Genomic DNA, 71,445 nt, shown 5'->3' on the forward strand with positions numbered 1-71,445 from the left:
TTTAGAAACAGAATATTCCAGGGCTGGGACAAGGAAAGGAAAGAACAAATTGAACCTGTTATACCGGAAAATGAAGAGGTGTTAAAGAATAGTAAAGACATCAAGGCAGCAGAGGGAACTTGAACATCAACAGAAACAACAAAAACAGTGCAGTTCGTTTTCATAAACGAGAATCAATATTACATTGCTATAAACAAACAAGCAGGGAAGGGAGGAAATCTTTCCCGGTGGAAGTTTAAATGGTAACTCTAAGGGAAATAACACACAGAGAGAACCTCAAGTATTGTTTCTTGGAGACCACAGGAGGCAGTGTCAGGGAGGCTAACGTCATACGAGAGGGAACTTGAGAAGTGACAACACACTGAACATGCTGAGAGCAGGTCCTACTCTCAGGAGGTTCTCACAAGGTCCTAGTTACAGAGCAGAAGTCGGTGGCTGTAGAGCACAGAAGCCTGGCAGATGGCAGCTTCACCAAGCAATCAGAGTTCACACTACCTACAGCTGAAACACAGAACACTTCTCCTGACAGAACCAACTGGAAAGGTCAAGAGATCGCTTCTGCAGTCTCCCTGCCAAAGGTATCACCTGCATGACATCATGAAGAGCTAGTAATGACCCTCAAAAGGGGACATGCTACCAAGCGGCTGACCACAACTTTTATAAAGACATCCGTGTTATGAACTGTAACAGAGGCTTGGGAACCTTCCAGACTAAAGAAGCCTAAAACAACAGGGCACTATTAAAGGTTTACTTTTACTTCCAATTGACATGATAGGTCAATTGGAAAATCTTTTGTTAATGTCTACAGGACAGATGGCCAAGCTGTCTTAAGCACTCACTTCCTGAGTTGAAGTGTACTTGTACTTTCCTAAGAGAATTTTTAGGAACAAAGAGGTTATCTTATTTGTGACTTGGTAACAATCCAGAGGATGCGCAGACCCAGGCTCAGAAAGGGGGTAGAGATAGATGTTCACATTTCAAGAGGGAGCTGGCATGAAGGGTAAATGAAACTTTTTTTGGTACTGTTCTTACAAACTTTTAGTAGGTTTGCATTTATGCCAAAGTGAAAAGGTTTAGCTGATAACCCTGAGAAGACCTGAGGAGCTCAGGTCTTACCCAATAAGACCACAAAGAAACACGTGTTAGATGCAGTTTACAGCAAGACTCTTCAAGGTTTCATATCTATAATCAGAATGTTAGCATTGGTTTTTTAAAGAATGTCTTTACCTTGTTAGAGACTCATGCTGAAATATTTCTGAGTAAAATTATAGAAAACCTGAGACTTTTTTTTTTTAGGACATTCCAGCAAAAACAAAACCAGAAAAGGGTAGAGAAATACAGACATAAAATAAGATTGGCAAAAATCATATAATTCACCAAATTGGGTAAAAAGACATGTAGGTTTGTGTCTGAACCTCTCTGCTTTTGTGGTTGTATTAAGTCTTTATTAAAAAGCGTTTTTGTTTGAATGAAAGATTTCTTTGTTAGCAGGAAAATAACTGCTACCAAGCATCTATGCTTGGCTTCCCAGGAGAGGTGTGGAGACTTCAAATGGGATCTTAAATTGGATACTGTATGAATCTGGGCAATCTGTCTTAACAAGCTTAGCTTTTCTGTGCTGCCCAGAGTGTTTGATTCTTGCTGGGTTACAGCTGTGGGAATTGGGAAACAGAGCTGGCCTGTCCAGGGCTAGAGGGAGCAAGGCCACCTGCTGAAGTCTGGGCTAGTGCTGCAGTGAAGCCTCTGCTGCCTAGACTTCATCTCCTCAACAAATGGCAGACTTGGGACTGGATTTCTCACAACCCATGCCCACATCTTATCATCCAAGATAGAAAGATGAGGAGCTATATTCCTCATGACTGTCCCCAGGGGTCATCCAGAGAAGCATGTAGGGAGCCACAGGACAGGGACCTTCCCTACAACTCACGGAGTTCTCCATTCAAGATAAGAGCGTTTGTTCACAATGCGAAGCATCAGCTGTCTGAGAAAAGCCATTCATGGAATTACTCTTCTTGTTTCTCTGTGCAGTGGACAGCGCTCAATGCAGAAACTCACAACTGGCCAAAGCTCAGAGATAAGTGTCATTAGAATTCTCAGGCCCAAAACGAGACGTCTGTGTCGTGCCTCCCATACACAAGGCTAAGGACCATCTGGGAAGAGGGAACCAGAGCTTGGAGAGGATGAGGACAAAACAGTGTCTTTTGGGGTGTGAGAGAACTGCTGTACCCTGAACTCACAGCAGTTGTGCTGAGCTGCATGAGATCAAGCCCGTCAATGTTCTAGCATGGAGAGGGAAAGGGGTTCATGAGCCCCCACCAGAACTGAGGAGCTGTGGACAGTTCATGGTTTGTGGGAGTGGGGGAGTCAGTATTCTTTAACTGTGTGGCTTCTGGTAGGGCCACCACGCTCAGGGGGACAGACACACACCTAGGACTGGGTGGGTGGCACGCATTGGACTTAATGGCTTGTTTTTAAAACAAAACAACTGAAAATGAGTTCAGCAATAGGGAGGGAGAAGAGAGTAGGTCTGAGAGGAGTTCGGGGAAAGAATAGGGACAGATATGATTATATAACACACATGAAATTCTTGTGGGATTAAAAAAACATTTTTTTAAATAATATCTCTCCTAGGATGATCTCATGTAGGTCAGGCTTGGACTGCAACATGAGGAAGGGTTTTGTGAACAGGAGAAAGAGACAAAGCCACACACACTGAGATGTGTTCTGCAGGCACGGTTGGTTTATAGATGTGGCTGTAAGTTTATTTGGGCATTGAGCGAAGCAGCAGCTGAAAAGCAGCTGAAGGTAGCCAGGCTGAACAGCTCTGCAGGGAGGAAGCACCTGTAGGGAATCCGGAAGCTACGTGCCTGTCTGCTCCTCTGTGCTTCACAAGCAGAGTGGCGAGCCTAACCAGGGCCGGAGCACAGTGGCAACTGGGTGATGCTGGAGGAGGGGAGGAAGGAACATTTTGCCAGGTACCCACTTTGCTTCATTTGATTTCCTCTCGAGGATAACCTCTGATGCCACTGCTAGTTTACCAAAGAGGAATCGACAGCAGGTTCATCCTTAGGAGACACAGAGCTGAAGGCCAGCCCTCCTCTGTCTGACTCCTAAATGCCCACTAGGTTAGTGTAAATGTGTCCTCCAGCCCAAGCGATTCTACAATGGCCTTGGGATACTGAGACCCTAGTTTAGGTCTCCATCTTCTGGCGGCTGTGCAGGCTGGGATGCATGTCTGGCTTCCGGCTTTGCACATTTTCAATCTTAGGTTTTGCATTGGCACTCTTATTTTGAAGTAAGTTCAGGGAAGGGCTGTTGACATTTGCTGATGGCTAACTGTTGAAATGCGTTTTACTCAGGGTTTCTTAGCAGGCAATGTCTAAACAGTCACAGCTGTGCCAAGTGGCTGGTGGGGGGTTGTTTTGCATGTTTTTACTTCAAGTCACTAATAACCTACTTACACCCTAAGGAGGCACTAACTCTTACCGAGTGTGGTTCCTTCTCCAATGCCCAGCCTGCCATCTGGTCTCATCCTGAGTATGCTAATTAGAAAACAGAGTTATGTAGTTCGGAGAGTTGTGGAAGAGTCCCAGTAATGGCTCCGTGGCAGGGGGGGATGACATCCTAGAGGCCACTTGGAAGGCACAACACTGACTGGCAGTGATGAAACACGCTTTTCTCTTTGTCAAAGGAAAGAGTCGGTCTCAACTGACCACGTATTTTTATTGAATATGAAAATGCCTGTCTTTGATGGGCCTCCCTCTCTCTGACTTATGGCAGTTGTCCAAGTACAGAAAGACTTCAAGCTTGCTGTATCGTCATGACTCCAAATCACTTTTGTTTGTTCTGGGGAAGGAGAGGGAGAGGGAGAGGGAGACAGAGTATGTGGGGGAGGTGTGTGCGTGTATTTGGAGGAGCATATACTCCTGCATGTGAAGGCCAGAGTTCTCTCACTGAACCTGAGCCTCTTCGGTTAGGCCAGGCATGCTAGTCAGTAAGTCCCTGGGATCAGACTGTCTCAACCCCCATCCCCAGCACTGAGATTGTAGCCTCAGGTGGCCATGCCAGCCCTGGGATTCCATGATCCCAACTTTTTATTTGTGTAACATACCTGCCATGCTTACCTTTCTCTTGAAACATGAGCTAACAGATTTCCTAGAGATAAGAAGACAAAGTTTTCTGGTAGTCGAAGTGGGTCAGAGAGAAATCACTGTGGTTAAGGCTGGCTTTGGTAGGAGGGGGCATACATGTCCATACATGGGCCTACAATCTTGTTGCTGCCCCTAACCGTGTTGGTTGGGAAGAGGACCAGGACGGGTGTTTGATGGCATCTCCCTGCTGAAGCTGCTTCCATGTTGAAAGGTGGTTCTATAGCATCAATAGCAAACACGGAAGGCGAGCGTTCTGCAACATCGTTACAACCATACACTAGGGTGAGAGCAGAGTCCAGAGGGTTTAATTTCTGAAGATCTAGAAACTTGTTAGTTTTTAATCTCTGAGGGCAACTGTAACAACACGCCATAGACATGACTTTAACCGCAGAACTTTATTTTCTGACTGTTGTGAAGGCAGCCCAAGGACCTGCCCAGATGTTTTTTTGGTGGAGGCTCTGTTCCTGGCTCATGATTGGCTGCCTTCCTGCTCTGTCCTCACATGAAAGAAGAGACAGGATGAGCCTCTGATGTCAATTCTTAGTGGGACAGTTTACAAATAAACCTAGTTATTTTCCTCACGCCACCACCCTGGCAGCCAACACCCCAAAATATGAATTTTGCCGGGACACAGTTTAATCCACAGCAGCTCTTGGCTAAAATCAGACTTTTTTTTTAATCTTCATAAACAAGCTATTTGTCAGAGATCCATTCTCTAGACTATGAGATGACAGACTTTTTCTGCAAGAGGTACTTGCAGGACACTTCTAAGTTTTACAATCCACATGGATTCCATTGGGACAGCTCAATTCTAACAAAAAAAGTATAGGCACTATAGTACTAAATGGGCATGGCTGTGTTTCAATAAAACTTTATTTATAAAACCCAGATAGGGACCCAGATTTGACCCGTGAGCTTCAGAAGCTGCTGTGTCTGCGACTCCGAAACACATCAGACAGTCTGATGAGCTACTGTAGCAGCTGACATGGGGCTAATGGGAGCAGGGAGGACTCTGCCTCACACACATGCCCACACCCTTTCTTCCCTCTCCTGGCCTGATGGAGGATTTCAGCCTCTCTCTGATGCACATCCCCAGAAGGACAAGCTCAAGAGATGACCATGACCGTGAGACGAGGTGCCAATCAAATTGTGTGTGCAAGTCAAGGGAGGAGCCTCTGTCTGTCAGTCCTAGGCACAGGGTTAATGTTGTCAGCCTGTTTTATCTTTAAGGGTCACTTCATATTTATTCAAAGTCTGCTCTAAGCTTTTTCATAAACTTTGTGTTTTAAGGGAGTTGTTTTGTTTTGTTTTGTTTTTTCAAAATAATTTTACTAGTGTTCTTCTCTGACAAGTTTATTCATGGATATACAGCAATCTGGTTATTGTCAACTCCCCGTCCCCAACACTTCTCATGTCTGTCTTCTACCCTTGTCAACCCCTCTCCTCAGTCCCTTTTTTACATTCATGCTTTTTTTGTGTTTTGTTTTGTGACCTACTGAGTTTCACAAGGGCCTTCACAAGGGTGTTGGACTCTCCTCCTAGTGGGCTTCACCTGTGACCTCTTCCTGAGAATTCTCTTGGTAGCCAATAGGTGAGTCCTTATTGGTCCCATGAGTCCCTCCTTGATCCACATTCCAAGTCTTGTGGAGACCCAGTGCAGGTAACCCTAACTGTGAGTCATGACTGCAATGGCTGCCCAAAGCACTGTTTCTTAGCCCTTCTTTTCATCCTCTGGCTTACACTAATTCTTTCCATCTCAGCCTTTTTAATCAAAGATATTTTGTTTTCTAACATTCAAAAGAGACAGTAACAAGGTTGGTGCCTGGCCCACTACAGACACTGGGCCTTCACAACCATGTGCTGAGAAAGTATCAGTCTTGGGATCAGCCTTGGCCAGCTGTCTTTGGAGACTCCTACAGGGCGTGTTTCTGTGGTTTCTGGGGCTCCATTTAACCTGTAACTGTTGTACACTTACCTCCTCAAGATTCTAGTTACTCTTTTGGGCACCTAAAGGCTCAGTGAAACTGGACTGGAACCACCACCTCTTCTGCTTGGTCATAAATGGGCTACACAGGAACCAGTCTGAAGTTCAGAGTGGTAGGATATGCATAACCAATACTTGGGATGACTCTTTTCTGGGTTGTCAGGTACTGTGAAGGATCATGCCGGGGGTATCTTCCGGGTTAAACAACACCCTGCAAATTCACATCTACAAGGAATCTGTGAACCTTATTTGAAAAATAAGATGGGGCAGATTTACTCAAGGTAACAAGAGTCATTTAGGAGTGATCCTAAGTCTGACATGATTGTGGTGTCCTTATGAGAAAGGGAAATTAGGACGCAGAGATGACTACACAGTAGTCATCTGAAGATACTGAAGTTATGGTGCCACAGGCTGCAAACACCCGGGGAACACCAGAAGCTGAAAGAGGAACAACTCTGGCCTGCCAGCAACTCAGTTTTTAAAATCTTACCCCCATATAATGTCAGAGCAAATTGCTATTGTTTAAAGCCATTCAGTTTACAATGCAGTTGGTCCCCACTGTTTGCTAGTTGTTCTGCTTGCTGAAATAGAGGTTCCCCAAATTCAGAACAGAGTTGTCAAAGTCAGTGACAGACCTGAGAAGAGTGATGAAATTTTTGCAACATTCATGTGCTGGTTAGGTTTTTGCTAGAGTCACTGGGAAGGGAGGCCATCAATTGAGGATTTACCCCTTTTAAATCAGCCTGTGGGCATATCTGTGGGGCATTTCTTGATTGATGACTGATGGTGGAGGGTTCAGCAACTGTAGATGGTAACACCCCTGGGCAGATGATCCTGGATTGTATAAGAGAGCAGGCTGAGCATGCCATGAGGAGTGAGGTAATAAACAGCATTCCTCTGTGGTCTCTTCATCAGTCTATGTCTCCCTGCCTGAGTTCCTGCCTTGTCCTTCCTGAGTGATGGACTGGAGAGTGTAAGCCAAGTAAATCCTGCCTTTCCCAAGTTTCTAGGTAAAATAAACAAGGTGATGTGTTGTGTGCTTATTTCAGTCCCAGGAACACATAATCTCCCTATAGTCCAAGCTTACCTTCTTCTAATTAAAATGTTCCTCAAGTACACTGTCAAAGTACTGTCTAATGTCACCAAACACAAGAAGGCTGTGATGATGTGCTGAATTCAGAGAACTTATGTTTTATTAGTTTATTTGGGTATGCTATAATGCAATTGGTTGTGAATTCAGTGTTTTATTAAATATATATGTATCTTTATGTGGCTATCTGCACATGAATGCATTGCATGAAGAGACCAGAAGAGAGTGTTAGGCCCTTCAGAGCCGGAGTTGTGGATCCAATGTGGACACTGGCATAAGACCCCAGAGCTGGAATTGTGAGCCCCTGGTGTAGATGTGGGAGCTGAACTTGGTTTTTTAGCAAGAGCTCTTCATGGCTGAGGCAATAATCATATGTGTGTGCGCGCATGTGTGTGTTTAAACAGAAGCCCACGTAAACAACATTACACATTACCACAGAGATTGTGGAAAGACTCATGAACTGAGCTATGTATTCCCTTAGGAGCCAAAAGTCAGTACTGGCTATGACACTGTCTACAGCAACCTCGTAGCAGAACCACTGTGAGTGAGGAGAATCAGCTGTGGTCTTTCGCACTTAGAAGCCTTAAGAAACCCAAGTGTGCCGCCTTTTTGGACTTACCCAGAACCTTGCAGGCTTCCTGGATGAGCTTAATGGTGATGGTGTCATCATAAACGGTGTAGGTCATGAAGACATCCTGTACTTCTGCAGAAGCCCTGAAAGATGCATCAAGCGCAGTTGAGCACTCGGCTACTGGTGCCCAGTCCCCGGACAGCCACTGACCCAAGAGGAGAAGGGTCAATTCACTTAGAGGGTGTGGCCCTGGCCCCAATAGGTCTGCACGGCTCTAGCGGGCAGAAACATCCAAGAGTATATGCGCGGCACAAACTAGACTTGATGGCTTTTTGTTTTTAAAAGAGGATGGGTAAGGAAGAGACAGTCCATCTGAGAGGAGGTGGGAGAGGGGGGTGGACATGGTGAAATCACACCACACAAAACTCTTTCATAACTAATAAGAGATGAGAGAGGAGGAGAAAGGAAGAGAGTACAAAGTTAACGCCTCAAGGAAAACAAGGATCAGACTCTGTAGCCCAGGAGGAAACAGAAGTGCTCTAGTCATGGTGGGCACTCTGGGAAACCTTTTCCTACACCTGCATTCTTTGAGCTGATGGGGTGGAGAGATGTAATCTTCCAATAGGATTGTGAAAGATATCAACAATTTGAATATCCACACCCTTCAGGGAGCTAGCCAGGCCTCAGTGACCAATAGAAAATGGAAGAAAAGAGGGCAAAGATCAACTTCAACATAAAGTGTGGACCTAGGTGTACTTTGTACAATTTTGTATGGCTGACCACTTGTCAAGTATCTGTGAGCTTTAAAGAAAATAGAAATGGCCCAGAGGGTAAAGTATTTTCTGTGGAAGCACGGGGAAACTGAGTTCAGATCCTTAGAACCATCATGAAAAGCCAGTTAGGATGACACATGTCTGTAACCCTGGGACTTGGGGCTGCTAATAGGAAGAGACAGAAAGATCCTAATCTAGCAGCCAGAGATCATGTCTCAAAAAGAAAAAGAAAAAAGCCCAAATCCCTTTGTATTATAGAATGCAAAGGACAGAAGCCAAACATTTTCCATTAAGTTGAACTTTAAAGAAATTTGTAGCACCTAAAATGTAAGATTCAGGGTGTAAAACAGGGTCCCTGTCCTTGCTAATTTTTTAATTTGGACAACATAGTTACGTTGATTATACTAATACAGAGTTACTCTTTCAGTTGCAGTAACAAAATAGCTAAAATATATTTCAATTTTAATTTCTGTTACTTTAAGTAACACAGATAAAGTATGGGGGTGTCTTTGTGAGATCAGCACATTTGCGTCCTGATTTAGACTCACAATGAGTCTAATTTGCTTTAGAAACTTCCTTCAGGGCAGGAAGAAACAGCCTTCCGAAGTACCTTCTAATTTGGCCCACCTTCTAAGCCCCCTAAGCGGGGCCCCACTTCACCCACATAAGCACCACTCACAACATGAACCCGAACTGTCATATGACCCTGAACAAAGAGTTGCCAAAGGCGAGATGGTGAGACAGAAGACGCAGAAGCTTCCCCTGAGACCCCATCAGGGAAGGAGCACGGCTCATCAGGGACTGCTGAGGATACTCCAGGTGTGCATAAGTTTCTCTAACTTATTGATAAAAATAAAATGCAATAAAAACACGATGGAATTGATTTCTCCCTATTGGACAAAGCCTTCACCGTCAATAAGTGCCGGTCATGGTCAGGAAATACACATGACGGGACTACTGAGGTCTATGGTGACAATACTGAGGAGGCCAACACTCCCTCCTGGAAGATGGGAGGAGGGCTGCTGTTACCTGAGGTCATGATCACTACTCCTCTCTGTTGCAGCAGCCCATGTGACAGAAGACAAAGACTAGCCAGTCAGCCACTGAGTTAGAATAAGAGTAAAGAACTCTTATCCAGACATTTTTGTTAGCCATATGCCTTAAATTTTATTATTTACTCTAATAAGTAAGTACTTCCCTTGATTACATTTCTGTTTATACTTTTGTTTTCTGTTTTTCTGTTCTGGGCTTACCTATGTGCTAAAACATTGTAGATTAGTTTCATATTCACCTTGTATTTATTTTGTTTCCACTTATACACACTCAAGTCTTTGGCCATATGCAAACATTTTCATTTCTGCATAAAACAAATGCAGAAGGAGGAAGCAAAAGCTTGCTATAGAAGCATACTAAAAATACTCAAATTTCACAGTCAGTGAATGCTGTAAAACCATTGCACAGAAGAAACGCAAGCACTCCCCTTCTTTCCTGTGGCTGAGGACCGAGCCTAAGGTCACCTTCATTTCAGCTGGCGCTCCACCACTGGGCTCAGCACCTACACCTCTTGTTGTTTTTATGTTGAGGCAAGGTTCCACTGGGTTGTCTTGAACTCCATCTGTAGTTCCCACAGACCTTGAACTTGTTGTCGTCTTGTACCAGCTTCTTTTATATTCTTTTTAAAGGAGGTTCTCTGGACAAGTAAGCTTTGGACCTCAAAATGCCCTTTTCTCTTTCTGCTTAGTTCACCCCCAATGTGGTTTAACTAAACAAAACTATCTTTCAAGCTTTCCACTTGATGGTTCTGTGTGTGTGTGTGTGTGTGTGTGTATAATTCTACCTTACATACACTATTATAAAATGAGCTAAGCTTTTAAATTTTCTTACACCCTCAGATGTTTTGATATAATGTTTTTGGAAGCTCAGTTCCCCAGCCAAAATGCTCTGGCCACACTGATGTCAAAGCCCTTCTATTGGCCTGTGGTTTGAGGCAGCTGGATGAGGCACAAATACATCCTAGCCAGGAAGGAGGAAGGAAAACCCCACTCCCAGAACAAGTCAAGAGAGAACAGCAGCTTTGTGCAGCCACTCTTTCACTAGACTGCATTTGTAGACAACTAGAGGACTGTGGAGAAAGGACCAAAATAAAGGGTAAGAATCGATGGAATAAAGGCCCCTCAAAAAGGGAGGGAATAGGAGTTATTTTGCTGTCGAGGCTCAAATCTTGTGTGTGTGTGTGTGTGTGTGTGTGTGTGTGTGTGTTCTAGTTGCATTCTGATGTTCTAACAAATACCATGACCAAAAGCGACTTAGGGAAAGAAAGGGCTCGATTTATAGGTCACACAGTTCATCATTGAGTCAGGGCAGGAATTCAAGCAGGAAGATGGAGGCAGGAACCATGAAGGAATGCTACACACACAGTCACAGGCTCAAGCTAAGCTAACTTTTTCATATAGCTTGTATAGGGGATGATGCTGCCATCAGTGGGCTGGACCTCTTATATCAAGATAATCAAGATAATCCCCCACTGACAGTCCCACAAGCCAGTCTGATCTGACCCGCCCTTTAGTTGTGAATCTCCTCTCAAATGACTCTAGGCTGTGTCCAGTTAACTGTTAAAGCTAAATAAGACGAGACATTTCTTGACCTTTATGGGGGGGAAAATCCCAATAAACCCACTGTAAATGGAAAGATATCATGAAATCCCCCCCCAAAAAAATATGTGATATACCCAACCAACTGACTACCACAGATTAGCCAAATCTAGCTTAAATGTGCTCAGAACACTTGCTTGGTCTAAAGTAGGGCAGTGCTAACACAAGGCCTCTTTCACAGAAGGTGAAATTATTACATTCATCTCTCTGCAGAATACAGCATCTTTATAAGAAGAAATGGTACTTTGCTCTAGCCCGCCTACCTGATGTTTCTACCAATGTATTTGGAAAGTCCTTGGGTTACGAGTTTCTTTTGTTTTGCAACTATAAAAACCTAATGAAAGTCTTACTACACTAGGTCATGGTCACTCACACTTGACTTTGGAATGAGCTAATTCTCAATATCTTTTAGGTCAAGAGCTGTGTTTTTGTATTGACAGTAGGTTGAGGATCATCTGTGTTTGAAAGGATGTTGTATCAGATGTTGGGGTGCTTGATTTCTTCCTGTTTAGCAGGGCACACTCCAGGATGCACAGGCAGGGCTTATGGAAACACTTAAGTGTCAGAGCTCTTGGGATTCTGATGAATACTCTATACATTTCCCCCAGAAATACATCAATCCCCATGTATATGAGACTTTGAGAGATGACTTTAGAAAGCTCTGAAGCCCTCTCTGGTATATCCATGAACCTCTGCTTAATACTCTTGGATATAGAAAGAAGTCCTATAGTTCCATTCACCTCTTTCCCAAATTGTTGAGCTTGAGCTCCAAAGTCATCTGTCCACCTACTATCCATTTGATCATCTTCCATTCTAATGCACCTGAACCCCCAACCACTCACCACATCTCTGAGCATTTGTCTCTATTGTAGGAAACATCTGCCAGTTCTGAGGCTGTGCCTATCTCTTCTTCTTAGGCTCCTGCCCTACCAGGACTGTCTGTGGACAGGCATGACTCCTAACCAAGATGACCCATCAAGGCTTTGTCTAAGGCACTGGGAACATGGATACAGGAAGATGAAGACAGTCAGATAATGGTGATCTCTTGGGCCTAAAGCAGTGTTTCTGAACCTGTGGGTCCTGACCCCTTTGGGGATGAATGACCCTTTCACAGGGTTTGCCTAAGAACATTGGAAAACATAGATATTAACATTATGATTCATAACAGTAGGAAATGAAGTATAGTAATTTTGTGGTTGGGGGCTCACCACAACATATTAGAGCTATATTAGAGAGTCAAACATTAAGAAGATTGAAAACCACTGTCTAAAGAGAATGTAGAAAAGTTTGAAGACAAAGAAGTTAAGAGGCATGGAGGGAGAGACAGAAATGTGTGTAGAAAGGGGCAGAGAGTCTTCTATTTCTTAGCTCCTGGGGTCCCCTAGACTCATGAACTAGCCCAATTAAACTGTAGCTCACAGAGTAGATGGCTGGTCTTGGCAAGCAAAATCACGAAGTGCCAAAAGATGTTAACTGCCTCATCTACTAGGCCCCTAGGTGTTTCTAAGTGGATGAAAAGAGAGCTGTAATGAGGCCCCAGACCTTAGGTAGGCCCTGAGACCTTAGCACAACTGACTCCATGATAGAAGTACCAGTCAGGCTGCAAAACTCACCCACTCTGCTCCCTAAAAATGTCTCTACTTTTACCTGCTACAGATGGCACACTATAACACTCCAGTCACGCTGATTGTTTCCCACCAAGTTCAGCTTGCCCTCTTCCTGAAGCAATACACTTCCCTGACCCAGGGCCGACTCCTTCCTTCCAGTCCATACATTACGTAGAGACTATTTCTGCCACTACAGGGAAATATGCGTCCTTCCTTGCCCTCCTTCAGAGGCTCTATGCTTGCGCAGCTCTTTGAACAATCAGAAAGTTTTTGTTTATTTACTTGTTCTCTCTGCTCCTCACACTAGAACCCATTCCCTAACTCAGTCCCTGCGTCTTCTCATCACCACCCTCCTCCAGAGTAGTGAATGAGCAAGCACCTGCAAGGCAGAGAAAGTGGCATTTTACTCAAACATCCAGTGAGTGACCTGGGCACCGTGTGGAGAAGCAGCGCGTGCGAAAGGCCGTACTCTTCCCAGCCCATCAGCTGCCTCCTCTGTTGAAGTTTAAGCCGAGAGGTTACAAAAGGGTGGCTCGGAATTAGAAACCCATAAATCTAGACTCTATGAGAGGGAAATCAGCAAGGCGAGCAGAAGAGGACACACATCTGTTTCTGGTTATTTCATATAGAATAAAATCTATGCCATAACGTCTGGAGGCATAGTTCACTCTGCCTAATCATTTCTTCTTAAATTTTGTATGGGAATTGATGGCTTTTTTTCCCTTTCAGCAAAAATTCTGCCTTAAAAGCACTAGGGAATTTGTTGTTTAAACATAGCCCAAAGCAGATCCTTTGGCGCAGCAAATAATCTTGGCTTAGTTTCAGTTTGTGTTTATAAGCTGAGTTTTCTGTATTACGGAGTTGTTTTTTTTTTTTTTTTTTTTTTTAATAGTATTCCCTAAATGAATCTCATTTCATAGCTAGCTGGGCTTATTGAATAGATCTTATTCTTGGCTTTTCCAGTGCAGTCACATAAATGTCTAGTTAGTGCTGACCGTGTGAGCACATTCTCAAATCTCCACTAAGCAGACATGGTAAAACGGAAGAGCTAAAACCTAGTGACACGGACCCTGAGGATTGTCCTGTTCGGTCCTCTGTCCTGGTGGTTTTTCTTTAATCCCCCTGCAGGCTTGTGCCCTGTTCTGGTAGCTTTTCTCATTGCCGTGGCCAGATGCCTAACAAAACGTAGCTTGTTCTTGGTCATAGTTTGAGAGACGGCAGTCCACCATAGTGGAAAGGGCATGCAAGTGGGAGCTTGCTCGCACTGCGGAGAATCAGGAGATGGAAGATGTTTCATCCACATGCTCTTTTCTCCATTTTTGTTCAGCCATTGCCTGTAGCCCAGAGAACAGCAACCACTCATGTTCAGGGTGGGGTTGATCTCCAGTAATCCTTTCTGAAAGCACCCTCACAGATACACCCAAAAGTATGCCTCAGTCATTCCCTATGCATTTTTTTAACACAGTCAAGTAGCCATTCAACTAATTACCCCATGCTTCTCTTTTAACATTCTTTATCATTTGGAGTCCACCCAAATGATGGAGTGGGAAAAACTGACACAAAGAAATGGCATGATCCTTCTCATGCATTCACACCGAAGAGCCAAAGAAGGAAAGTCCTTACTGTATCTTTGTGGATGAAAACCCTCTTCTGTGGGATTTTTTTTTTTTTTAATTTGGGATGCTCAGCCAATGAGAGTACCAGTCACTGGCAATGCAGTTAATCACAGCAGCTTTGTGATGAAAGAGAGGTTGCAAGGCGTGCCTTAGCGAGCGCATCTCTATTGCCAGCCCATAGACAGAGCCAAACATACTGTTGTTTATTTGTTTCTGAGGACTTAAGCAAATCACTGGTTGTTTTCCACAATTTCCAAAAGTCTTTTCCTTTTTCCCAGACAGGAATGACTGAGTCTTAAAAAGGAAATAAGATGGTACACAGTGTTGGGCCAAAACTCAGTCTTTCCCTCTCACTGGCTATGGTGGCCCACGCTGAGCCAGGGGAGACCAGGCTGAGAGGAGTTCATCAGCTCATGCTGAGCTGAGAAAGCCAGATCTCTGAGAGAGGATGCTGCTGCATGGGACACAGTGAGCAGACCTGCAGAACGGTTTCTGACAATGTTGAATGTGGCCATTTCCTGCAGCACCTATGCTTTGGAGGAGGGGAGAACACAGTTGGGCTCCCATAAGACCCTCCGGCAAGAGTTGCTCTCCTCAGTCCTCTCCTCAAGCTCAGAAGTGTTATTCTTCTCCTATCGAAGATCAGAGATCCAGGGAAAGAGGGCACATGAACACATATTTCATGCCCCCCCCAGCCCCGGCCACTTTCCAATCCCAAGGCTCACATCATGAACATAAAGCTGACGGCAAACGATCTATGACAGCTTCTAATGTTTGTTGAGTTCTGGCTTCAGGCTGGGCACCTTTCTGGGTGTCGGACTTACACATCTCATCCAGCACCTGCTACCACCCTTCTTGGAATGATCATTCTTTCATGGTGAGATACCTGGCTCATGTGGTTAGATACTGTGCTGTGATCAGGCAGACTGTAACTCATATTTCTGACCTTTGACCCTCCAGTGACAGTAGCCCTGGACCCACTACTGTATAGACTCACAACCGAATGCAGTGACTTCTGGGAATGCCAATTATTGCTTCTCACAGAGGTTCCTCACCCTGCTGTGGTGTTCACCTCACAGTCTTTATGAGTTTGTTGTCTCTCTTGTTCCTCCCAAGGCAATACCAGCAAGCATAGATATTCTGGGAGATAGAGGGACATAGAGCTTTAAGTGATACCTGTTCATTTTGTGACAGGACAAATAGTCTTAGTGTCCCATGGGACATGGACCTGTGACTCCCTGCTTTCTGCATTACAGGTCTGTAAGGTAAGATCTCTGCTGATGGTGACATCATCTAGGTGAGTCATTATCGGATTCATTAATCCTGCAGTGTTTTTCAGAGCACCAACCACACCTATGGAGGTCAGTAAACGCATGTACACAGAGATGTCCTACGCTTTCACCCAGAGACATGACACAGGTTAGAAGAGGATGTGTTACCAGCATGAATTTAGCTTTCTTTCTGCAGGTAGCTGACTAGTTGGACCTGTTTTCTGCACAGCCTCCAGCAAGCACCTTTCTGGGACTCTGGTTTCCTTCTCAGGGAAAAGAAGCAACAATTTGCTTTACAGTTCCTATTTTCTGCATTTTAACCAGGATTGGCTAACATCATGTAAAATTTTTGGATATTTAATAAACAGAGCTGTCTTTGACAGCTCCCCTGTGATTGACCCCCCAACCCCACCCCCCAGACAGTTTTCTCTGAGTAGCCTTGGCTGTTCTGGACTCATTTGTAGACCAGGCTGGCCTTGAATTCATGGAGATCTACCTGCCTCTGCTTCCCCAAGTGCTGGGTGCTGGGATTACAGGCATGCGCCACCACACCTGGCTTAATTGTCTTAATTTACTCATTATTGATTAACTGAGGAAGCCAATCATCTTCCACATTTTTGCATGCATTTTTCTAGGTGATAGCTGAGAAGTGTAGACCTCAGTCTGTAACACTGGAAAGTGTGGAGCCAGGAAGATTACAGAAATTGAATGAGGGACTATTTGGAGATGTAAATGACAGAAGAAAGAAAAGGAAAGAAAGAAAGAAAGAAAGAAAGAAAGAAAGAAAGAAAGAAAGAAAGAAAGAAAGACTACTGGATGGAGTCAGGAAGGGAAAACTAAGAACACGTAAGGAGGGGGGCTATGGCTTAGTGACAGCGTGCTTGCCTGGCACATTCAAGACAGTTCAATTCCTAGTCTCAGTCTCTCTCTGTACGTGTGTGTATGTGTCTCTTTCTCTGTCTCCCTGTCTCTGTCTCTCTGTTTCTCCCTGTCTCTGTCTCTGTCTGGCCCTCTTCCTCTCTCCCTCTACCCTGCTTTCCCTCCCCCCACATGATCTGCTTTCTCCTCAGTAATTATAAACAACAAAAGAGAAGGTATAGGCCAGTGCTAAGGACCTAGAATGGTCCAAAGCCCTAAGTTTAATCCCTACTATTAGGAGAGGGAGGGGTGGAGAGAAGCAAGGAGACAGAGACAAGGCGAATGAAAGCTCATTCATGAAATGCATGCTAAAATCATGTGCATTCTTCTTTACATTCGGGGGAGGCTGTTTTAAGGCTTATTTTAGAAACAGAAAAGCAGGTCATGGGAGTACATGTGTGTAACCCCAGCAGAGGCAGAAGCAGGCAGGTTCCTAGAACTTGCTGGCCACCAGTCTAGGCAAATCAGCGACCTCCAGGTTCAGTGAGAGACCCTGTCTCAAAAAAGATAGTGGAAGACACCTGGTATGACGTGACGGCCTCTACAGGCACACAAACACGCATGCACCCACGTACATACCCATGTCCAGATTGGACACACAAAACCCAGATATGGGTTAAGAAGTCTTTTCTGTGTCTGGATAGTGTGTTTAAGGCATTTATAGTTGACTTCTTAGCCACTAAACCTCACTGAGAATTAAAGTTGTATAGTTACCCATCCAACGGTCTCAATCAAGAAGCCAGTAAAATACCGCAACTATTCAAAACACCGGAAAACAAGAACAGACAACAACAAAAACCACCTGGAAGCTGACAGGGGAACTTCACCTTGCTTTGGATGTGCTTACCTCAGTTTTTCCCACGTCTCTTCACCAAATTTCTCCATCACAAGAGACTGTAGGCAGGTGTTGATGAATCCGTACTAGAACACAACAGGAGGGAGAATTTGGAGAGTGACACATGCCACCCAGGACCTACCCCTCCTTCATCCTCCTTTATGTGGGTGTCTTTGCAAGTAAGTGTGGCCCTCGGGAGCCAATTGTGTTTTTTTCTGGTGTTCTTTATGCTCTGAGTAGCTATCATCACCCTTTCCTGGTGGAGGGAAAGAAAGCCTAGCAGCCTGTGGCTGGTGCTGTGCCTACAGGGATCCTGCGAGCTGGAGTTCCAATTGCACCACCCCTCAGGGTGCTTCCTGCTCCCTGGGATTCTGCTTTAAATAGGGGGGCTGAGGGTACACACTTCATGTCAGGTTCAGAAAAGGAGTGAAAGGACACATTGTTTTCTTTGTTTTTTCTGTCTGTTTTGTGTTTGTTTATTTGTTTGTTTGTTTGTTTGTTTGTTTGTTTGAGACAGGGTTTCTCTGTGTAGTCTTGGCTGTCCTGGACTCACTCAGTAGACCAGGCTGGCCTCGAACTCACGGAGACCCACCTGCCTCTGCCTCCTCAAGTGCTGGGATTACAGGTGTGTGCCACCTCTCCCAGCACATGGTTTTCTTTATAAAAATGATTCTGGTTCTGGGTATGTGCTCAAGGGAAAATAAAAGGAACCAACAGTATGGACTGAGAAAGATGGGCTGGGGTGTGGCTCAGTGGTTGAGCTCTTACCTGGTCTGTGCAGAACCTGGGTTCTCTCACTATTATGAAGAAAGAGAAAAGGTGGAGGAGGAAAAGGAGAAGAAAGAGGAAGAGAAAGAGAGAAAAGGAAAAAATAATGCTGAGAGGGTAACTTTGGTTCCATCTTCTCACACAGGGAAACAGGCCGGGAGGTTTCAGCAGGTTCCCTTGTTGTCTGTTCTCTTCTTTGCTCCAGCAGAACCAGAGGAAAGACCCTAGCACCTCTCTCTCCCATTCTCTCTCTCTCTCTCCAGTTTTTTCAAAACAAGGTTTCTCTGTGTAGCCTTGGCTATTCTGGACTCATTTTGTACACTGGGCCAGCCTGGAATTCACAGAGGTCCACCTGCCTCTGCCTCCCAAGTGCTGGGATTACAGGCGTGTGCCATTCATCTGGTCCAAGCGTCTCTCATTAGTGTCCATGCATGCCCTACTCAGGTCACCCTGCCTTCCTCAGCTCCTGAGCTCCCACCTCAGGGCTGGATTCTGTTTGAAAGCACCAATGAACTGAGTTCCAGAAGGGTTCTTCCTAAAGCGAGGATCTTTTTGTTTATCAGTGTCTGTCTGGAGGTTGGTTGTATATGTCTTGATTTTCACAGAGCTTTTTTCGTTCTTGTTTTGGGTTTTCAAGACAAGGTCTCCTGTAACCCAGGCTGGACTCAAACTCTGTGAAGGTAAGGATGATTTGGATCCCTGGTTCTCCTGCTTTTATTTATGCACCAGCATAAGTGCCGGTGCTGTGTGTGTGTGTGTGTGTGTGTGTATGTGTATGTGTATGTGTGTGTGCGTGTGAGTGCACACATGGAGACCAGAGGTCAAAGTTGCCTGGTGTGGCATCTTCCTCATCCACTTTTCCACCTACATTTTCACATAGGGACCTCTCACTGAACTTGGAGCTCACTGATTGGCTAGACTAACTGGCCAACAAGCTCTAGAGATTGTCTTGTGTCTACCTCCAAGTGTTAGAATTACAGGTAACCCACCCATCCAGCCCAAACACATCAGGTTTTACACAGATGCTGGGGATATGACCTCAGGACCTGATGCTTTGTGTAGCCAGCAGTTTGTCAACTGGAATGGCCTCCCAGGCCCACAGCAGAGATTTTAAAGAGAAAAGACCCAGTGGCAGCAGCACGGAGAACCACACTGGCATATCTCTACCCTGGAAACAGGCCTCTGACCTTTTATAGTCCAGCTCCCACAATAGTGTCGTGTTCGCCCCCCCCTCTGCTCTGTGAGCTAAGCCAGAGATGACAGCGCTTGTACATTAGTGGTTCTAGAGTCAGCTTGAGAAGGCTGATTACTAACCCAAAGCCTCAAAGCCTAGCGCTGTTTGACACTGGCCTTTCCCTAAATCTCACAACAAGAATCAGAACAGTTTTTTCTCCTGGAGCTAAAGGAAATGCTAGCAGGACATGAGGACTGTTAGCAGCGAGAGCCATGGCTCCCAGAGAGTCTGCTCCAAAGGCTGGGAATGTAGCCGTCAGCAGAGGACTTGCCTCCCATGCATTAGAGCTGTGGGTTTGTTCTGAAACCCCACAGAAACTGGGCATGACGGTCCATCCTTATCCTCCCAGCACTCTGGAGGCGGAAGGAAGTCATTTCATTTGTTGTTTGTCTTTTTCAGGCAGAATTTCATGTAGTATTTCAGACTGGCCTTGAACTTACTATGTATTGGAAGTTGACCTTGCACTTCTGACCTTTCTGCCTGCCTTCTGAGTGCTCCTATTAGAGGTACAGACCTTCTTTATGAGGTGCCGGGACACAAAACTTCCTGGCTCTCATGCCCTTATTTCTTGGCCTAATAGAGGAGTGTTTTTAAAAGGTTTTCAATAAAAACCAGAAAATTACACTTAAGAATAAAACTGTAAGAGGAGAAACTTTAAAGCCCTGTTAGCAGCGGGGCAGTGGCTCATTGCGGAGAGAGCATTCCCGTTTACACTCTGCTGTCCCCAATGCCAACCCATCAACTCTTGATCTTCCTAAGATATATTACGTGCCTCACATAAATATACACACATGTCCATGTCTTGTTATGCTCTAAATGAGTTGCAGGATGTTAAACTTTCAGAAGGACTGTGAGGATGCCAGTGGCTGTGGGGGGTCCCCCATCCAGAGTCATCTGTTGACATCATACTTAACTGAGGCATCTCAGCATCCTCTTTCACGGTTAGCTAGCGCAGGGTGTTGAAAGCCAGCTTTCCCTCCTTTGTTTGTTTGTTTATGTGTTTGTTTGGGGCGTGTTCGCTTTGCTCCCATCTTGCATGGACTTGTCCTGTCTCCGTACCGCCTTCCACTGGCCCACTCTGTGACAGTGCATTATAGCGGATAAGCTTCACATTGAGCACTGTGCTAAAGCCCCGTCTGCTGGGATTCTCTGCCTTCAGCCGACCATGCTTTCCTCAGTACTTACTGAATATTTGCTAAAGGTAATTTGAGGCAATGCAAAAGTCCCGTTTCTGCTGAAAAGTCTGCCCCTCCTCCTACGAACTCCTGGCAGAGCCTGCTTATGGCAGCTACTGCTGTGTGATCAAATGGTAATTTCCCACTTCTCTTATTTCTACTCACTTTAGGATTCTTCTAGAAGGAAGAATTACAGCTCTAAATTGACATTTTAGTTAGAACAAGATATCCAGGATAGGTGGACACAAACATGCAAAATGATGCACAGAGTGGGGAAAAAAAAGCCAAGTTGTCAGCCTGACCTTGAAAAGTAATGGACTTGGGAAGGTAAATAATGTTTAGGATTCATAAATCTTGCCTGACTTTTAATTCGATATTCACTTGAAACTCTAATAAGATTTTTCAACATCTAGACTTTAAAAAATATCTGGAGTTGTATTGCTTTGGGAATTATTTTTGTCAATACCTTGAATAAAGTTAGCTAGAGCTGGGGACATGGAGGCTCTGTCTCGGCAGAATAGAGAGGCCACTGGCAGCTGCTTACCATGGCGTCCAGCGATTTGTCTCCAGGCAGGAGCTGCACCCAAAGTGTCTTGTGGAGTCTCTGGGATCTGGCTTGCAGTAGTTGAGGTATTCTGCAGTGAAGCTGGGAACTAACCCTGGCCAGGGAGTGAAAGGCTGGGCTGTCCCTGCTGGGAGCTAGCCGGACCTGCCACCTGGCACCCCAGAGGTGCAGATTTCCAATGCTAAGCTCTCTCAGGCATTGGGTGTGAAGCCTGAAGGGTGCCCCTGAGGTGTCAACACTGCAGAAGCTGTATTTTAGGCAGCAGAGCTCCAGGAGGCTGGCTATACCACCTTGCCACCTGTGAGGGGGGGGCAGGTTGGGAGTCTTGAGGGAAAAGAGTGCCCCAGTCCTGCCAGACCTTAGGGCATGGGGGCTCTTCCTGATTCTCTGTGTGTTCCCTTTCCTTTGCAGAGGGTCTCTGCTCTCTCTCTCTCTCTCTCTCTTTCTCTCTCTCTCCTTTCTTTTTTTTTTTTCTTTGAGACAAGATATTCATGTCCTGGGACTCACTGTGTAGACCAGGCTAGCCTTGAACTCACAGAGATCCCCCTGTCTCTGCCTCCAGAGTGCTGGGATCAGAGGCATGCCTGGTTCTTTCTGAGAAACTGCCTGCCTGCTGTTTGACAAAGCCCTTTTTACACAGCATGTTAGAGGCATGTTTGAGGACTGAGTGCACACAGCAGGGCTGTTTCTGGAAGCCAGGTCATGAGCACATTCCCAGAAGCCTGAACTTGGCCTCAAGAATATCCCTACAGCCCTCAGGAAGCCTGACTCTTAACAGGAGACTGTCTCCTGGGAGGCCTCTAATTAAACCGCTTTGGATGACATCCAAGAAATGCCTGCCTCGACCAGCACTTGACCCTGTAATGCTATCATGTGGAGCCCACTGGGGCCTGAAAACTTTATTCTCCCACCGAATCACTGCTATGTCGAAGGCCCAGGTAAGCTGCTGCCTGAAGTCTGCTCCCCGAGTATTGCTTGGGGTCTCAGATGAGAAACCTAGCCACAAACCAGAACCCATGAGTTATCGCCTGAGGCTGTTCTGGCAGCTGTGGCTCAAAGGGAAGATGACAAATAAGTAAATGTAAAAAAACTGAAGGGAGAGGGTTCACAGCGCAGAGGGCCAGGGCAGATACTAAAGTGTGACTCACGGTTAAGACAGCATCTCCTGAACTTGACCATGAAGAAGGCTGAGATGGTTGACTGAAATCAGTTCCCAGACAGACAGTTGCTGAAGGCACCCCATCTGTCTCAGAAGCTCCAGCTTGGCAAAAGGTACCCCACATTCTCCCCTCGAGAGCCCTCTCCTGCCAGCTGCAGCAATCCTGAGAAAACTTTCCTGACATCTCCAGCATTGACTCTTCCAGTGCCCCGTTCCCCTGCCTTCACTCACTCCATCTCCTCTACAGAGAGGCCAGAGCCTCAGAGACACCAGGACTGCATGAAGCCCCCTCTTCGCTCCGAAACAGTGATTTTGCACATTTGCAAAAGCTGGAAGACTCTGCGCTGATTCCGTGTGGAGAGGACGTGTGGTCATGAGAAAAAGTCTCCAGAATAGATGATTTCCATAATTATGGTTCCCAAGCCCTCCCCACCACGTTCAGCTGACAGCTCTTTCGGCCCTGCCAAGTGTACTTGCTCTGATTCCCCCTCAGAGCCCTCAGCCCCCATCCTGCTTTTCAAACACATTTTTAAAAAAAAGAGCTCACACTTCACAATAAGTAAATGTTTTTTTGTTTTTTGTTTTTTTTTTTCAAATCCCTCTTTCTTTTTCATGAAGCAGATGGTGGGTCTCAGGAACTTGGTGGAAATTAGGCTTTCTGATTTTCTAATAAATTTTAGCATCTCAGACAAAAAGCACAAGCTCATTTTCATTCTGATGTTAAGTACCATATGTCCCATCATCGGCGGAACGTGGCAGCTTCACGCCCGGAGTAATGCAGAAGGGAGGAGCTTTTCTGTGAGGCCGGTGTGTATAAACCAATTGGATTCCAGGGTGAACACCATTTGATAATAATATTGTATATGGCAGAGGACTAATTATCCCTCTTTTATGGTATGTGTTAATTTTCTCTGCCAGTTTCCCTAATTACAACTGCCACCCAAAGGAGTACTCTTTGTAAATACTCTGTAAACATTTGAAAAGACACAGACCATGCGTGCATGAAGAAAGCCATCCCCGGCTTTCCAAGCTGTCTGGAAGATTAGCTGACACTTCATATGTTTTTCAGTTGCACAAGCAGCCAGGGAGTACTTGTTACTGCATGGAAAGACCCCTTCCTTTCCCATCCTTTCCCATGACATCATGGGCTTTCCTGTATAATCTGGGACCACTGTTTTGAGGGACAGTTTTTTTTTTTTTTAGCTGCCTTTGTTGCCCTGAGGCAAACAGTCCCCACAACTTCTGGCAAATGTATATGCCAGCGTAACTCATACCCCCATATAGACAGTGTCCCCATTGTCAAGCAAGTTCCCTAGATGGCCCTGCCCTGCCAGCTGCTCGCTCCCCTCCACTGCTCTCCTCTCTGTACCTGTAGAAGATGGTTTTGCTTTCTCTCAGGCTCCACTCCCACTGAGTCATCCAGCGTGCCTCCTGCTGTGTCTGCCTAGCTCATCCCCAGCACACTCAGTTCAGACACCGTCACTCTTTCGGTTAGACAAATCTTTATAAATACAGCTTCATCAGACACACCTCTGATAACACGTAAGCTGACCCAGCAAGACAGTCTTAGCTCGTGCGCAAGGACAAACAAACTTTTCTTGTTCCGGGGGACAATGAGGAAAGGCAAGGCACCACACACTTGGAAAAACTTTAGCTGTTGCAGGGGAAGGATCCGTGGAGAAAACCCGCATTCGCATCTGTGTAGCATTTTGTGCTACTTGATTTTCTCCCCTGCTTTGGCTAACTTCTCACTGGAAGCTGGCCGCGGTGAAAGCCAGACTTTGAGCCAGTCACCCTGGCACCTGCTGGCGGCCCTAGCCAGTTGGGAAGCTAAGGTGAGACATTGTTCCACAGTAGACTGAGCGACAAGGCAAGACCCCTGTCTCCAAGACAAGAGTGTGTCAGAAGAGCAGTGTTGTGATTGGTGATTGTAATCTCACCACTGGGATGGCAGAGGCTGGGGGATGGGGAGCTCAAGTCAGTAAGATCCTGTTCTAAAACGAACGGATTAAAAAAAGAAAGGAAAAAAAAATCTGAAACAAAGATTTCTTCCAGGCCTGTTTTCAGAGTCATTAGTTCAGCATGCAAAAGCCAAGGGAGCCAATCCGAGAAGACAAGCAGTGCATTTCCCTAAATGTCCACAGCCCTCGGGGGTGCTTTAGACCGTCACACCAGCTATGGAAATCATTGTTTGTTTTTTACCACTAGCCACACAGCACCTGGCACACCTGGTTTAGGGTAAATCACACAAAACTGTCATTTTTTTACAACTGCATATGAGAACCATCCTTAGGTTCCACCTAACCTCTTTACCTCCTTACTATGACCACGTCAAGTTTGACCTCTAGCATTAACCCCTTCGAAAGATGAAAACAGTGGTGCAGAGAAGTCAGACGAATTCTTGAGGTTCCCGCACTTGCAGGGGTCAGGGCTGGAACTAGTCCCTCTCTATAGTAGAAGATCAGGGAGTCAAGGTATACCCCTTTCTAGGAAAGTCTCAGTGGCCCGTTTTCTCTCGTGTTGCACACTGGAAGATGGAGTTTTGATTTGCAGCTGGGGTTGGGTTTCAGCACCTATAACCCTTTCATTTCACATCAGCGCCTTCTCTTGGGACCCTGGAAACCAGCGAGAAGGAGGCTTTTTCCACAGTGATGGAGGATACCTACCCGGGAGCCCAGCTCGCCTCCACACCTGCTCTACCCCTTCTCCCTTCAGCTTTCATTTTAAATTTTCAGCCGGCTCCCGACCGGGAATTGTTGGGCGAGAAGCGCCATCGTGTGGCCCAAAGTCCTGTATACCATACCGACAGATCCCAGGAAGGGATTCGAGATGTGCAGCCTGTTTGGAGAAACTCAGTCTTGATCACTAAACTGGGACCAGGGTCTTCTCCAGGACCCTGTCCTGTAACTGCAGTGTTACGTAGGAAAACAAGCAAGGCTGGTGGTGATAAGTCCAAAAGCACAGCGACATGCAGGAGCTCAGTTAAGACCTTCAAGTTTCACTGAATCGGATTCGCTGGATCAACTAGAAATCACCTGTGAATCAGGTGACCTGACTGTCAGGTGGCGAACAACTGCTTGTCCTTTAAATGGGGATGCTTTGAAAACCCGGGAAATGTGAGCTGCGGTGCTGACCATGCCCGCTGTGCCCCAGCTGCTGCCACTCAGGGCTGATTCTACATCAGGAGCTGAGCCCGGGAGCAGCCATCCACAGACATCCTGGCAGGTGGGGACAGACCTGTGACTTTGGAAAGCCCCCTTTCATTACAAGGTGAGACAGTGTCTTCCCGAAAGTGGTTTCCTTAGATCTTTCTTTCAGTGATGTTTAGAACATTCTTAGGAATTTACTTTCACTACTATTTAAGTGTGGCAAAATTAACATCCAAGGTGATGATTAATACTCACCCATTATAGCCAGTTAATGATGTCCACAGGCCCTGCACTTTGACAGGTAGCGATCACTTAATTGTCACCTTAACCCTCTAAGTTAGAAGTGTTACAGCTCTGCATCTGAGACACACTGTCATTCCAGCACCATCACAGAACAGGGACTATGACTCCAGTCTGGGTGGACGATGACGACGGTGATGATGAGGATGATGATGATGATGATGATGATGATGATGATGATGATGATGCCGGGCTACATAGTGAGACTGTCTGTAAAAGGGGGGGAGGGGATTGAGGGACGGCTCACAGAGGACCGAGGTTTTATTCCCACTAGTTACATCAGCTGGCTCACAACTACTCACATCTCCAGCTCTGGGGAAACCCATCTCACCCAGCTCTTTGGGCACCTGCAAATGCGTGGTGCACTTAATAAGCTCATGAAGGCAATGCACATGTGTATAAATGAATACATATTTTAGTCAAAATAAAATAATGGCAGAGCTAGGCATAATGACTCAAAGCCGTAACCCAAACTATTAGGAGATAATAATGATAATACTTGTACTACTACTACTACTAATAATAATAACGAAGTATTACAATTATACTAGATTCACATTTGAGACAAATAAGGCCTTATGTGTCCTCAAGACACCCCCAAAGCTGACTGCTTGCTGTTCACCCGTCCCCCTCACACCAGTCAGTGTTCAGCATCTCTGGTTGCTCTGCTCGGCATTCCTAACTCATGAATGAATTTAAGCTCTGAGCTGCCTCAAACCCGCCACACATCCTCCAGCACAGGTCACGTGCAATACGACCTCAGCCTGGATCCCTCTCTGTTCCCCAGAACCTTTACACGGCGATGTCTCGTGCTGGCTACTGATCTTAGTAAGAGCGCTTCCCTTTGTTCATCAGGTAAACTGTCAAACAAGCCACCAACAATCTGTGATTCGTGTGGTTCCAGTCACTGAGGAAGGTAGCTCCCTCTTTGCAGCCCCAAGAGAAATGGGGAGCATTTGTGTGAGTGAGCATCCACTCTGGTTAGGTCACAGTGAACACAATGGAGAGGACACCGGCTGGTGGAATGGAGAGTGGCGCTGGCTGAGAGAGACTGCAAGCTGACCGTGGGGCGTGAGAAGAGACTTTGTGGGATCGGAAACATCTTTCCCCAGCCAACCTCCTGTGACTAACTCAGACCTTCCCGTGACAAGCCTTCAGTGACATCCAAGGCCTTCCACACGCACGGCTTGCAGCCACCCTTACCTTTACACCTTAGTGCAAACTTGTCATCACTGTCTGTCCCTCCCACTAGGCTAATGCCAGGCAAGCCCCGGCTTATAATATAACCACATACATGCCCAGCCCTTTTGCCAAATGACAAATAAATTGGCAAACAGACAATGCCTTCCACCCCAAAAGAATATCTGTCGTATGTTGACATCTTGTGTGGCATGAGATCTGTTCAATGTCAGTTTTGGCCAGAGGCAGGCACACAGCCACTGGGGAAGCAGGCTAAACCACACAGGGACCATAGAGAGAGCTATGGGGTTTGGGGTCTCATATGGCCGTTATCTTGCAATGTCTTTGGGTCAACACCATGTTCCAAGGATCAGAGACAAAAAAAAAAGAATGGAGAAACTGAGGAGGCAAAGAGTCAGGCAGGAGCAGACCAAAGGCCGGAGAGGGACTTCTTGAGGATGGACAGTTCAGACTGACTTACTATCACAGCACCCTGGGAGGCTTTCCACCTCTTCCTCTGGCTGCTGCATCATCTCAGGATTCCGTGTCACCCTCCATGCTCTTGACTCAGTGCCGGTTAATGGCTCAATGTTTTACATCCACGTGATCAACTCTATCAGCTTCCCCTGCTTTCCAGTCTGGCCTTGGTGGCTGCTTGCCAGGAGACCTGCCCTTCCATCAGGAACATGTCAGTTGTGCCCTGTCCTTCCCACAGTTCTGATGACTGTCTTTCGAATGCCATTCTCTCTCCCAACACAATACCACCCCTCCTGCTGAAGTCTAAATCCATCTTTCAAGACTTCAGACATCCATAAAGCCCTTCCCTCCCTTAACCCTAGGGTACATATGCTTTTCTGCATTTACACACTTCCTGGGCAAGTGGAGACGCTGGGTGAAGCTGCAGGGATCCTGGCACTGTTTAATCCTGGTTCATCCTAATCTCTCCTTTGGATCACCGGCTGCTGAAGGGAAGCGTGTGTTCTGCTGCACACTGGCTGCTTAAAATAGACTCCATGGAAAATATCACCGTTGTCTCGCTTTACAGAATGGAACCACCCTGTTCCTCCACTTGGGGATTCTATATTAGCTCAGTCCTTCTGAAACTGGAAGCCGTCTGGCAAGACAGAATCTCCTCAGAACATAGGGTAGCGGGCACAGGGATCTGGAAACAGCAGCTATGCCTGAATTCACCTCAGTCACTAAGCTGTGAGAACCAAGTTTCAGTGGGGATCAGGTTGAGTTCATAAGAATTAGAATGTCTTGTGGTACTGGGTATGTATGGTTGAAAAATGAGTGGCCTCCCAAAGATGTTCACCTGGCCCCAGAACCTATGACCACCTTGCCTGGCAAAAGAGATTCTGATCACTTTATTAAATTAAAGATCTTGGGATGGTCCAAGTGTCCTGAATTATTCAAATGGTAGGGACTGATATCATTGCAAATGGCCTTATAAAAGAGAGGCAGTGTAGAAGAAGTTTTGGTTTCTTTAAAAACTCAGTTATGGGGCTGGAAAGATGGCTTAGCAGTTAAGAGCACTGACTTGCTCTTCCAGAGGACCTTGTTCAAATCCTAGAACTCATGTGGCAGCTCACAACTGTCTGTAACTCCAAGATCTGACAGTCTCATGTAGACATGCATGCAGGCAAAACACCGATGCACATAAAATAAAGGTAAATAAATTTTTAAAAATTAGAAAAAACTTAAGAAGTTTCTTTTATACTCGGTTATTTTATGTAAATCTTTTTGTTTTAATCCCAAGTGTGGGATATGGGACTGCCTTGGTTTATCCACAGCTGATAATTGCCTCGTGTGGGGCATAGTCTTTGCCATCTGGCAAAAGATTCATGTGACTTGGAGAAGGGCACGGTCTTTGCCAGCTGGAATTAGTGGAATTCTGAGGACTCTGGGAGGATATAAATACCAGAGCCCAGAGAGAGGAAGGGGCTTAGAGGAGATGGGTGGAGGAGGAAAAAGGACTGCTTGTTCATCTTGCTGCATTTGTGTTTGCTGAACTGCTAGATATCCTGATAGCTGAGATTGGTATTTTCCCAAAAAACCAGACGACCCTACTCAGCCAGAACTAAGTCTGAAGATATCTACATCCTCTTTCCCTTCTTACCTTCTTTCTCTCCTACCTAGAATGGGGGGTTGGTGGTGGAAGGGAGGTAGAGGCTTTAGGAACCCCAAATAAAAGAGTTAGAAAGTAACACCTACAAGGCAGAGATTAGGGTGAGCAGTTGGAGCTCTGAGGAAGCAAGAAACTGGGGTCATGCAAGGAAAGGGCCACTAGCCAAGGAATGCAGGCATCCCCAGAGGCTAGGGAGAGCATTCAGAGGAACAAGCTCTACCAACACTTTACCAATATGACTGACTTGGGCTCTCTCACTTCCAAATTTTAGGGAAACAAGCTTGTGGGTATTCTATGCTTTTATATTTGTGATCTTTTATTTTATAGTTATAATTTATTTGTGATAACTATTTATGATACATTATTAATAGCGGCAAGGGACAAATCAAAGTCAACCAGTGATTCAGAGAATACAGCCTTCTGTTAGAGCCACTCTGTTGTGTTCTCAGCTGTTGCCTAGTAACCCAGTGATGGGAAGTTTACATGGTGGTGAGAGGGTAGAGTGTGGGGGTGAAGGGGCAGAAATCCAGCAGCTAAAGTCCAGGGAGTATCGTTCTCTTTTAAATTCATCTCTTTCTTTCCTTCATTTCTTTCTTTTTGTCCCTTTTTTCCTTTTATATGTATATGCACATACATGTGTGTGAGGGCTAGAGAACAGTGTCTTTCTTCCGGTACCATCTACCTTGCTTCCTGTCTGAGCCAAAGTTCCTCACAGGTTTGGAGTTTATGCTAACAGACTGTGGTAGTCCCAAAGATCCACCCATCTCTGCCTTCTCAGTGCTGGGATCACAAGTGTGTCTCACTAAACTGGGCCTTTTAGAATTTTTGTTTTACTTTTAAATTTTTTAACATGGATTGTAGGAGTTGAACTTAGGTCTTCACGCTTGCAAGACAAGAACTTTATTGACTAAGACATCATTATACTCCCTGCCCTCCACATTCCATCTTTGTAGGTTTTTACATACCCAAACTAAGATAGTCTTGACCAGCTGACCCCCTGGAATAATTGTTCACCTCAAGAAGGACAAAAATCAGTCAGAGCACCTTGGTTTTCCAAATCATCTTTTATTGTTTCCAATTAGACTTCTCTCAAAACCCATGTATTTACTATCCAAAATTTGTGAGTCGTAACCCAGATCCCGGGATTTACCACCAACTTCAAAGACAGAAAGGTTGTCTCCTAGATGTGAGTTCAACCCCTAGAACTTTTCAAGCAGACTATGTCTTACTAAAGACAAAAGCATTTTAAACCCCAAAGCAGAGTGGACCACCACAACTTCACATCCCACAGAGAAGAAAACCCAGAGACAAAAGCAAAAAATGCATTGGGCTCTGAGTATCTTCTCCATCCCGCTGCTCTTTCCTGTCTGAAACACAGGTTTACACAGTGCCTTCCCCACAGTGCTTCAGATTGGCCTATGACAAACTGTTGCCTGGTAAGGCCGAGTGGACTTCTCTCTCCCACTCTGTTTGCTCACAGAGAAGAGCCTTCAGACAGAAAACTTTAAAGAAAGCCACATTCAAGGAAGGAATCTGTGCAGATGAACCATGGTTTTACAGCTATCTGTAAGACAACTCTCCAGAAATTGCTTTTTTTCTGGTCAAGCAACAGATGAAAGAAACCTCCCAAACATTGATATTGGCACTTGGAAAACAGTGAAGAAGAGGACGCAAAGGCCAGACGTGTGTTCACCTGGGGAATGTGTCGGCTTGAAGTTCTCAGGGCTGCCACGCAGTTTGCTGTCACTTCTCCCTCTTCAGAGTTAAAATTTCTCAGCTTCAGACACCCAAGATCACATAAATTAAGGTTTTTATTATTACTATTTAATCTGAAGAACATAACACATGCCTTTATGCAAGTTGTCATGCTCACTAACCCTAGAATGTTCCCGACTTTATTTAGATTATGCTTCTCTTTCTATTTTTGCTTCCCTGTTCCCTTCCCTGTGACATCCATGGGCATACTCTCTGAAAAGTCACTGTTGTACAAGAAGACAGCAGAAATCAGTGAGAAAGATCTTTTGCCACACACCTGATTTTAGGTCTCTCAGTAGCTGAGCTGATAGAGGCCCTGTGTGGCGGTGTGATGGGAATGGCTCCTATAGGCTCATATATTTTAATACCTGGGTCACAGTTGGTGGAACTGTTTGAGAGGGATTAGGAGGTGTGGCCTTGTTAGAGGAGGTGTGTCACTGGGGAGTGACTTTGAGGTTTCAAAAGCAGAAACTATTCCCAGTTAGCTTGTATACTTGTTCTCTCTCTCTTGCTCTCGCTCTCTCTCTCTCTCTCTCTTTCCTCCCTGTGCTTTTTGTCTCAAGGTGTGCACTCTCAGCTACTGCTCCAGTGCCATGCCTGCGTGCTTGCTGCCATTGTTCCCCACCATGATAGTCACCGGCCAGCCTCTGGAACTGTAAGCTCCAAGTATACTCCTTCTTCTATAAGCTGCCTTGGTCATGGTGTCTTATCACAGCAATAGGAAAGCGACTAAGACACATGGTTAGTACTTGGATGAGAGAAAAACAGGAAGGTCAGAGTGGAGTGTCTTCTGTAACCAGTGGCTCTTAAGCTTGCTCGGATGTAAACTCTATGGCCAAATAAAGATTGTGTGCTGAATTATATACAAAGCCCACACACTGAGCATGGAACTGTGAATCAATGGCTACACTACAAAAATTCTCCCTAGACAGAAGATCATTGTGCTTCTAGCTACCCATGACTGGAAGATGTGGAGCCTGTCCTGAGCTGGTTGCATGAATACAGCTTTATTTGTAGGAGAATTAGAAAGGAGAAAGACGTACCTACCTCCACCTCCTTGAGCCAGTTGTCTGTGTGGAGGAGCTGGACAATTGGACTGGGAGAAACAGTGTGAACACAAGGCAGGGCCTGATACAACCTTTCTCTCCCCTACTAACCCTAGGATACTGGCCTCATTTTTAGCCTGCCCAAAAGACCTAGAGCAGAGAGGCTGCCTGTCTTCTGGTTCCACGCCCAGTGTGATGAAGTTCTGCAAGGAAGGAGGGGCCTCAGGACTTCACCAATGGGCTTCTGAGTCACAGCCTTGAAAACGTTAGGCCAGAATTCCAGACTGCTTTCTTTCCAGTTCTGGGCAAATGACATGCAGCCATTTGCACCGTCTCCTACGTGTGGCAGGGCCAAGAAAGGTGTCAGGGACATTCACCCAAGTCCTCTATGCCTCTGTTCTGGGACACCAGCATCTAGGTTCTGCTTTCCTTTCCCCCGTTCACTCCTGTGGGAAGCCCAGGCTCTGACTCCCCCAGGTCATGTCCCCTGGGAAGCTCACGGTCATTTTGGCACTACGAGTTTGGTTGTGTTACAGCTTTATAATTTCATCTTGAACTCTACAGAACACTTTCGTACTGCCCTTGAAAGCAGACCTCCTGTCATAGACCCGGGCACAGGTAAGTCGAGTCAGGGCACCGTCCGCTCCCAGAGTCTTTCTCGAATCAGCCATTGCCCTTTGGGATTCTCTGTCCCACGATAATCCTCCTCCAGAGACACCGGGGACTCCTGTGTGAAGAACTCCTTGTCCCACTCCATGTCTTCTTTGGAGACGCTGCAGAGGATCTGTCTGGAGTTCCCCAGGCTGCACGGGAAGGGAGAAGGAGAAGGTCAGGTGCAAGCCAGCCACTGCACAGAGGGGAGGGACACCCAAATTACCACCGATCCTGCAGACAGTGTCATGTTGACCTCCCAAGTTCTGGGCCTCAGGGAGAACCTTGTAGTGATACAGAATGGAGTGTGGCTAGACTTCAGGTGGGCATTGACCTGGCCTTGAAGGGGAAGGTCCAGGGTGAGTGCTGGGCCATGGCTTTATGTCAAGCACATTTCTTATTACTGTAGAAGTAAAATGCTATTGAGGAAACCCTGGATCCACCAGAGTTGAGTGGCTTATGAAGAGGTAAAGGGACAGCCACAAAGTTTGAATAGGCCCTTGTGTCCTGTGGCATGGCCTACGTGGTTGCCCTGCACAAAGCACGGGACATGTGGGACTCAGGCTTGGAAGACAAGGATCTGTGAGGAGAGAGGCCACAGGAGCCAGTGTCAGTATGTCTCCACAGGGGATAGGCCGATAGGAAAGCCTGCCCTACAGAGCAGAGGTTGGCCAATGCCTTCCAAGGCAACAATCTCAACAAGGTAACACTGCCTCCTGCTTACTGCTCTACTCTGGACAACTCAGCTGACATTAGAGACATACAGCATGTATAAGCAGCAAGCCAGAGAGGAAGCAGGAAGACAGGATGGAAGCAAGGAAGGTCTGAACAAAGAAAGGCGAGGGGCCAGGCCACTGGAGTACAGCCTGTGAAAAAAACATCTCAAGCTCCCTCTCCTCCACCCCCATAAAATCAACAAATTTAGTCCTTGGGATAAGGGCCCAACACATGGTAAGAAGAGTCGGGAGCACATGAGATTGTCTTGGTTCTGCTATGTCCAAGCACTTACTCTTTTTTGTGGGCTTTGGGCTTAAATTTCAGGGTGTTGAAGGCCCCTTCCACAGCCTTGGGCAGGTAAATGGGGTGTCTCTCCAGCCTCCTCTGGGTGCCAGCGACCCTGTGCTCCGCGCTTTTCCGAAAACGGCTGTCTGCAGTGGCATGAGCAATGGCCTCAGAATGTCTGCGTGGTGCCCGCAGAATCCAGTTGGAATGCAAGCTGTGCTCCCGTGAGCTGGTAGCCACTGGAAGAGAGAAGCGAGTGACCTGGGCAGGTGGCCACTGTCAGGGGAGCAGAGGGTAAAGGGGAGCATGGACGGGCAGCAGCGGGGAATCCACAGGGAAGGAGAGATGATGGGTTTGCTGCAGGATTTGCAGTGGCCACTGGGAAGGGGGGAGGACGGGTTGGGGTTGTGTGGAGGTGGGGCTGGGGTTGTGTGTGTGGGGGTGGAGTCTGACTTAGCAAGTGTGAAGCTGGGATGGCCCAGATTTGTACTCATTGACTAGGAAAGATACGACAATGTATTGCGAGTTGTTCAGAGAGGATCTATTTTTTTTTTTCTTAGAAGTAAAACAGAAAATAAGGTTTGAGGGTGTTGAAAACCCTTTGGGAAAAGTCATATGGCCAAGCGTTAATGAGTGATAGTGACTTATTTGTTTTTTAGTTTTTAGTTTCTTTTCTAAATTGGTTCTTTGTTTTAATTATGCGTGTGTGAGTGTGGGTGCCCTCAGAGGCCAGAAGACAGTGTTGAATCCCCCAATGCTAGAGTTACAGGAGCCCGGTGGTGCTGGGAACTGAACTCTGGTCCTCAGTGAGAGCAATGTGGCCTTGTAACTGTGGAGCTGTGGCTCCCAGAGCCTTCATTTTCTAAACGCTCTGTGTGCTGTTTGGTTCGGTTGACTTACAACAGGCATAGATTATTGGTGCTGTTGGTGGGAAAGGGGATGTGCCAGGGGCCAACTTCAGGAGTTAGTTCTCTCTGGAGACTTAATTGTTTTTCAGGCTCAAGCATCTTTGCCACTGAGCCCTCTCGCTTGGCTGTTGTTCGCCAGTGACAGTGGTGAACAACGGGGTCTGCCAAAGGTCACATGTGCCAGAACAAAAGCTTGCAAGATGCTGGAGGCCCCCACCCAACTCTCTAGAAAGGAGTAAACCGTTTGCTGGATGGAGACTGAGCAGGCAAACTGCAGAGCGGCCAGCAGGGGTCAGGGGTCAGCGGTCCGCACTGTGCTGGGGTGGGTTTTCTGGCAAGGCTTTTGCATAGCCCTGCTCTTTGTAAGTCTCCCCTGACCGGTACTTCAGTTCATAGCCTCACTAAAAACTCATTAGTTCACCAGTTTGGACATTAGTACAATAGTTACTTTGGTCTGCCATGGGTTACCTGTCTAGCACCTAGACTAGAGGGTCAGTAGACATATTTATGTTGTGTCTCCTCAGGAAAAGTCTGTCACACGACACTAGCCTTCATTTTTTTCTTTTTCCCTTTTGAGACAGGGTCCCATGATGGAGTCTTGGTTGGTCTGGAACTCACTATGTAAGCCCACACAGATCCTTCTGCCGAACAAGGGCTGGGATTAAAGATGTGCACCCCCATGCCTGGAACAACACCTTTCTTGTGATCGTGGGGTTTTTTTTGTTTTGTTTTTTTAAAAAAGCCTCATGTAGCCCAGGCTGACCTTGAACTCTCTTTGCAGCCAAGAATACCCTTAGACTTCAGAGCATCCCCCTTCTTCCTCCGGAGTGCTGGAACTCCTATGCATCAGCATCATGCCCGGTTCATACAGTGTAGGGACTAGAACTCAGGACTTAGTGGACACTAGACAAGCATCTTCCAGCTGATTTACAGTCCCACCCCGCCACACACAGCCTGCTCAGGACAGCCATCATTTTCACTACAGTCATGAAGATGTCCTTGTGTCTTTCCGTTTCAGGGGGCTGCAGGGCCACTATCATTGGGACAGGAGCAGCATGGGAACAGAGAGTGTACAAAGCTGCATGCAGGGTAGAGTGACCCACAGTAGGTGTCACCTTTGCAGCCACAGAAGCTGCTGTGGAAGTGCAGTGCCTGCCACAACAGAGAAACGGTAAACCATAAGCCTGACCTGTGAGTGTATGTAATACTCAAGAATTACCTAATATCGATATCAATCGCCATTATCTTGTCCAAGAGCTAGCGACTCTGAATAAAACCATTTGTAAGTCCAGCAGTTGTTTGGTTTTTTTTTTTTTGGGGGGGGGTCAAAGATTAATATCTAGCAATTCTGGAATGTAAAAGTTGACTCCAGCCGTAAGAGTTGGGACTTCTGCTATTTGCAGTGACACCGCAGTCACAGTTTGGTTAAAAGTGAATGTAAAAAATGGTATTGGCTCAGGACCCCCAAGATCAAGTTCTCAGCACAAAGGAGACTGATTTTCCCCAGAGAGACAGAGGGCAGGGAATATGAGACAAAGAGAAGAAATAGAGGATGAGGGAGAAGAGGAAGTGAACAAGGGAGATGGGGCATGGACACTTATCCAGGAGTGGGACAAAGGACTGTCTCTGACAGACATGACAGAACATGTCACATAGATAGAACATGTCACATGCAGACATGGCACCTAGACAAATGGCAGTTTATAAAGGTAAGGGGAAACTCCGTGTTAGGATGAGGAGCTTAAATTTAATTGAGCATGTTAATTAAGTGAGTCAAAGGGGGCTTTGGATTGCTGGACTTCAATACTTTGGTTAGCTGATCCTGGTAGTCAGCTTCAGGTAGAGGAAATGGCCAAATAAGGAAATAGACCTTGGGGGTCAGCTTTAGGAATGTAATCTAATGGTTTTTAGCAAGGCAGAGGGAATGGGGGAGGGGCAATGCCCAGACTGGAGAGAGTCCCTTCAGTGAAATCTTACCCTCCCCTTCCTCCGTATCCTTAGAGTCTTAGGGAAGTCCCACCATGATAGCCATTAGTAAAAGAACCACAGGTGCAGGCTGGGGCATTGACATCAAGAGTGAATGAGACAAGGCAGAGGGATCAAGCCTGACACGCCAGTAAAGAAAGTTCCTTTCAGGTAGGAAGGTGTGGCCCCTGGTGCCATCCCAGGAGCCCACTCCCAGCAGCACTTCCCCTCACCACCTTAGCGTGTCTTTCCCAGCACTCACCATCGAAGTCCACATCTTCATTAGGCAGGTCAGTGTCAGCAGCCCTCGGCCGTTTTTCTGTCTCTAGCTCTGCAATGATGGAGTCAAAGAAGGCAATGGCCTCAGCTACATCGGTGCTGAACTGTGAGTATTTCTTCGAGGTTGCTTTCTGTTACAGAGAACAGAGGTGGGGTGGTGAGAGAGAGTTGTCTGGGAGCTTCCTGGTGTACATGGAAACCCTCGTGTACGAAAGCCAGAAACATTGGAAACGAAACAATATTCTTATAACTAAAAATGCATATGGGGTTTTGCATTTTTGAAGTATCAGAGGGAAATTTGATGGCCAAGATGTGGATTTAACTCTGGTACTTATCTCTGGACAAATGGATATTTTTTATTTTGTAATAGCTTTATTGAGATATAATTCAGCTGCCATAAAGTTCATTCACTGAAAATAAACAGTGGTATTCTGTTGGACATTCACAGAGGCACACACAATTCTCCCCACAAGACAGATGGATTTTTTAAAGGATAAAATATTATGTAGCCACAAAGAAGAATGTAATCTTGCCATTTGCTGCAACATAGATGGAACAGGAAGCCAATACATTAAGTGAAATAAATCAGATCCTGCAAGACAAACACCTCACGTAATCATTCACATGTAGAAGCTGAACAGTTTCATCTGATGGGAATAAAGAGTAAACAGTGGTTCCTAGAGAGAGGGGGAGGGAAAAGAAGGGGAGCCAAAACAGTCAAGAGGAGACGTTCTGAGTCCTGCAGCATAGCAGTGGCTACAGTTACAATTTATTATATGTTTTATAGAGAACTAGAAGAGGGGCTTGAAGACTTTCAACAGAAAGAATAGGTGTTGAAGAAGGTGGGAATGCTCACAATCATGACGTTACATACTGCACGCATGTATCAAATCATCACGTGTGCCACATAAATACGCATAACTATTACATGCCAATCAATGAAATTCAAAGGTGCAGTTGTTCAAGTGTCTTGTGCAAGAAAGAACCAAGGCCACTGCAGGATTTCTCCTCTCAAAGGTGGGTCATGAAAGGGAAGACGATACATCTATTTCTTTCTTTCCTGGTCATAGATTTAGCATCACACGTCAGAGAAAATAATTTGCCCTTCTTTTGCCTTCACAGGAGCCGTCGTGCTGCTTTACAGGGAGAAGGTGACCTACAAACATGGAGCGGCACCCACCTCATGGAAGCCCGGGTACTGTGCTGGGCTCCACAGAGTACGCCAAGTGAGATGGGCATGAGGAATTCCAGATAAACAGGGCACTGTTTATCAACGTGTGCTGTTGGGTGAAACATGGAGTCCTGCTCTGGGAGGCTTTGGAAGCGGTACGTAAGCACGGCATTAAACATGAACGGAATTAAGTTACGAAGAAGAATGTGGGGTGACATCTCTGGGTGCACGTTGGGTTGTAAATCTTGTATGACCTGCTGAAGGACCACAGCACACACCTGAATATTTTCTCTTAAGACGGGAAGATTATCCTCAGGTGCTCATCCAACCCTCTCCAAAGGAACTGCTGAATTGAGAGCAGAGAGGGGAGAGTGGGAAGCCCGTTGACAAGGAGAGGGAGTGAGCTCATCCTGCCAAAAGCTGACAGATGAAGAGCCAGAAGAGAGGATGATGGAGCAGAGAGAGCAGCTCCAATGACAGCAGGAGTAGAGGAGGAAGCTGAGCACTGTTTGACCAACAAAAGGCAGAGATGCTGCAGATGTGGTATCACAGGCTGGGAGTGGATTCAGGACTTCTTCAGGCTCACTGTGTGCACAGCCTTGATTGTGCACATTCCTTATTTTCCTTTGTAGCCCTTTCATGTTCCTGACTTAGAACAGTGTGTACCATGGAACGACACAAGAAGATCCTGGCCAGATGCAGGCCCCTTGACTTCCCAGCTTCCTGAATTGGGAATAAATATAAATAAATCTGTCTTCTTCATAAAGTACACAGTAACAGATTATCTGTTACAGCAACTGAAAATACAGGAAGATAAGTTTTGTATTTTGGTGATTTTTTTAAAAAAATTATTGTATTCCCAGTAAGAGGTCCAAAATTTGAAATTTAATTCCTGGGACAACATGACTGTAGTACTGGGTACAAGTTTAGACAAAGAAGAGGGCAAGTTGAGACAGACCCACCCTGCTAAAAAAATAAATAAATAAAAATAAAACAGGCTTGCGCTAGAGAAATATCATTGCCTAGCAACCCACCCAGATAGTCCCTAACTGGAGACCAAGGTCACAGAGCCCTGCTACTAAGAAAAAAACACAAGATATGCTAATTGTTCCCCGTCCCTAACAGGAGCAGATACCCTCCAGATGGACAGGCAAGGACCATTATGGCCTTGGCACCTAAAATAGATCAAGGCTTAGAAATCTCCCACTTACGGTTTTGCCCTTTAAAAACCCTGCTCCCCCAGACCTCAGGGCCGGATACCTCTCTTTTTCTACAGAGAGCTTGTGCCTTGGGCTTGAGCTTGTATTAAATAAACCCTCATGTGATTGCAGTGGAGTCAATTCCTGGTGGTCTTTGGGCAGTCTCACAAACTGGGCATAACACCAGCATTTTAATGACAATGCTGCATTGTCTTCTGATTTGTGTTGTCTTGGGTGAGGAAATCTACTGCTTTCAATCTTTATTCCATTGTATGATGTGTGTCCTTTTACCCCTCACCTTTCCAGCAGTTCTGTTATGAAATGCCTAGATTTTACTGTTGTGACTTACGTTTCCCATCCATAATTTTCTAAAGCTCTTAATTCTGTGGTTTGTTGTGCACGGTCAACTTTGGAAAGTTCATAGCTGTTGTTTCCTCACAGTCTCTAACTCTCTGCTTCTGCTCTGACTGTATCTGAGAGTCTTCTGTCTTTTCACACTCCCCAGCTCTGGCTCCACTGCCTCTCTTTGCTAACCTTTCTGTTTCTGTTTCCCATTTCCCATTCTGTCTTCACCTTTGCTGACTCCTTCCTTGCCTGTGTGATGTCTGCTTCTGAACCCGTTTTCATAGCTGGGTCTCAATTGCTATGAGAAAACATCATGACTGAAAGCAACTTGGAGAAGAAAAGGTTTATTTCATTTTATTTTAATCCACCATCTAGCAACATCTGGCCAGAAACTCAGGGCAGGAACTGAAGCAGAGGCAATGGAAGGAGTGCTGCTTACTGGCTTGCTGTCATGGCCTGCACAGCCTGCTTTCTTATAGCACCTGGGGTCACCAGCCCAGGGATGGCACCACCCACAGTGAGCTATGATCTCCCACGTCAGTCATCAATCATGAAAATACCCATAGGCTTGCCCATGGGCCAATCTGTTTGGAGAGTTTTTCTCAGTTATCATTCTTTCCCCAAATAAAATCTAGCTCATATCAAGTTGACACAAAAACTAGCCAGCACAATTGATCCTTGTCAACTTGACACATAAACGCATCACTATTCAACTATAACATTTTCTAACTTATTTCCCCCCAAGATCTCATTGAGAGATTAGTGTGATAAGAATTATATTAAAATATTAGTAATGTCTTAATATAAAAATCACACTCCAAACCTTACAAATTCAAACACTTGAAAAAATTAGCCTCTTTAAAAATACCCAGAGTCTCTTTCAAAGTTCAAAGTTTCTCTAAAATATTCAGTCTTCTAAAATTCCCAAAGTCTCTTTTAAAATATCCACTCTCTCTGAAATATTCTAAAATCTCTGTAAAATTTTAAAGTTGCTCTAATATAGCCAAGGTCTTATAATTACGCTTCCTGTAAAAAAGTTAATTTTTTTTTTCAAGAAGGAATTACTAGGGCACACTCACAATAAAAGCAATGCAAAACCAAACTCCAAAGGTGTAAATAACTCAGTGTCCAATGAGGGCTTGGACAGTTGCACTTCTCTGGCTCTGCCACTCACAGCACACCCAGCCTGTCTCAAAGGCTCCAGCCATCTGCACTCCACACCTGCTGTTGTTCTCAGTGCTATTTCCAACATTCTTAAGTCTCTGTAACTGCACTGCACCTTTACCAGCAGCCTCTCCTGGGGCCTCTTCAGGAACTTTTACTCTGCCATATAGTACCAAGCCTTGATTTCTCTCCATGACATCTTTAGATTTGGGGGTTTGGTTGCAACAAAGGCTACATCTTCCCCCAATGGCCACTTCAGGTGCCAAGCTGCTCTCTATGACCCCTTCATGCCTTCAAATCCAGGACCACCAGAGAGATTCTTCTCTAAATCAAAATCAGCTACCAGTATAGGTACAGCGTGACCCTTCATATTCTGTGTGCTGGCCTGGAGAAACATTTCCCTGAAGATTTGCCTCAGTGATGCTTGTCTCCTTTTTTTGTTGGTTGGTCAGTTGGTCAGTTGGTCTGTTGGTTTGGTTTGGTTTGGTTTGGTTTGGTTTGGTTTGGTTTGGCTTGAGACAGGGTTTCGCTGTGTAGCCTTGGCTATCCTGGACTCGCTTTGTAGACCAGGCTGGACTGGAACTCACCGAGATCTCCCTGCCTCTGCTTCTTCAAGTGCTGGGATTACAGGCGTGTACCACCGCGCCTGGCTGCTTGTCTTTTCTTAATCAGAGCTGATTCTTTAGCTTCAGATGACCAGCCCCACAAATTTTTAATACAAAATATTGAACAGCCTAAGATTCTTTAAAGGAGTCAGTCAGACTTCCCTCTGAAACTTCACAAGCCAGTCCTGCATCACCTGCATTGCTCTCAACATTATCCCCCATGTTCCCATGATAGCACATTAAGCTTGGAACACTCAATAGCTCTTCTAGCCCAATGTCCCAAAGTCCTTCCACAATTTTTCTCAAAACCTGGTGAGAACTGTCACAGCCATAGCCCACTCTCTCATACCAATTTCCGTCTTAGTTAGGGTTTCTATTGCTGCAATCAAACATCATGACCAAAAGCAAGCTGGGGAAGAAAGAGTTGATATTACCTTATATCTACAGTCTATCCTCCAGCAGTCAGGACAGGAACCCAGGGCAGGAACTATAGGCAGGCACTGAAGCAGAGATCATGGAAGAGTACCGCTTACTGCCTGCCTCCTCATGGCTTGCTCAGCCTGCCTTCTTCTAGTACCCAGGACCACCAGCTCAGGGATGTCATCCACAATGAGATGGGCCCTCAATCATCAATCAACAAAATGCCCACAGATTTGCCCTTGGGCCAATCTGATGAAGTGACTCTCCTCAGTTGACATTCTGTCTTCCCAAATAACTCTAGTGTGTGTCAAGTAGACGTAAAAGGATTGAGCTAACATCCTCACCAAAGGCCTTCTTCATGATGTAGCTGTGCGTTTTCAAGTCTGGTCATCGGATTCATTTTGAAAGTTTTGGTATTTTTACTGGAATTCTCCATCAGACACTGCATGCTTTCCACATTTTCCACTTGGACTTTTAAGCATCAATAATTCCTTTAAAACAATTTCCTTCCGCCAGTTTCAACATTTGTTGCACTGAGTCTTGTCTGTTAAGTTCCTTGTGTCTTGACAGTGCTTCCATTCCCCTTCTATGTTATAACGTTTTGTTAAAATCTACACTAGGCACTGAGGGGTTTGGCATCTGAAAGCAGTCTTTGCCTTGCTAGGCCTTCAGTTTGGCTTTTTGTCAGTCGTAGGCAGTCTGCTGAAAATCTTTTGTTGCTATGGTAACCATACATGGATCACTTTTTTTTATTCTCTTGAAGCACCATGTTTAAAGTGGAGGCTAATTAATTTCCAAAGAGTTTATTTCTCCTCGGCCTAGGTCCCCACTGTGATGCACTTGCCAGAGGATCCTTCCCCACACTATGGCTGTCTCTTGGAAGAGTTCAACTACTGCTCACAACTAGATGCTTGTTTGGATAGTGGTGGGAGGCAGGGGGACAATCTTAGGCAGCACCCTGTGTTTGGGAATGTGACCCCCTCGGGGGCTTTGTCCTCCTCAGCATTGGCAGTCTTGGGCTCCGTTGCCCTCATAAACTCCCCTATCCCTTCCCCAGGGAACGTCTTATTTCATGACGTAAAGAAGAATTTTCGGGGCTGGCTTTCTGAATTTCCCTCAGTGGCTGGTCCCTCTCATAGGCCTGCACTGTAAGGGCTACAGGCTTAGGGTCTGCCTGTCTTTTGTGAGCATCTGCTATATGCTCCATTAGATACTAGAAAGACAGCTGTTGCCTCGGTATGCGGTTACATTCATGTGCTACAGTTAGTGTTCAAGTTGTAAGGGTTGCTTTTTGTTGTTGTTGTTCACTTTTGCCTAACATTTTAAAAGCTGCCAGAGCATCCATGGTTCTACCAAATTAGACCATCGCTCAAGAGAGACTGTTCCTGTGACAGCCTCTTCTCTTAGCATCCTGGATCCTTTCATTAGTCTCTGTCTGTCTTCCCATCACTCCTTTCTGGAAACCTAAGCAAACATGTAGACCACACACAAACCTATAATCCTGACATCCAGGATGCTGAAACAGGAGGTTGGTGAGTTAAAGGCTAGCCTGGGCTACATAGTAAAATGTGTCTTATCAAAGAAAAAGAACTTAGGAGCCAGCAAGATGGCTCGGCAGGTAAAGGCACTTGCTGCAAAAGCCTAATAACCCTGAATTCCATCTCTGGAACCAACATAAACATAGGAGGGGAGAACCTCTGACCTCCACATGTATGCCGTGAAACAGCCCATACATACATCATGCTCACACACACAATAATAATAATAATAATACTTTTATTTTTTCCTTATTTTATTTATATATATTTTTTATTTCATGGGTGTTTTTGCGTGCATATATGTCTATGCATCATGTGTGTGCAGTGCCCTTGGAGGCCAGAAGAAAGCATTGGACCCCTGGAACTGTAGTTACAGATGGTTGTGTGCTACTTCATGGATGCTGGGAATCCAATCTGAGTCCTCTGGAAGAGCAGCCAGTGCTCTTAAGCTGTGAGCCATCTCTCTGGGGTCTGGGCATAGCTCAGTGCCTTTCTGCATGAGCCTGGAGCCCTGAGTTTGGATCCCAAGAACCCACATGAACCTAGACACATCTGTAATCCCAGCTCTTCTCTGGTGAGATGGAGACGGAGAATCCTCATGATGGCTAGCCTGGTGGACTCAGCGGTAAACAAGAGACCCTGTCTCAAATACGGCGGAAGTCAAACACAGACGCCCAAGGTTACCCTCTGATCGTCCTATATGCGTACCCCCATTCACACACATGAATAGATACAGGTGAGCATACACACAAGATTTTCAAAAGAAACATAGGGTTTATACTCATGTTGACTCAGTGAGTCATGTATGATGAACACCTTAGGCACTGCCCTCTTCGCTGTGTTTCCAGAGTCCGTCTGCCTGGTGTACACGGAGCTTCTGGATCACTCCTAACAGCTGAATAGTTTTCCGCTATATCCTTGCACTGTTTTTATAAGCTTCAACTCCAGCAGCTAGTGCTTCACGGAAGTGCCCAACTCACCATGGATGAGTTTAAAGGAAGCAGCGGTGAGTAAATGCCAGCCTGGTGTTTCCTTCATGAGATGCGCTTTGAAATGCCTCTGAGTGGTATTTGTGACATTCTCACACGTCAAAGCTGCGGCTTGATTCCCGTCTTTCCTGCTTTCTGTGGGCTCTCGGACCCACGCGCCTGGCAATCCTCCTGGCCCAGGGTCAGAAGCTGAGGATCCAGGGATCCAGCTGATATTACAGGAAAGCCTACTTTACAATGAGGTGGTCTGCGGGACTGTAACAGGGTAGGGGTGTGTGTTACCAACATGCTTGGTGAGCTCAAGAATCCTGCAGCCATGACCATGAGCTCAGAACTCCAGCCAGAGCCCATTGCTTCCTCTCTACCTTAGCTAGTTAGAGAGGCCTGTTGTGGTGTAGCCTGCTTTCTGGGACAGGCTGATTGCCCCTGAGACTCACGGGTCCCTTTGCCATCTGCCCCTCTCCAGCCACTGGGGATGAAACTCACCCTCTTAGGGTATCTCTCCCCAGAGAACAAAGGACGCTCACCTGCTTTCACAGGTCCCTAAGGTTATCAGTGTCCAAGCTTCCTGGCTCTGATGCTGCATCAAGCAGGAGGCTTGAGTTACTTTTCCTATGTGGAATCGTTTTCCTTATTTTTTCCAAACCAAACCCATCATGTTTCCCACTTTAGTTTCTGACTCCCTGGAGGCACTTTGCAATGCTTTTCTGCATTAGCTATCAAGCCACCGTGGTGTCTGGCTTCACCTGCCCTATTGGTACGTAGGCTGTTTTCTTTTCTCCTGGGCTCTGTCAGTGACTGTCTGCAGGAGACCTGAGTCCTGCCCAATGAACGTCCCATGTAAGCAGCGAGCAGAGGGGAGTGGAGGGCGGCGCTCCACCCGTACCCAATGCAAAGGAAAGCTCCGTGAGCTTCCGGCTCCTTTCAGACTCGTCCATGCCCTCCCACACCACCCTCGCCTTACTGTTCAGAGTCAGTTCCTGGGTTCCTTCCTCTTTGAAGTCTTCACAGTGGTTGCCACAGACAGACCTAGAGATGAACTTCCATGCGTGCGTTCTGCCTTGTATGCACCGAGTCATACTGCTCTACACTAAATCCACACCTCTTCCATGAGATGCTGGTGGCCAGCCACACAGGGTGAAGGACAGCATCTTCAAAATGTGATTGAATCAAAGGACTTCAGGATAAGCCGTGAGAGCTCCCGCTGCAGCATCTTGCCTTCTGCAGTCCTTAACCAGGAGGCCCAGGACCACGTCAAAAGTAATCTTTCTTCCTTTGCTTCCTTTGTTTTAGACAAGGTCTTGTTATATGCTCTTGGCTGGCCTGGAACTCACAGAGATCTGCCTGCCTCTGCTCCCTGAGTGCTGGGATTAAAGATGTGTACCCCCCCCAAACATCCAGCACCAATATACATCTATTCTTTTAACACTATAGCCTTTAAAGAGAGAGGTGCTCATAATTGAATGGAATTTTATTTAAAGAAAATAAAGATAGTTCATGAAACAAGATCTATTTATAGGAAAAGAAGCCAGAGAAAGTACAGTAAGCTAGGGTTTGGATGCAGGAGTTCACATATCCTCATATTCATTCTCCACAGGTAAGCTAGAGGTAAACTCACCCAGGCTGAAGAAAAACTGAGTAAAGTAGACAGCAGAGCTGAAGAAATCAATACAAGGAGATGAAAAAGAGGAGCGAATCCCAGAACAATTAATTGTTGCTGTTGTCTTCTATGATTAAACACCATCAGAGAAAAAAATATATATAAACCCTCAGTCAGCAACAGCCAGGTCCTCAAACCTCAGGCCAGGTCAGTCTGACACTGTCTGCTTGAGGCTAATGCCGGATCCCACAGGCAGGAAGCTCAGTTCCCAGATGGCCCTGTTTCATGTCTGCCCACCTGCGGCAGGTCACCATTCTTTCTGTGCATCTGGCTGTGGCTGAGAATTCCCAGAAAGAAGCTGTGTCTGCAACAAGTGGTCGATTATAACTGATGTGAGTTGCAGAGGTTGGGATGATGCCAGCCCAGAGGCAACGGGTAGTTACCTTATCTTGGACTAGTTTTAGTCCCAGGAATAGCCTCTGCCTCTGTGTCAGCACTAATACCCTGTGAAGAATAGGTATTTGGAATCTACGAACTGAGCAGACCCACCAGCTCCCACCAATCCAGAAACTAGCATGTCATCAGACAGCTTCTGAGGCTTTCATAGCTGTCTGATGGGGTTTCCTCCATCTTACCTGTTCCTGTGGTATACCCACCAATGGGTTTTTAAATTGCCTTGATTCATGGCTTTTTTTTTTGTTCTGTTACTCCATAACTTCATGAAACTGCTTCAACATTCGACCACTATATTTTGAAAGACCCAAATGTGTGTTCCTGGGGCATGAGGACTTAAAAATGCTCCAAAATAAGCCATATCATTTATTCCTTTGAGATGAGAGCTGTATCTTTTGACATTTCAACATAAATCAAATTTTCCCACTACCTCCTCCTTGGGTCAGTTAGTTTTTCACAATGGCTCATAGGACTCTGCTGTTATTATGAAGCATGTTATAAAGAAAGCATGTTATAAACAGGGATGGGTGGTTGGGGCATGGTGTGCTGTGTAGAAAAAGCGGTTTTCATGTCCCCTAGGGGTCCTGTAGTCCAGAAACTCCATGTGTTCTGGCGGGAAGACTTCTGAACCCAGCCTTTGGAGTCTATTACACAGATGATGGTTGATTAAATCATTGGTTACTGGTAACCAGGTTAACCTCTTCCCATGCCCAGAGAGCTACTAGTTTGAACCTCTCACCTTACCTTGGTCTTTTTTTCTGCACTCAGTCCCTTCCTCATGCTACCAAAGGATTATCACACAAAGGCACTACAGTGGAGAATCCTAAGGACTTTAGAATATAAATGCCAAGAAACAGAGATCAAGACAAATCCCCATTTCAGAGCATCATGTAAGTGGAGAAGATCCTCAAAGCTAATGGCCCTCTGTCGCTGACCCACAAGTCACAACTCTAGAAATCGATGTTTTAAAATGTCTTATGTAACCGCAGCATTTGTGGAGCTAAAGTAGGATTGTCATGAACTCCAGGTCAGTCTAGGTTCCAGGGTTGAGATCCTGATTCAAAAAACCAAAACACCAATAAAGAAAATGTCATGGCGACCATACAGTAAGATGTACTCATTATAATTTTTTAAAACTTTTTTAAAGATTTTATTTATTTATTTTATGCATATTAGTGCTCTAAGAGGGCAGTAGAGGGTGTAGATGGTTGTGAGCCACCATGTGGTTGCTGGGAATTGAACTCAGGACCTCTGGAGGAGCACACAGTGCTCTTAACCACTGAGCCATTTCTCCAGCCCCTCATTATAACTTTTTAACAATAGTTTAAAGTGAGTTTTAAATCTTTTTATTTTAAAAGTTTTATTTATAAAACTGTTAATGAGATCCAGTTGCTATGTAAACTTGTTAATACATAAACACTCACACACACACACACACACACAAGCTCTTCTCCATGATGCTGAGACTGAAAGTCCTCATACTTGCAAAGGCTCTTGCCCACTGAATTTTTTTTTTTATTTTTTTGCCATTTAGAGCACTGTCTGCTCTTCCAGAGGTCCCAAGTTCAATTCCCAGCAACCACATAGTGGTTCACAACCATCTATAATGTGATCTGGTGCCCTCTTCCAGCATACATGCAGATAGAGCACTCATATACATAAAAAAAAACATAAATCTTAAAAAAAAATAATTAATATAAAATTTTGTCTACAAGGTCTTTTTAGTAAAGTTCAAAAAATGTCTTGTGTCCAAAACAATTACTCTTTGTTAGATTACTGATATACTTTCAGTAAAATTTTGAGAGAGCCAGCATTAAAAGATAAAAATTCAATGGTTTTATCTTAAAATTTTTTCAGGTTTTCTTTTAAACAGAATCAGAATTCATTTAAATTTCTGTTTAGGTTGAAATGATTTTAAAGTCTTCATAGCCAAGGCTAGAGAAATGGCTCAGCAGTTAAGAGCACTTGCTGCTCTTCCGGAGGTCGGAGTTCAATTCCCAGCACCCACATGACAGCTCACAGCTGTCTGTAATCTCAGTTCCAAGGGGCCTGACACCCTTACAGAGATATACATGCAGGCAAAACACCAATGCACATAAAATTAAAAAAAAAAAAAAAACCACTTCATAGCCCTAGTTAAATGGGGCTATCACATGTATCTCTTTATGGTAGTTGATACTATTTTTGTAGAAATTATAAATGATATTTCAAAATAACCTTATCTTCAGGGTTTTCTAAGATCAAAAATTCAACACACCAGGGCTGGGGAGACAGCTCAGTGGACAAAGCGCTTCCTGTACAAGCCTGACGGCCAAATTGGGGGCAGACAGGAAGATCCCAGGAGATACTGGCCAGCAAGCCTAGCCAAGACAGGTCAGGAGAGCCTGTCTCAAGGCAGTAATGTAGAGAGCAATAGAAAAGGCCATACATTATCTTGTTCTAGCCGAGTACAGGCAGAGTCAGCACTCACACATCCCTGTGCACACACCACACATGAATTCGAGTACGCACACTTTAATGCATTGACGTAGAGCTAGAACTTAATTCTCCGTGTCTTGAGTAACAAAGCTCAAGTCAAGTGCATGTCACTCCCGAATTACATAAGCCTTCTATGATGCAATGCTTAGGAGTGTGCCTTAGTTACTTTCTTTTTGCAGTGATAAGACAGCAGAATCATGGCAACTTACATAAGAAAGAGTTTCCTGGGGGATTACAGTTGCAGAGGGTAGACCATGACCATGACCATGACCATGACCATGGGAGAGAGCATGGCACCAGGCAGGTTGGCATGGTGCTGGAGCAGTAGCTGAGAGCTTACATTCTCATCCACAAACAGGGGGCAGAGTGAGAGAGTTAACTGGGAATGGCATGGGTTTTTGAACTTCAAACCTACCTCAACAGTGACACGTCTCCTCCAAAAAGGTCACATCTCCTAATCCTCCCCAAAGAGTTCCACCAGCTGGGGACAAAGCATTGCAATACATAACCCCATGGGGCCCATTCTCATTCAAACCAGCTCAGAGGACATTTTCCCAAGCTGGTCTCTTCCAAACTAGAATTGTTAGTGGAACTAACCTTTCCCAGGGCAGTTCCTAATTGCATCATTACCTAACCCTATAAACAATGATAACTAGTTAAGCCCTAACACTGGGCATGTTTAATAATTTAAAGCCAATGGCAATGGCCATCAAGAACTCTGAACAAAATTTTAAAAAGAAAAGTCTGAAAATCAAGTCCTTGCTTTTCTAAGATTTATTTGTAGTATTTTTATTTTATGTGTATGTGCGCATGTATGTGTGAGTGAATGTCACATGTGCGCTCACAGAAGCCAGAGAAGTCATTGGGGTCCTTGGAGTTGGAGTTACAGGTGGTTGAAAACTACCCAGTGTGGGTTCTGGGAGGTTTGTTTGGGTCCTGTGGAAGAGCAGAGAGTGTTCTTAAGCCCTAAGCCATCTTTCCAGAGCCACAACCTAGTTTTTCTTTAAGTATTTGCTTTTGCTGGCTGTGTTTATATTCATCTGACATAATTTTGTGGCTGTTGCTTGTCAATGCCCTGCAGAAGCACAGTTTCTAACAAAGGGCCCTGGACAAATTTTTCTCTAAGATACTAAGATACCACCCGCAGGACAGACAGGGTGAAAGCCAAAAACGGGCTCCAAGTGGACATGGCCTAACAACCATCCCTTTTATACCTCTTAGTTACTTAAAAATTTGTTCCTAAAAGGTAAGGGTTTTATTGGCACTAGCTCCTCAGCATCTGTTATTTGTCCCCCAAATGTGGGACCATATCAGCCCAACTGAAACAGGTCTTGTCTCAGTAATAAAGGGAAGTAAACCAGACGGCTAATCATCAATATCATCAAAGAAAATTGTTCGGAAGCAGGGCTGATTGCCTTTAACTGAGAGGCTGAAGAAGGGGGATCTTGAGTTTGAGATCAGCCTGAGCTTCATGGGAAGACCCTGTCTCAAAAGCAGCAACAAAGATGGAAACACTCATGTCAGCCCTTCCAACATTGACCCAACTGAGGAGTTACAGAGATGTGGCTCTTATACGTCACCTTGCACTGGCCATGTGCTCTGACCCCGGGCCCTCCAATACTGCTGTGACATTTGTTTTCACATGAACAAAAGTATGTCAGAGATTTTCACAAGCCCAGCATATCACCTCAAGTCCTTCAAAACTGAGCCCTGATAACAAAGAAGAGAACTGTCCTGAGTAGGGGAGACATTTTAGAAAGATTTGTACTGTCAGGCTGCTGAAACCTTAGTTCCCAAAGAATTTAAAAAAAAAAATCTCAAGGCCTAAAGAATAGATCAGTCAATAAAGCACTTGCCACACAAGCATAAGGAATTGAGTTCAATTCCACCCACATAAAAAGTGCACTTACAACCCAAGTGCCTTGGGTCCCTGGGTCCCAGCTGGCCCAGCCTAATCAATGAGCCCCAGATGCCAGAGAGAGATGTTATCCCAAAATCCAAGGTAGATGTTCATGAGAAATAATATCTGAAGTTGACCTCTGACCTCCGCACATACACACTCACTCACATCATGCACACACATGAAGGAGAATTGAAAGTCCCCTAGAGATCTCAAACTTGCAGAACAGGGAAAGGCTGAAGCCCTGCTTCCAGAGAAACACACCAGGCCAACTTTCAGGACAAACCAGAAGCAAGCCACTGATGGGTCAGGGATGATGGGAGCACACCTTGACCAGGACTGTTCACCTGTTCATCCTTCCTGTCCAGTGTTACACCTAAACTCATGTCAGTGTCCTGACATGATGGATGGCTTTTCCTCCTCTCCTCACTGCGGTCCCCTTCCTCCCCTTTTCACTAGTCCTTGTCTCTTTAATTGGTGTGCTGGGACAGACTGCTGAGTCTTGCTCAGTATGCCTTCCAGAGCCCAGGCTTTGACACTGAAAACTCTGGGGACAACTGGACTCTTTCATTTGATCCTCTTCCTGGCATGGTCACATTGACTCACTCTCCTTTCTCTGCCTTTTCGCCACTGCTTTTCTCTTTAACTGGAATTTGAGGGGGCTTTCGGAGCCTGTGCTTTAATCTTAAAACTTCTTGTCACACCATTTCCACATAAAATCACCCTCTGTGGTGCTGGGGACTAGATCTTCAACTTGTGAATTCCGAGAGACTACAATCAATTCCACCTATAATGGAGAGCAGAAAAAAGAAGAGCGGGGGTCTAAATCCTGACTCTTGGCAGGACCATGGCATTTCAGGAGGAAACAACCCCTCTGGGTAGCCGTCCTGCCAGCCCTGCGTTTTCTCACAGGCAAGCCCAGCATATAACTTTCTACTTTCCAAGGGCTGAAGGCAAAGGGGCCAGCAGCTGGTCTGTGGCTGCTCGTTGGAAGTCCCTGGCGTTTCTGAGGTAATAAATACTGGTGCGGCAGATGGACTAGGTACCAGGACCTGTGGGATGGCACTACTCCTCACAGAGCATGGTGTCTCATCCATAGCTTGGCCACTAAAACAGACCCAGAGAAGTCAGAAGAGTGAAACTCAAACTTTGGTCTGTTCACCTTCAGCATCCTTTCAATAGTCTGCCCTGCTTGGTTACAAACCCTTAAACTATGCCCCGAAGAGTGAAAATTGCCCAGTGGACAAAGCAAATAGCCTGAAACCCTGGCCCTGGGAGAGGAGGAGGAAAAGGAGAAGGAGGAGGAGGAAGAGGAGCTTGTCTCCCTGGAAGAGATTTAACACCATTCAGACAACCTCTCATAGCTAACTCTGCATACATATGTCCTTCGGGCATCAGTTTCCAGGAAAGGGGAGGGAATCTAGGAATTTTCTACCTCCAGTTCCTACTGTAAATAAAACTATTTTTCCTTTACCAATGTCTGCTCCCAATTTTCATTTGAAACGTGGGGAAACTGAGGAGTAGTTTATGAGCTGAGGCCCCAGATGACCTGGGGAGGTCACACATGGCAGGCAGCCATGTGCGTTACAGCTGCTATGCCGGGTTCTGGCCTTTGCCTGACCACCCCCACCCTCCGCACTGTAGGAAGCCAGCAGTGTTGTATGGGGAGGCCTCCATCTGCAGGAAGATGCAGAGCCATCCTCAGTAAGCAGCGAAGCAAGGCCCGGGATCCCAAGAGAGTCAGACTGGAAGGAAGCCTGGGGCCTTGCTGCCTCCTAAGCCACCAGTACCTGCTCCGGTAGAAGAAACTGGCTCAGAACCCGCAGCCAACTGGGATGGGCCTCCGCATCCTGACCCCGGACTAGGAGGCCTTCCCTGTATGAGGCTCGACACTTACACACTTCTACGGTCAAAATGATTATTTAACCCACTTCCACGTGGTATTAAGTGCAAACAGTTGAAACCTGTTGGATAAAGCCAAGCCCCAGGGATTTGATGACAGTCCCATCAGCCGTTCAACATTAACAGACCTTGTAGAGCCTTGCAGGGCTCACTGGGGAGAGCCGGCCCTGCTCCAAACACCTGGGCTGGCCACCAGGAAAACGTTAGAAACAGGCAACAGATGACCTTCAAACCACAGGTAGTATAAATAAGAAAAACAGTGGGAAATGGTAGCAGGGCCAGCACTCAGGGGCCCTGGTGGAGGCACCGCAAGTTCAGGGCCATCCTGGGCCACCCAGAGAGACCCGGCCTCGGAAATAAAATGAAACGAAATACGCCAAGGAAATGAATAAAGAAGGAACTGACCCAGCCAGTAGGGATGGGCTCCTGAACCTCAGAGGTTTGCCCTTCAGAGGCATATTCGAATGCTATGAAAGAAGAAGAAACGTAATGTCTACAAAGCCCTGCGGTACAACAGAGAAGCGAACACAAGGTTTCCGTCAAGGATATCAGGCTTACGTCTGGCTGGAGGCCTTTCAGATGTGGCGGCAGCAGCCGTTCTAAGAGCGATCATCCTCAGGGAGATCTGTTCCCCAGACGCCACCTCTACCAAACCAGGCAGTAAGCGATATGGTCGGACACAGGCGCACACCCTGGCGGTGCCAACGCCCTTACCCTTCCTTCCTGCTCTGGGCCTGTTCCCCAATCTCCTCAGCACTGGAAAGGAGCTTCCCACAAACCCAGGAGCCTAGAAAGTGTGGGGACTGTGGCCCATCCTGGAACCTGTCACACCCTGGGACTTCCAGCGAGCGCCCCAAGGCTCTAGGAAGAACCACACTGACCTTGCTTTCTCCCCGGGTCTTTTGAGCGGCTCCCTTGGAGGACTTGGAGAAAGTGGACCCGGCGACCTGCGTGCGCCGGGGCCTCAGGTCGCCCAGGCTGCTGAGATACTTCTTGCGCAGGGCCAGCAGCTCCTGAAGGTACTGCAGGCAGTCCTGGGTGCGCGAGAACATCCAGGCGCGGTCCTCCTGCCGCAGATAGTGCAGGCCGGTGTCCATGCTGTGCGTGCTTCTGTATTCCTTCAAGGGCTCGCTGCACCTCTCAAAGTGGTCTCCGACCACGTACATGGAGGTGCTGCGAAACAGCCGGACCGCAGGGCTGGCTCCCGTGTAGCAGGGGTCCTCCGCCGCCGCCTTCCCCTGCGGACCGTGGTGGAGGATGGAGTGGATCTTTCTGAACATGGTGCTCGGTTTCCCACCGTGGGAACCGGCGGCCGCCCGCACCGGCGTCACTTGATCCGGCTGCAGGCAGGGGCGCCCATAGGCAGGCCCTGCGCCACCTGCCTCCCAGGAGGCCCAGCTCTCGCAATCCCAGTGAGGAAGGGCTGTGTCAGGCGGGCGACCTGCCCCTCTCTCGTGGAGGGAGGGACACTTACATGGGACGACCGGGGTGACACGCAAAGCCCACTCCGGGAGACAGCGCCCAGGCAGGCCTTTCGAACCAATTGCTGCAAATATGTCCTATGCTTTTCCATGGAAAGGTTCAGCTGGAGGGAAACGGGGAACGGTGCTTTACCTGCGCAGTCATTGTCTTTGCTCTGAGTTTTCTATTTCCAGGAGTGGTCTCCTCCCGTTTAACTACAGTTCTGCCTAAGCTGAGCTGGCCCTGGTGCTGAATTCTGTTAAGTCCAAAATAAAATCTTACTCTGCTGGAACACCCTTAGCGAAAACCCGGGTGTTGCTCTTGGTGAGATCCAGTCCCCCTCATAGGCAAGGGTGGACACAACCAGGGCCCCTGGCAGGAGGGCCAGGGCTGATAAGCTGATAAGCCGGGCTTTGAGCAGGCATCCGAGAGTCCTGGAGGAGGCTGGCCCCGCGTAAGAGGACCTCTGGGTGGTCACCCGATAGCTGGCCTTTGAGGGCTGGAGGACTCAGGTATCTGGATCACGACTTTTAGCACAAATGTGTCAGTGAGTGGATGGGCGACCTCACACACCGGGGCAGATCTGCTTCCTCTGGGTGTGCTGTTAACCCCGAACAGCCCAAACCGAACCAGCTACTTTTCAAGAACATAAAGTTCTCAGCACCCCGGAGACTTTCTGCCCAGTTTTCGCCGTTCCGTTCAGAACTTTCACTGCCGCATTCCGTTTTCATCCCGGCTTGGACCTGCTGGCTGAGTCCTGAATGTCTCTAGGGCAGGTATTTCTCTGCGTGTACGTTAGCATGTTACAGAAGCTGTGGGCCAGGTAGTATGTGTAAAGCACGGTTGCTTGCACTGCACACACATCCCTTTTGCTGGGTTTATAGCTTTATCAGATACAAAGAAGAGCAGAACAGCTGCCTTTCTGCCCTGTTCTGCCTCAAAAAAGTCACCTCGATGTTCCCTGCCTCTGCCTTCACAGTGTAGAGGAGCCCAGAGGAGGCAGGTCAGTGTCATCTCCTCTCAGAAGGGCCCGTGAATGAGAAGCTCGGCCTTCCTCTGCAGGTCATGCCACTCACTTGTGGCCATGTCTGTGCTGCCTGGATCAAGAAAATGTGCAATGTCACCCGAAGCTTCACCTCTTGCTCACCATGGGCATAAAACTACTTTCCTCCATACTCTCCCCTCCTGGATTCTCCTGGAGGGCCAGGCTTGGGAGGAATCGCTGGCTCTTGCAGTGAAACCTGAGGATCTGAGTTCTCCGAGACTGATTCACATGTACTTCATGGTATACGTGCACACACACGCACACACATACACACACACCCCATAGGCACACACACAAGCATGCTTAAGTATGCTCATGCACACACACAGATAGGCAGATTGACACACACAGTCACATTCAATTATGCTTGTGCATACACACAGACACACACAGCGCACACAATAGCCACAGTGAGACAGACACACAGACTCAGACATGTTCAAGCATGCACGCACACACGTAGAAATAGATGCAATAAATATTTTGGGAATAAAAAAGAAGTTGAACATTGAGAATAAAAATATGTATGGGTGTCTACTTGCAGAGCACTTCACGCCAGCAGACAAAACATCAACAATTATCACAACCCAATAGGAGGCTTTAATCACCCCCATGCCAATCCTTCCTCCAAAGCTATGTCCCTCACTAACCTCTAGTGTGTCTGGGAAAAGAGAAAGGAGGCTGTCTTCTCTGCAGGATGAAGGACGTGCACCCACAGCGATTCTTCAACCTTGGGTTACCTAGATTTTTCTGGCGGTCTCAGCTGTAAAAGTCACCCCGTGGTTTTACAAAAGTGTATTTTTGCAGACTCTGCAAATGCCTTCCAATCTGAAGTCTGGCCCCTCCTGGCTCCAGCTTCTCTCAAACCCTGAAGAGGAGCTTGAGGCAGTGCTGTCCTCCCAGACCTAACCTCTGCATTCCAGTGGGCCCATGCTCCGCCCTACCTGCTCTCTGTGGAGGTGTCCCAGCCTTGAGCCGTGAGCAGAGAACCCGCTGGCAGGGAGTCTGTGTGACGAGCTTTGCATTATCCCATAATAATAAATTCTTACAATTCGTGCGGTGGAATCACCACCAGTGCCGGCAGCAGATCTTGGCCGTGAGACCCGGGGAGCCCACAGGCAGCATGAACAGAATAGGAGCATCCTGCTCCAAGTGGGCCTCCTCTGGCATGGCTGTTCATAACCTAGTGGGGCCAAGCAGAATGGCAGGGAAGGGGGCAGACATTCAGATCGCAGCTACTTACCAGCTTAAAAGAATTGTTCAAACTCAGAACTTCGGGTTCCCCCTCTGCAAAAGTTGATGTCTATCCATTCCACGGTGCTCAGCATGTTAATTGTGTGTCATCAAAAGTACACAGTCCTTGAGGCCGGTGGTGGCACACATCTTTAATCCCAGCACTCTGGAGGCAGAGCAGCCAGGTCTCTGAGGCCAGCCTGGTCTACAAAGTGAGTCCAGGACAGCCAAGGCTACACAGAGAAACTCTGCCTCAAAAACAGACAAAAAGCACATGCACCCTATGCTATGCTATGCAGTTCTTGGGATGTTTAATGTAGTGTGTTAGTCAGGGCTCTAGTGTTGTTTCTGTTGCTGAGGTACCCTGACGAAAGGCAGCCTGCAAGAGAAACAGTTCATTTTAGCTCACAGTTCCACGTTCCAGTCCATCACAGCAGGAAAGGCAAGGCAGGAGCCCACAGTTGAGAGCGAAGAGGAATGAATGCACACATGCTCGGTGCTCAGCTGCCCTTCTCCACTCTTACACTGTCCAGGGCCACAAACTAGGGAATAGTGCCATTCACTTTCAGCCTGGATCTTCCCATGTCAGTTAGAACAATCTAGACAATCCCCACAGACAACCTAATCTATACATACATACACCCCCTTTCAGATACACTGACAAAAGCAACCATCACGGTCACTATGTCATTGACATGACAAAACAGCTGAGAGAAGCAAAGCTGTCGCAATGAGAACTAAGCCTTCCATACATGAGCCTTCTGGGGTGACGCTTTCTATTCAAACCATAACAAGAACACATCTCTCTCCCTGTTTCTGCTTCTCTTCCATCTCCGCTGGAGAGACGGCTCAGTGGTTAAGAGCACTGGCCCCCCTTCCAGAGGACTTGCGTTCAATTGCCAACACCCACGTGGTAGCTCTCAACTGTCTACAACTCCAGTTCCAGAGGATCTGATGCCCTCACAGCAATGCACATTAAATAAAGTTAAGTGAGTGTGTTTTCCATCTCTGTACATTCAACTTTAAAATTCCACATATAAGTGTGATTGTGAGGCAGTTTTCATTCCGTCTTAGCATGATATCCCCCAGTTTCCGCACATATTGTGACAACTGGCAGGATCTCCCTTTCTGAGCCAGAATGACAATCCAGTGTACACCTGGAGCAGTTTCTTTTTCTATTAATTGATCAGCAGACACTTGGGCTGTTTCTACATCCTGGTTGCTGTGACAATATGCAGATACATAAAATAAGTCCAGAGATCAAGCGTACCACACGAAAAGTATAGTTAGTAGCACTGTGTTTTATTGGAATTCCCCCACCAAAGAAATAGGATTTAAACGCTCTTGACCAGAAAAAGGGGTTGGTCCTATTAGATCATGAGCATATTAGAAATATGTGGTGTATCCCAACAAATATACCCAATAAAAAAAATAAGCAAAAAGCAGCAAAATGAAAGACTAAAGGGAGAGCATTCGCTGTCCTATTTCCTCCATCAAAAGTAGCATTATAATCGTATAAAATATCACCATGGTTTCTATTTCACAAACCCTGCCAGACATTTACCAAGCATGTCTCCCAATGTTTTGGATTCAGTCAAATTCAAGAGGCCTGCCGTGCTTTGATATTTATAAAGGTTCACAGTCTTAGATGGGCCCTAAATAACAATGAGATGAGGCTCTTCTGGGTTCTGCCAGGACCATGAGAAGGGTCTATTTCCCAGATGCCGGGAGGTTGCTCCATCTGGAGCAGCCAGCTGCTCGTGGGCCACCTGCACTGCGCCTTTTCCTTTCTGGCAGGATTCCAATGAGCACCTCAACCCCCTCCCTATAGCCAGGTGCACAGCTGACATTGTAGAAAAACCTGGAGTCTCAGTAGGATACCCACACCAAAGGCTTGGCCCTGTCAACCCCACTGGCCAGTACCTCACTTCCTAAAAAGAACGATGACTGAAACAATAACAAACAGCCAAAAGTTTTGGTCCCCAGTAGCAAGTCTGGAAATCCCTGTCACCCTGTCCCTGATGAAAAGGTGCCTCTGAATCAGCTCATTGCCTTCCAGAAGTGAATAAAATGTTAGAACAGAGAAGTCTGGAGGCTGAAGGAAAACTATGGAGGAAGAGGGGGATGCCGAGAGAAGGAAATGATCAAGTTCCCCTACTGAATAGTTAATGAAGGATAAGATTACAGCGTTCGACAACCCGGGTCTCATGTCATGGTGGTCCATTTGCACAGCTTACTGGAACATTCCGCTTTCTGATTATGCTGAGTAGCAAGGGAAAAAATTCTCCCCATGGACAGCTTCCACAGCTCACAGATCAATGCCGTCTTTGCTTGAATCTCTACCTGATGAAGCCTGCCCTCAGAACAAAGCATATATAAGCCACCCTGGGCACCACCTCCATCCACAGGGACTGAAAGCAGGGCAGTAGGCTGCTTAATCCTTCTGCTTCCTGGTGCACTTGGAGACCCTGGAACAGATGCACGTGAGCAAACACTGGGTCTCCGAGGCTCACAAAACAACACAGTACTGTGCCAAAGGACCCAAAGGACCGATAGCAAGAAGGACAACACAGCCAGGCACTGTGGCACATGCTTGTAATCCCAGCACTCCAGAGACAGAGGCAGGCAGAACTCTGTGAGTTCAAGGCCAGCCGGGTCTACAAAGTGAGTCCAGGAAAGCGAAGGCTACACAGAGAAACCCTGTCTCGGAAAAACCGAAAACAGAAGAAGAAAGAAAAAGAAAAGGAGGAGGAGGAGAAAAGGTGGCACCACTCCCACATGCGAACACTGTGAACTGCGAATAGAGAATGGGCACAAGAGAGAGTAGTAGCTTGGCTAGGCAAGCTTCTACTTGGGGAGTTGGGGGAGTATGGGGGAGTTGATGAAGAATATGTCCCCGCTGTGCATGACAGAGCTCAGAACAATGCATGGAACTGGAGATCATTAACATTTAACCAGAATGAGTCAACACCTAATGACAAGGATGCCATGTTTCCTCTCATGGCCAGAATCTAGTTTGGGCTGGGTTTAGTCTGGTTTTGGTTTTTTGAGACAAGGTTTCTCTGGGTAGTTTTGGCTTTCTGGAAACTAGCTCTGTAGACTAGGCTAGCCTCAAACATACAGCGACCCTCCTGCCTCTGCCTCCTGGGTGCTGGGATTAAAGGCTCAGAATATAGTTTTAAGTAATGTGAAAGTAGAAGACATTTGTGATGGGAAGAGAACTAGCATGTGGGGCAGGATGGTGACAGGGTGACAGAGAAGCACAACGGCACAAATGTATGCGATACCATGGTGAAACCTTTTCTTCTGTGTGCTGACTCTTAAATTTCTGTGAAAGAATAATGCGGAATTAGAGAAAGTAAAATACGGAAAGGAAGATAGGAAAGGAGTGACGGAAGGCTGGTACAGACAGGGGAATCAAGAGGAAGGTGATCACAGCTGAGAAGGGCTTTGAGGTTGGGTTGACAATCGCAATCGGTAATTGGCCACTGCTTGTGGTCTAGGGATGGGGTGTCACGCTAGGCAAGTGTGCTAACATGGAGAAATGTTTCCAGCACAAGTTACTGGTGGGGCTAACCTTGAAGTCTAATTGGCTGGATCGTGATGCCTAGCAGATGAGCAAACACTAGATCCTGAAGGGTCTGGCCTAATGCACTGATAGATTTGTAATTTGATGGTACTTCTGGGAGGTGTCAAAAGGTAAGAGACAAGGTTCTTCGATGCCTGGTTAAACAAAGCAGGCATTGAAGGTGTGCTTGCTCTGGCCTCTCTCTATACTCCTGTCTTGCCACAAAGTGAAACTCAGCCTCTGCCACATACCATGATGCTCTACCCAAGTCCATGAGGACCAGCCCTGCCACACAGTCCCAGCTTCATGATGTTCTGCCCAAGGTACCAACTAACCATCCACTGAATGCTCTGAAACCATAACTCTCCCCTCCACACACACACGCACCAAAAAAGAAAAAAGAAAAAATCCTCACCCCTCCTGTTAGTATCAGGCATTTAATCCAGCTATGAGAATGTTAACCAGCACAGAATTCTTTGCCAGGGCCTATAAAGCATCCTCATTGCTTTTTGGAAAATGTACTCTGCCCCTGCTGGCTGCATAGACAGACTGCTCTGCAGTGTATGGCCTACGCCACGGTACATGGTATCGCAGGGTAGAGACCCAGAGACAGTGGAGCCCGACCAAGAATCGAGAGTCTGTATTAAGCCTGCCAGGGACTTCCCAGAGAGAAGCGCTTCTCACAAAGCAGCCTCAAACACGCTGTACAGGGATCTTTTAGAGGCAAACACAGAGAGAGAGAGAAAAAAAAATCTATATCCAGATCGGCAGTTAGAGTAAAGTAAACAAGCAGTTTAATCGAAGTCAAAAACATGCAGTTAGCTGAGGCATTTTGACCCCAATTTCCTAGAACAGGATTGGGTACGTTCTCAAAGTGTGTGTGTGGCGGCGGTCGGGGTGGGGGTGGGGAGGGGGGCGAGACTCCGACTCCATTTCAGGTTAAACCAAAGATGGCTCTATCTGAGGCACGATGGAGGAACCTTTGCCCTGTCACCATGGCAATGCCATTCAGTTAAAAATGTAGAACAGAAAATAATATGTCAGCAGAATTGTGAGAAAACTGCACCGAGAACCGTTCATTGAGATGGTTCAGCCAGGAAAGGTGCTTGCCACCAAGGCTGACAACCTGAATTCAATCCCTGGAATTGACATGGTGGAAGGACAGAATCAATTCCTGAAGGTTGTCCTCTAAGCTCTCCACACAGGCACTGGGGCACACATTCATGCATGCCCACACACAAGAGCAGCCTGAATAAAGTAAACGAATGTGAAATAACATCTAGAAACCTACACGGGAGCTCTGTAAGAGTCAAGAGCTCTAGGTGCTTCCTTTCTCTGTCCTATGCGACCAGCACCCCAAGACCTCCTGCCTTAAAAGAACTTCATTATCTCGATTCACAAACCAACCATGGAGACTTCTGGGCTTCAGTGGCGTTGCTGAAGCTGCTCGGCAATGATTGGCAGGGGCTGTTTCAGCAGGGAGCTGGTACTCTTGCTATAGCTTCTCAGGGAGGAATTGTGAGCACTGTGGCTCCAAACAGCACAATAACTAAAAGCCTTTAGCTCAGCCGGGAGTTAGACCCACGCTCCTTCCCACTCATTCTACAGTGTAGTCAGATCTCACGACTGCCCACATTATGAGAGGGGGGCCAAGGAAGCTAGGTACTGAAGCTAGGTAGAGACAACGACTCTTATCAACAGCTGAGTGGTTGTCTCACCCTCCTCCAAGAGTGGAGTGAGCTGACAGCGAAGAGTGCAGACAGGAAGGCCTTCATTTGTCAAGTTGGGATTAACAACCCTCGAGCGGGATAAAACAGTTTAAAACAGGTTGCTGCTGTGGGGATTTAAAGGTAGCAAGCTTGAACCCTTAAGTGGCAGCAAGATGTAAGCCCAGGCCTATCCCCTGAGGAGCAGTCTCCAGCAGGTCTGGGAGCCTGGAACCATGGCCCTCCAAAGCCCCAGTCTGGCAGTCTGGAGCCTCTGCCCTCAAAATCAGCTGCAGGCAAGCCTGTCCTTCTGGAGGAGTCCATCTGACTGTGAAGAGACTCAGTCCCTCTGCCCTCAGTGGCTGGAAGAGTTCTAGTGGCTGCCTGGAGTGGGCTCTTACTTCTCCTGGGGGCAGAAACCTCAGTGCCTGAAACCTATGGTGAGTCTGTCCCCGTGATGGCTTCCTCAAGGGGGTTAACATTTTCCCAATGTCAGAAGCCCTTGGGTGTCAGGTTCCCTGGTCAGGAGCCTCCCCGCCCCCCAACTCTTCTGTGGGTTCCTGCAAGGCCTTGGCACCTTGTGGATCTTTATATCTTTATTTATCATGTAATCTCATGTGACGTCAATCCCACAGACAGGTTTGTGTACCTAGGAGAGAGAGAGCAGGGAGAGAGAGAGAGAGAGAGAGAGAGAGAGAGAGAGAGAGGAGACTGTAAGTCTTAGAACTGTGCCTCCTTGGCTGACCATTTCTCTCTGGCCTCTCCAGAGCAACCCTGACACACAGAAAGTACTTGACATTTGTGGGCTGAGTGAAGAGTTTGGCAGCGTGCAAAGGTGAGGCTAGCAATTTCAGCATGCCTTCAGTCTGCACCCCGACCATCAGTCTGTCCCAGAACTACCTTGACCACACTGCCCTGCTGCCTTGCGTGGTTTGAGTCTGGCTTTGGAAGGAGGGCTTGCCTGAGCATTGGAAAGGCAAAGTGAGGAGAGGTGATTGTCATCAGCGGACATGCTCAGAGCTCCTCTGGCTTCTTGGCACTTGCCAGGGTTGGTGGGATGTTTCCCCTTGTCTCTTGAGAATTGAAATAGTCTCCCACAGAGCTTCAGGAACCATCCAATTAGGAGACCAGTTTGACCTAGTTTTTTTTTGTTTGTTTGTTTGTTTTTTGTTTTTTTGGAATTTTCTAACACTTCTCATCTCTATGAGCCCTAATTCCTACAGTGTGTCTTTCCCCTCATAATAAACCAAGAGGCTTTCATCCAGGGTCTCCCTTTATCTTTCCAGGGGTTGGAGACATCTTTTCCTTTTAGTCAGCCTCCAAAGAAACATCCTGCTTTTTCTCTGCAGAGAAACACCCAAGTCAACGTTGCTATTTTTCCTCCTCAAGCTTTGCTTGGGAAAGGCACCTGAAGAGTGCCCCAGTGCCCAGGAAGTCTGCCACCAGCCTGCCCACAGCGACCATCTTATTTGTGATGGTAAGGAACAGGTGTATCCAGAGACAGCAAGTCTCTGAGGATCACAAGACTGGCAAACAAGCCAGGCACATGGGTGACCCCGACCGTAATTAGATCGCCTCCCTGCTCCTGCTAAACCCGCAGCTACAGGTGTGCCTCCTCCAGAAACGCTTGCTTTTTATTTGCTCTTGAGGGCTCTAGTGAAAGCGCCAAGCCGCCGCTGCCTTTGAGTATAGGATGCCTGGCTGAGGTACGTTTGCTGTGGTGTGGGTCGCACCTGCCGAGCATACATATTTCATGTCTAAACCGTTCTAACGCCTTTAAGCTGAGAATGGCTGGCCATCCCAACACTGCAACTCAGAAAGCTGAGGGAGAGAGACCTTGCAGTTCATTTACAGCAGTGGGTGGATTAAGGCGTTATGGGAGAAGGATATTGGAAACATTCAAAGCTCAGCAGGATTCCCGTGCAGAACTGCCCTCGTCAGGCTGGCTAGCGGCCAGCGTCCGGTCACGCCCCGTGTCTACACAGTCCCCAGGCTTATCTGCTTAATCAGTCAGCAAATAGTCACCGGGAGAATCTAAGCTCTCACCTGGTGGTGGCTGATGTCACTCATTTAATAGAGCAGGTGTGTTTTCTGTCACCAGAGGGCACAGTCACCCTTGCTCTGGACCTGAGTAGACAGCAAGAACAATCCAGCTGCTGCCCTTGGCTGTGCAGGGGAATTAATTAATGGATTCTAATGGATTCTAATGTCCTATCAGCGCCCGAGTACCTCTGTGTGTGGATGGATGGACCCACAAGAGTGTTCACCTCTAAGCTGCCACTGTCGCTGCTTTGTGCAACTTTTCCTAAACGCCCACCATAGATCAGGTATTGTGTCGCTAGCTACAGTTTCCCTCTAGTGAATCATTGTTGGCCGTGAGCATCTTACACGAAATGACCTGAAGTGTATTAAGAAAGCAAGCATTTCCCTCTGGTCCTGCTGACACCACGTAACTGACTTATAAAGCATCCTTACTGTTAACGATAACATTAAAAATAGTCACACTCAGACAACATTGTATCTTTCTGGGTTGTGTGTGTGTGCTGGGAAGCATATGCTGCGTATGCAGGTGTTCACACTCATACATGTGAATGGCATATTATATTTTCTTCTATTGCTCTCTACCTTATTCCCTTGAGACAAGATCTCTTACTGAGTTTGAAGCTTGCCATTTTGGCCTTGCTGGCTGGCCAGCCAGTTCCCGGCAACTACTTGTCATGGAGGCTTTGAACTTGGGTCCTCGGGCTTGCATACAAGCTTTCTCACACAGGAAGGCTTTCCCCAGCTTCCCAAACTCTATTACAACAAGCTGGGAATGAGTCAGGGATTCTGTAGAGTCTATTGGAAATTTTCCCTTGGGGTGGAATTTATTCCAGAATAGAGATACAAATTTAAAAATCATTGTTTCTTTGTTCACATAATTAATTTTCTGTACCCAGAGTTCTGTGGTGCTGTTTTGGAAGAGAGTGCTTGCAAACAGAAGGTGCTGTGCACAGAGGGAGACTGACAACAGGTCCAAAGCGGGGACTTCTGCCCAGGCATGGAGGAAGTGGTTTCTAGCTCTATTTGATTGACAAAGGCCTGTGCCAGGCCTGATTATTTTGATAAATGAAAACTTCAGTAGTGGTCAACCAGATGTCTGGTGAATTTTTAAAGCTACTGAGTTGCAGGCTTGGCTGGGTGTGATCTTGCCATCAGAGAACCTTTTCCATTGTTGCAGGACAGATCAGAAAACTCTTCTCTGGTGCTGCTACTCTCTGTAACAATCAATCATAGTCTCTCTCTCTCTCTCTCTCTCTTTTTTTTTTTTTTTTTTTTTTTTTTGCATATGACTTACCATGATCTTAAACTAGAGTTGTTTTGTTTTTTTGGGGGTTTTTTTTTTGTTTTTGTTTTGTTTTGTTTTGTTTTGTTTTCCTGCATGGGCTCGAACTTCATGCCAGTGCATCCAAAACTTCTGGGTCCTTCAGGAGGTAGAGCCTTGCTTGGGGAATCACATCACTGGGGGTGGCTTTGAGAGTTTATATCTTTGCCCCACTTCCCATTTTCTCAAATGTGCTGTCTCTCTCTCTCTCTTCTTCCTGCACCTGCTGCCGTACTCTCTCCGCCATGATGGACTCATCCCTCTGGAACCGCAAGCCAAAATAAACCTCTTCTGCCTGAAGTTGCTCTTGGTCAAGGTGTACCCTCACAGCAGCAGAACAGTAACTGATACAGAAATTGGTTCCGAGAGTGGAGTTGTTATTGTAAAGGACCCAACTCTATGTTTTGGGTTTTTGTTGTTGTTGGGTTTTGTGTTTTTTGTTTGTTTGTTTTGTTTTGTTTTGAGAAATGTGGAAGACTTTGGACAGAAAAGCTGTTGAATTTTGTGTTGAATTTTTCGGATTGCTTAATGGTCCATTGTAGTTGTAGCCTAGAAGACAGTTTCTGTCAAGAGCCGTGTGAACGTTGGAGGCCTGGCTCATGTCTTTCCGAGAAGAACAAGGACTCCATCAGCAATATGGCTAAAGGCAATTCTTGTGTTGTGTTGCCAGAGAGCCTTACTGTGTTCTTTCCAAGTACTAAGAACTTGCCTGAGGATAAATTTAAAAGAGGCCAGTTTCTTCAGCAGACGAAATATCAGGACAGAACTGCTTTGATTCTGTGGACTGGATTTTACTGATCAACCACTCTGATACAAGTCTACAGTAAAAAAGAACAAGTGATTCAGAAAAAAAAAAAAAGAAAAGAAAAGTATTCACCTTCCTGTGGAGACTGAGCTGTGAGGACTGCACAGTTCTGGATCTCAGAATCCTCTCCCAAGTCACCACCTGCATCTGCAGCCTCCATAAGGTCCTGGCTGGGGCCTCACAGTGTCTTACCCCTTCTATAACTGTGCGGTATGTTGTCACAAATGTGTCCCCTCAAAGGCAGACGGAACAGCCTCTGCTGGCCTTCACGCCCCCTCCCCCACACCATCTCAGTGTCTGTGTCTGCTGGACTCTGGGATTCCCCAATTTTAGAGTCATCTGCGTGGAACTCCTGACAGGGTTCACCACCCCACTTTGACACTATAGCTCCTGTTCCAAGCTTGCAGCACTTAGCTGGGCTTCTGTGGCTCTTGGGCTCACTAGTCCTCTCTGGGAGTGGCATGGCGGCTGCTGTACCTGCCAAGGGCCGCTGCAAGCCTGGGAAGGGGCCAGCCCCCAGCGAGCTACCTCCCTGCTCTCTACCAGTTGTGGATGGTACTTCAGCCCCTGTTCCTCACCTGCCTGAGCTGCTCTAGAGCTTCCCGTTGTGAGAGGCGTGGGCCTTCTTTTTATCTTAAATGCAAGACAACAGTCCGCCACTGTCCCCATGGGGACAGATCTCCCTTCGATGTCTAGGTCAGCTGGCCCAGGGGCGCTTCTAACTGCTAACCTCCTAGGTTCTGTTTAGTCAGGAACAACAGGTGAGTTTGGTTCTAGCATGCCACCTGGACCGCCTGCCATTCCTGTGCCTGCACTCAGGCCTGGGCTAAATCTGCCCTTGGGATTCTAACACTGGGACAGGCAGAGGAGCCACGACTCTCCCCAGCCCCTGTCTAACATTTGTTATTTAGTTTGGGCCTCTGCCAATGTGGGCCTTCCTCCACCTCATCACCTCACACAACCCCGCCCCAGGAAAAGCAGATGAACTCCAGGTCAGTGGAACCAGGCAGCCCTGAGAATGCTCTGCCTTGGCACAGCGATCCATACCCACGTGATTTCCTTAACAACAGCTGACTTCCCTCTGTGAGCTTCCGGTGGAGGCCAGCTGTCTCCTTCCCTCTGTGACAGCTTTCAGAGGAGGGCCCGTCTCCACACCAGTGCGAGGGGCAGAGTCGTTAGGTACCCCAGCATGGGCGAGGGATAGGTGCGGACACAGTCCCTGCCCAGGCAGTGGCCAAAAGGACAAGAACTCGGACACTCCATAATGCAATTGCAAACTGCACAAACCCCTGAAGGAAGCCTTCAGGTCCCTACTGAGAAAGAGGGTAGTGGCTAGAAGTCTACAGGGCTGTGACACCAAGGCGAGGTGTTGTAAGCTAAGAGGGAGGTAGCCCAGTGCTGAACTTCCAGAGGGTCGCACGTCACCAAGGGATGAGGTAAGGGAAGAAATGTGGCTAGCTTATGGACTGGGCACCAAATGTAGGAGATGAAAGAACCAAGCCTCTTAGCCAGTGGAAGACACAAATGTCACCCTGGGCCTCAGCAGTCAGGCCTGGCTGATGAAAGCCACCCCAACCCCACCCTATCCCCGTCACCCCTGCCCCCTCCCCACTTCCCCGGACTCCAGCCAGCAGCAATTCTCTCACAGCATCACAAGCTGACCTCTCCTCAGGCCAGATCAGGCATCCCTTTCTTCCTCCCGAGAAAGCCAGAGGAAATTACTCCCTTGATGTACAGAGGAAGGAAGGCTGTCTTCTTTCCCTGAGATGAGAAGCCTCCTTCTGCCTGCCTACATCTGCCGCCTACAGAGAAAGTCCCAAATCTGATGTCGAAGGAGGTGCTCCGCCTACTGGTAGGGCTGGGGACCTTGGCCATCACCTCCTAGTTAATTTCAGGCTGGAGCGGCAGTGGCAGCCCACTGTTTTCCCACTAGGTGGCGCCCATGGTCTCTAAGGCGCCGTGATCTGCTTGGAAGCTTGCTCAGAAATTTTATTCAAAGCCTCAAAGCCGAAAGGAAACCTTTTACAGCAAGTGGCCATAGGATGATTGTTTTAAAAACAACCAACCCTTGGGCTACTGAGATGGCTCAGCGGTTAAGAATACTGATTGCTCTTCCAGAGACCCTGAGTTCAATTCCCCGCTGGAGATGATAAAGACATCTGATGTCTGCATGTACATCCAAGTAGGTATGCATGCGGACAGAGAACTCCTACATTAAAAAAAAAAGTGCATAAATGACAACAACAAACCCTTGGAAAGCTGCTTCGTGTGTCATCATTTGCAAATGCGGGGTGAGCGGAGGCGTCTGCACAGAAAACGAAATTGAATGAGTAAATCTGAACTATGGGACATGAAACGAGGTCAGCTAGAGAATAATTGCCATGAAGAGCCGTGTTGACGAGTGCTCTAGTTGGCTTTTGAAGCTGGCCAGAGGCCTTAACTCCCTGCAGCCAGGCTAGAAAATAAAAATTCGTTTGCCCCGGCTTCCATCACTATCATTGATCCACCCCAGCCACCGACAGCAACTAGGATTTTAAAATCCATGTTACAGTTCCTCATCCGGTCTCCTTTGCAAGTTTCAGGAAAGTTTCCTCAGCGAAAAATGCTCAGGGGAGCCTTCTCCCGTTTCTTCACCCTCTGACACTTTTAGGCAGAACTGAGGATGGCAGTAGACAGAAACAGCAAGAAGTTACTGACTCTGCCTGGGTGAGGCTACATTTAGCCCGGGAAATGCTACTTTTAACAGAAAACAGTAACAAGGCGTTCATTTTAATACCACTTTAGAACTCGCTCGCATAAGGTGAACTTTTGGAAGGTAAACGTGTCCCATTCCTGAGTGGGCGAGCGATAGTGGAGACTGAACGCAGAGCTCTTGCACATACATGCTAGGCAAACTCTCCACCACTGGGCTACACCACAGACCTTTACTTTTTATTTTAAGTCAGGAGCTTACTAAGTTGCCCAGCCATCCTTGAACTCACTGTTTAGCTCAGGTTGGCTTTGAACTTGTGACCCTTCTGCCTCAGTTCTCTCAGAAGCTGTGATTACAGACCTGTGCTACCAGGCCAGGCAACAAATTGCGCTTTGAAATTTGAATGTTATAAAGGAATTCCACGAGGGAGTCATCAGAATGCTTGGAGGAATGGTTCCAAATCAAGAACACTTGACAAACTTTTACTAACCCCATTATTACTCCCTGTGAAAGTCCATTAGCAGAGCCATCGACGGCCTCCCCCTGGCATCACTCCATGCTTCTTCAGGACTGGAGATGTTCTTGACAGTCTTTGGGTACCTGGTTATTGTATTTCACAAATGTCACTCATATTTCCAGCCACAGGCATCTCCAACAGAGAAAGCTGGGTGGAAGAGGTCCCGGCCTCCATTTGAACATAACCACCCCTATCATCCCTCCCACTTCCCATCCCCTTCAGCCCATGCCCCTCCCACTTTCATGTCCTCTTCTTTAAAACAAAACAAAACAAAAAAAAAAATCCACTGAGTCTGACTGCTGCTGCCCACTTAGCATGGGCAACCTACCAACATCCACACCCTTAAAGAAAAATGTCTTCCCTCCCCCGGCAACCACCAGGTGCAAATAGCTCCTCCGCTAAGTGTGGAAACTCAAGAGCTCCTCCTCAGTTAACACTGGAATTTTGACTGGTTGATCTTGTGCGGGTCTTAGGCAGCTATGCCAAGATCTTCTGAGACAGCAGCGGTCATGCGTAGTTCAGGCTGGATGAAAAATACTTGAAATACTACAAAGTTGGTCCCGGGAAGCCCAGAGCTACGGGATCCTCAGTTCTTTCAGTTCCTCTGTCCTAAAGAATCCTCTGCCTTTTCAACGGCTCTGTGAGCTCTGTGAGCTGTGTTCAAAAAGCATGCACAGGGTGAAGTCTAGATAAGAGTAAGACGTTGTAACAGGCAAACACTAGTGACCCCAGAATGGCCGCTACCTAATTCCCAAGAGCTGTGAATATCCTATATCACATGGCCAGGGAGAGGGACATGGATCATCTTCCTTATCAATGGGTGAGGAGAGCAAGAGTCGGAGAAGACTCCATCCCCCACTGCCCGGCAAGCAATGCAGGCTCTATAAGTGAAAAGCAAAGCATGGGGCACCAGACTGTCCCCCAGAGCCCCCAGAAGGAGTGTAGTTTGCTGACTCCCCAGAATTTTAACCCAGCAAGACATTTCCCATGGTCATTCAACCCACGGAATTGTTAACTAATGCCTTCACATTGGTTTAAGCCACTGAGGTCATAATCACATGTTCTAATCCAAGCAGCTTTACAGGCAAGGACTGGGTCAGCCGTGAGGAAGCAGATGAGCTTAGGATACCGGAGACCCTGAGCCCTGCCTGAAGAAAGTGCACAAAGTTCTCAAAGCCGTGGCTCAGCTCTGAGGACCTACATGGACCCTGAGCAGAGCAGAATGTGCCTTCTCTTCTGTCCCAAGGGAGTCCGGAAAGGCTTCTTGGACATGAATATCTCAGCAGGACCAGGGAAGCTGAGAACAAGGGTGTGGCCTGCACAGCTTCAGGGAACACTGTGTCAGAGCCTTTCCTTTAGCTCCCTTTAGGGAACTGGGTATTGAAGTGGGAAGCATTGCTTTACCGGTCAGACTTGTCTAGACCTGATGGAAGGACCCTGCTGATTGAGATTGCAGTCCTTCCAGTCCGGATAGCCATTCTGACCTTGGTGTTAAGGATCAGGACTCCCTCTCCCCAGCAGGGCCTCCTGCTCTCTGCCTGAATCCACCTAGAGAGTTCTCTAGACGTACATGCTCCTAACCACATTTGACATATGGCTTTCCACACAGTTCCCTGCTAGCTCTCCCTTCCCTTCACCTATAGAATAATTAAGTACTGTGCTCCCCTGCAGATGATAGAAGCATGCTGTTTAATGCAAATCAAACATCCTTGAAACACCTAGTTCCAACCACTGCCCATTCCCCAAAGGGTATATAGCCTTTGTTCTCTGGAATTAAAGTTTAATTACCTCTCTGAATTGGTTACCGGAGTGTCTGATCTCCTTATGTGCTCTCCAGCCTTCCAAGGTCTGTGCCTCATCTCCTGCCCCCCCCCCCCCCATACACACACACACTGTGGACCGGTGAGAAACAGCCCACCAGGAAGGAGAAGAACCACACAGACCCTTGATTCACAGAGTGGCTCAAGGACCACAGTACCGTCATCATCACTGAGAACTTCACCAAAAAATATAGAATCCCAGGTACTGCCCAACCTTGTTAAGTGACTCTTCATTCCAGCAAAACTTCAAGGGTCATAGGTTCACATCTCAGCTTGGGAATCACTCACTTTGACAACCATATTGTCATCCTTCCCATTCGGGGTGCTGAAATCCTGCCACTGTCACTCCCAGCTGATAACCTAGAAGTGTGGGGCTTGGCTGGATGAAGTTGAAGCCGATCATCTCCTTTTCTCAGCGGGGTTCTAAAAGTCCCCAACTATCTGGGTGACCCCAGGCCTTGTAAGGAGCTGTCACCTAACCCTCAGGGCAGATTACAGGCTGGACCCTCCTCTGATAAGGAAACTGCTCTAGCAAGCATCTTGGAATTCCAAGAAATGCCCCACCCTGCTAAGGAGAACTTAGTCTTCAACGGTGACCTTCAATTGTACTTAGGATAACTAAGTACTGTATTCTCCTTCTTGTGATAGGACCGTGCTACTGCAGGTAAAATGAGGTGCTATAGTACCACTGTATGCAAATCAAGTATCCCTGAGCCCCTGACTCCAACGAATCAAACACA

The 71,445-nt window shown here is 46.7% G+C and overlaps 2 protein-coding genes across 2 annotated transcripts in view; both read right to left on the bottom strand.

Moving 5' to 3' along the window:
* LOC129678884 (guanylate cyclase soluble subunit beta-2-like) overlaps positions 1 to 21,206 on the bottom strand; it is a 54,345-nt gene extending 33,139 nt beyond the window's left edge. Inside the window, exons 1-3 of the mRNA XM_055609837.1 lie at positions 21,189 to 21,206; positions 17,480 to 17,553; positions 7,845 to 7,939 (exon numbers count right to left, since the gene is read on the bottom strand). Of these exons, the coding sequence (XP_055465812.1) occupies positions 7,845 to 7,939; positions 17,480 to 17,553; positions 21,189 to 21,191 (172 nt within the window). The 5' untranslated portion in view covers positions 21,192 to 21,206. The remainder of the gene's footprint in view (positions 1 to 7,844; positions 7,940 to 17,479; positions 17,554 to 21,188) is intronic.
* An 11,347-nt stretch (positions 21,207 to 32,553) lies between these two features.
* Positions 32,554 to 53,774, bottom strand: CUNH13orf42 (chromosome unknown C13orf42 homolog). The gene is made up of 4 exons (XM_055609599.1): positions 53,376 to 53,774; positions 36,714 to 36,861; positions 33,586 to 33,817; positions 32,554 to 32,728 (listed from the first exon to the last, which is right to left on the bottom strand). Exons 1-4 carry the CDS (start codon positions 53,772 to 53,774, stop codon positions 32,554 to 32,556), a joined length of 954 nt encoding a protein of 317 aa, XP_055465574.1.
* Between the last annotated feature and the right edge of the window lie 17,671 nt (positions 53,775 to 71,445).

This window comes from Psammomys obesus, unplaced genomic scaffold, assembly GCF_907164565.1.
Source record: "Psammomys obesus unplaced genomic scaffold, mPsaObe1.curated_primary_1811, whole genome shotgun sequence".
NCBI lineage: Eukaryota > Metazoa > Chordata > Mammalia > Rodentia > Muridae > Psammomys > Psammomys obesus.

Coding starts and splice junctions, on each gene's coding strand:
- CUNH13orf42 (XM_055609599.1), bottom strand. CDS start 53,774: ATGTTCAGAAAGATCCACTCCATCCTCCACCACGGTCCGCAGGGGAAG. Junction 36,862..53,375: donor AGACCCGGGGAGAAAGCAAG/GTCAGTGTGGTT, acceptor TCTCTGTAACAG/AAAGCAACCTCGAAGAAATA. Junction 32,729..33,585: donor CCCAAAGCCCACAAAAAAGA/GTAAGTGCTTGG, acceptor CTTCCCGTGCAG/CCTGGGGAACTCCAGACAGA.